Consider the following 72089-nt stretch of genomic DNA (forward strand, 5'->3'; position numbering starts at 1 on the left):
TCTTACACTGCCCTCATCCCCACAGTGTCTGAGCACCTTCCAGCTGTACATTAAAGCCATGTGACTAAGATCTGTCACAGGTAGCTCATTCTGTCTCATCCTCTTCTTTTCTAGGAGGTTATCAACAATCTATAGACCTTTCTGCCCCTATTTTTGGAGCTGGCTGGGGTTTGGTTTAGCTCTCACAGCAGATTACATCAGCCTGCAAACCGTGCCTGGTTGGAGTAGCCCTAAATAGATTGTTCCTAGGCAGGGATAGCCAAAGTGCAGTGGCACTCCATAGCAAATGTATTAAAACAGCTATTAATCCTTTATTAACCCTTTACAAACTACCCATCCATGGAACTATTGTGCGGAAGCATTACCACAGATCCTGTCCCAGGTGGCAAGGGGTAGCCTGGTAGACGGAAAGCCATCCCCAATACAGGCAACCATCCCAAGCCCACAAAGGAGCTGCAGAGCAGAACTGGGGGTGGGGGGGCAAAAGAGATGCGAGGGACATGAAGAAATCAAGATATCCTGATTGGGCTCACCTGAAGACATTAAAAGCTAATTGTGTCCTATTATTCACTTGTATTTTTCTGCATGCTCCTTTTGCGTCTCTGTCAGATTCATTCACATCTCTGACAGGCAATTAGTTTGAATTGTCCGTCACATGAAGACATACAATGCGCTGTGGCCCTACTCATATACGGCTTTACAATAGCAATAATACCTTTCTATTATCTATTGCTTTCCCACTGAGAACTTCATGGCTGAATTCACCGCAATCAGTTTCTATTTATGTTATTATTTCTATTACTGTCATGCTCACAGGCTCCAGACAAGATTGCGACCCTTCTGTGCTAGGTACCGTATACACACATAATGAGAGACAGTCCCTGCCCTGACTAGATAAGGCAGACAAAAGGAGGGAGAGGAAGCAGAAGTGAAGTGACTTGCCCATGGTCACATTATAGGTTGGTGGCAGAGCTGGGGAAAAAGCATAAGTCTCCTGACTCTTCGTCCAGTGCCTTATCCACTCGATCACACAGCTTCCCATGGCTGGACCATTCTTCCTTCTCCAGCATCACAGGACTAACCCCAAACTATGTCGGACTTTTCAATTCAGTATTAACATCTGGATTGCAGCTGGAAATGAACAGGGAACCAAAGCAATCTTCAAAGCACTGGTGCAATGTGTTGCCTCCCATCAACACTGCTTATGTCTGCTGGTTCTTATCTTCGGGTTGACATGAAATGTTTTCTGCCTCTACAGCAAAGTGCTAAGAGCTAGAGAGGCTAGCTGCCACTTTGTGTTCTTTTGTGAGAGACTCTGTGGAAGAATCCACTTTGAGAGTCATCCTGAAAAGCAGGATGCCAGAAACCATCTAGTGTTTCTATTATATAGGAAAACAGCTGAGAAAGAATTTGCTGCTTGTCTGTACCCGGTATATTCAGTTATTTCTGTGAGAGATTCCTTTACTTATACATTTACCTCATATTTACATGCAAGTCACCAAAATTGGGAAGGAAAGACCATAACTTCACTTCTCTCTGGTGTAGCAAAAATTTGACATCAACAGACACCATGGCTAACTGGTAGTGACCAGAAGCATTCTACACTCTGTAACTGAGATAATTAATTATCTACATAGTTGTTACCTTGAAACAAATAGGGCCACCATGTTGAACAGCAGTTATTGCATAGTGGGTCAGATATGTAGATGCAGAATTAAAAATCAGACAGGAGTAAGCACAAGCAACTCCTTAAATAGAAAAATGCCACTTTAGGACAGTAGATGGCTTAGGAGATTGGAATGAATGGTGATGTGTCTAATTATCTGAGCAGGGGACTGAGAATCAGGAGGACTTTTGGCTTCTGTTCCCAGCTCCGACATCCATTCAGTGAAGCAAGTCTATGCCTCAGTTTCTCCATCCATAAAATGAATCCAATACGCAAACCTCACAGGCGTGGGAAAGAGGCTGCGAGGCTTACTTTATTAATAACAAATAATTATTGCTTTGTATGATGTTGCCTATAACAAGAGCCCCTTGGATATGGTGTTAAAGCACTGAAATGCTTGGGTAGAAGGAGCTACAGTCATTCCTGTTCAGCTATACAAGATTCAATTTTAAAAGTGTTTGAACAATACAGATCATTTGTCAATTTCTTTTCCATTAGCAGTTCAGCGTTTGCAAATTGCATGGTGATAGCTGACCCTCTGGCCCCCTTCTTGACACACTGTGCGCTTCAGAGCATGTGTGCATTGAGCCTCAAAGCACTGCGGCAGCCAGCACTTACACAGCAACCCGCCTAGTCAACCTAACAGGCAGCAGCATTTCAGACTTTACTGCCAAGCTAGAACATGGGGACACAAGAAGCATGATCTCAATTCGCTTGCACCCATCTGATGTCAGCGTAACTACACTACCTGCAATGGAGTTAACGTGTGATCTGCTTCAGTGCAAAGGAGAGCAGTACCAACTCAGCAGACATGTCCGCTAGACTCCACACACAGGAGCACTTAACTGGCTGAAGATTGCTCCAGCTGCCTGACTCAAGGTCATTACAAGGACATCCCTGGTGCACCCGTGATGGCTGCCACCAGGGATTGAAACGGGCACCTCTAAAGCTAAAAGCATCTACTAGAGCTGCATGAACAACTGATTTTGATTTTGTTTCCAAAAGCAGGAAAAAAAATTGGTTCCAGTCAAACTGAATCTGAATTTTTTTCAAAATGTTCAGTGAATTGAAAAAGTTTGTTTCATTACTTTTCCAGACCAGGGGTCTTTCACATCCCAGGTGAGTGCTATAACCACTGGGCAAAAGTGTACTTATAGGCGGGGGAGGAGAAGAGCACCAAAATCACCACTTTCTCCTCTGGCTATTTCATGAATGGCCAATATAATCTGAGTGAAATTCACAAATAGTTACAGGTTGAAATGGCGCATTTCATCCAATAATCTATTTCTCTGAATAATTCCACCCATCTCTAGTCTCTACAGCTTGGTCAAAAGACCCAGGCTCTCCAGCTGGGGTAATAAGACTCATATCCTCCACAGATCAGGTACAGAGAGGGACTCATAACACACTGACCAGCTGGTTACACCTCCAGAGAAAGATGCTCTGGGGAAAATTCACCTGGCTGGACACATTTATAGGAATGCAAATATTGCTACACTGGCTCAGATCAACGATCCATCAAGTCTGCCATCCTGCTCCCATTGGCCAGTACCTTGATGCTTCAGGGAAAAAAACAAGAAGAAAATATGTCCCAAGGACTTTGCACTTGTATATCCTACAGCATCCAGTTATGTCTCAAGCTGTGTTTGAGAGATAGCTGTACTTACCATTATCCACATCCTGTGCTGTGCTGACCCACTGGAGCACTGATATAAATTATCCCCTTAGTGGAACAAGACTATTTATGAACATCACAATTTATTAACAGGGGATTTCAAAGTGACTTTAGCTTTCTATTGTTTCAACATCCAGCTTATTTCAACCTTTCAAATACAGGGCCATCTCTCCTAGATTTAAGACTTTTCAGATAAGATTTTTCTTTAACACCAAGGAGCAGAGCAAAGGAGATGTTGCCCACCCCCCAGCGTCCCAACTCTGATTATGATACAATATATGGCAAGTGACAAAAAGCAAATTTTAAGGATGGGTGGCGAGTGTGTTTTTGCTTAGGTCCCGGCTCAAAAGAAACTGCATACCTGCTTACCGAAAACTGATTTGCAAGGTTCCAATTTAAGCAGCAAATTGCTGTAGTTGCGTCGGTATTTCAGATCTCGAATGGGCAGGTATGTAAAAAATGTAACGTTCCTTTCGGCTGCCCTAGAAAATGCCAAAGAGAAATAATCAGCGTGTCTCATAAGCTTTCTATCATCTTTGCTTTTTATTTTTAATGTAGCCCTAGGCTTGTCTTGTTCCTTTCTATTGCTTTATAACAATAGCAATAAAGCTTTAAGGGTGAGATTTTCAAAGCAAACTGAAGAATTTGCATGTCCAATTCAAATTGATCTCACCTTAAAGGTCTATAGCACTCTCCACCAAAGTATCTCCAAGCACTCCACAAATCTTCCATGAATTAAACCTCACAACACCCTTGTAATACAGGAATGTTTCACTACATAACAGAGAGAGAAACTGAGGCACAGAGCATTTAAGATCAGCATTTTCAAACTGAGCAGCTTAAAATTCAGATCTTAAATCCATAGAGGCACCCGGCTAAGCAACTTGCCCAATGTCACAGAGTAAGTGCCTGGCAGAGGCAAGAATCAAACCTGAGTCTCCATCCTTAGCTCTGTCCACAGGACAGCCCTTCTCTTTAGCTCATGTGTGACTGACTGGTGTGATAAGAAGCTGCATGACAGACAAGCAAACCCAGTTCCACTAAACCAAGTAACACCTTGAACAGTCAAGCCAACACCCAATTATTTTATTTTTTTTAGGTTCATACCCCAAGATCAGGACCACTTGCAGAGAGGGCTACTAAGTTTATTGATTTATTTTTATTTGAGGATGGTGGAGTGAGCAGGAGCCAAAAACACCAGGCTAAAAGCTTGGAGCTACCTATTGTCCTCTAATCTTCAACAGCCTCTCCTGGTAATATTATGATGTTGTATTAGCCAGTGAGGAGGTCAGATGAGACTATTAAACTGCAGGCATCACTTGCTCAGTGGAGGCACTTCGATGGAGCCTGCAAAGAGGAATATTTCACCATTGGAGATGGCAACTGGGAGTCGTGTTGCACTGCAGCCGTCCTTGCCAGCTATTACACATGCATGCAGACGAAAGAAAAAAAAGCAGCATCAGCTGCTGAAAAACCCACTCACCCACATGCTGTCCCAGCTAAAGCCCTGATTCAGGAAAGTACAGTAAGGACATGCAGAACTTTAAGCATGGGAGTAGACCCATTGCTTTAAGAACATAAGAACTACCATACTGGGTCAGACCAATGGTCATCTAGCCCAGTATCCTGTCTTCCAACAGCAGCCAATGCCAGGTGCTTCAAAGGGAATGAACAGAACAGGTAATCATCAAGTGATCCATCTCCCATCACCCATTCCCAGCTTCTGGCAAACAGAGGGTAGGACACTTCAAAGCATGGTTTGCATCCCTGCCCATCCTGGATAATAGCCATTGATGGATCTATCTTCCATAAACTTATCTACTTCTTTTTTGGACCCTGTTATTGTCTTGTTCTTCACAACAGCCTCTGGCAAAAAGTTCCTCAGGTTGATTGTGCAATATGTGAAGAAATACTTCCTTTTGTTTGTTCTATACCTGGTGCTTATTAATTTCATTTGGTGACCACTAGTTTTTGTGTTATGAGAAGGACTAAATAACACTTCCTTATTACTTTCTCCACGCCAGTCATGATTTTATAGACCTCCCCTCACTCCACCCACCCCCAGTTGTGTCTTTTCCAAGCTGAAAACTCCCAGTATTATTAATCTCTCCTCCTATGGAAGCTGTTCCATACCCCTCATCATTTCTGATGCCCTTTTCTGTACCCTTTTCAATTCCAATATATCTTTTTTTTGAGATGGGGTGACCAGATCTGCATGCAGTATTCAAGATATGGTCAGACCAGGGATTTATATAGAGGCAATATGATATTTTCTGTCAACTTATCTGTCCCTTTCCTAATGACTCCCAACATTCTGTTTGCTTTTTTGACTGCCACTGCACATTGAGTGGATGTTTTCAGAGAACTATCCACAATGACTCCAAGTTCTCTTTCTTGAATGGCTAACAGCTAATTTAGACCCCCTCATTTTATATGTAGAGTTGGGATTATGTTTTCCAATGTGCATTACTTTGCATTTATCAACATTGAATTTCATCTGCCATTTTGTTGCCCATTCATCAGTGACATATAGAAAGACCAAAAGCCCTATGAAAACAAATTCCATTAAACATACTGGGCAGCAGCAGGGCTACTTCCAAAGCAGCTGATAAAGCATAAGAAATGTCATGTCCAAATGCCTCAATATTTACTTGCAGCAATGAAAGCATTAGTGCAAACCTCTAGACCAGTGTTTCCAAAACTTCGGACGCTGTTTGTGTAAGGAAAGCCGCTGACGGGCCAGGCTGGTTTGTTTACCTGCCGCGTCCGCAGGTCCAGCCGATCGCGGCTCCCACTGGCCGTGGTTCGCTGCTCCAGGCCAATGGGGGCTGCGGGAAGCAGCAGCCAGTACATCCCTCAGCCCGCGCAGCTTCCAGCAGCTCCCATTGGCCTGGAGCAGCAAACCACGGCCAGTGGGAGCCGCGATCAGCCAGACCTGCGGACGCAGCAGGTAAACAAACCTGCCCGGCCCACCAGGTGCTTTCCCTACACTAGCGGTATCCCAAGTTTGGGAAACACTGCTCTAGACTTAGGCTCCTTGGTCTCCAGGAAAGATCCTCTCATTGCTCCTGACCAGGAATAACCTGACAGACTCCATTCCAGGTTTCAGATATGGCCTATTAAGCCAAGATACTTTGGGAATGAGAGAGAGAGGCCCCTGGCTGGGAGAGAAGATGCAGCCCCTCCACAGCTGGGCCTAATAACAAATCAAGTCTGACACACCCTCCGGGTGCAGCAAGCTGGGCTGACTAAAATCTTGGATTACTGTTAACCCTCTATTCACCTGTGTGGGGTAGGTCTCCTTAGTAAAAGCTGGTAGGATGAATGCAAACAATCCATCCATCACCAAGTTCGTTGGGCTAACAGGTTTTTCACAACAAGTAGCCTGATAAATTTGCCTGGGATTTGGAGATTATAAGGATATGCAGTCTCCTCAAGAAAAACAGGAATTTTCTCCTTGGGAGTAAGTAACTCCTGAAAGTTATTGAATCCATATCTTTCACTACTGTCCTTATCTCACTCATCACTTCCAGTGCCATCAATGGGTTTTATTCCCCAGCAGTAAGTAGGAAGTGGAACAGAGGAAATTACCATGAAACAGATGGAAGAGTCTCTTTAAAGCAGCATCTGCCTGCCAGAAATCCAGTTATCTGGCACATCCCTGGGCAGCTGTCTTCTTTTGCCTTGATAGTTGTTCTATTTCTGTGCAGCCAAGCTGGCACTGGCATTAGAGTGCATATTTGCACTTCCTTGGCGCCTCTCCTTTTATTTTATCTGTGAACTCTGATTCTGAAAGTGAGGAGCAATAAGTCCAGCAATGGCAAGGTATCATGAGTGCAGGCAACCAGGAAGCTCTGGTAAAGCTCCTCAATCCCTTCCTTTTATTGTTCTGGGCTCCCACCTGTAGCTCTATCATTGCACCCAACCCTGACCTGCAAAACCTCGTGAGGTTGAATTCCTAGGACTCTTCTAAGCAGGCTGTCAAGTGGGCCGAGGAGTGATGATTTTGTGTTATTGGCCAATGGGACTTAGATGACACGCTCTAAACTCATGACCTAAGCCAGGATTTGAAGTGAGATATCCTGCAGTGAAAGGTCTGTGGGCTAACTGAATGTATCTCCTACCTCCCTAAAACTCCTTGAGCAGGGTCTAAGAGATTTTTCATTGCTTTGATCATTGTCTGATGACCTTTTACAAGTCATAGTAGCCCTGGGTGAAATTTCTGCTGCTTTAAACTTCGCCAAATGTTCACAGCCAAACTGAAAATTTGATGGCGATTTCTTTTGATTTTTTTCTGTGGCATAAAATTTTGCATGAATCAATCAGTCTTTGAAACATGTAAACAGGTGGTGAATTAGAACAGCCATTTCAGTGACATTTTCTCTGTCATCAGAGAAAACAGTCTTTGGCTTCTGGCAAAAAATCCAGGAATCAAAGTGGCTTAAATATATCCATATCCTTGAAAGTATCAGAAAAAAATATTCTTCACAGAAGTCCTCAGGTTTGCTTATGTACTAAATCGTTCACCCAGCTCTATGCAAAGACTGCCATTCTGGGATCTTGTCCTGAGAGGTTAACTTTTTCAAAAGTGTGTGTGTGTGTGTGTGTGTGTGTGTGTGTGTGTGTGTGTGTGTGTGTGTGTGTGTGTGTGTGTGTGTGTGTGTGTGTGTGTGTGTGTGTGTGTGTGTGTGTGTGTGTGTAACACATAACAAAATCCAGAGCTGGGTGGGTAACCAGTTTTCTGGTTTATTGGCAATTGTTTGGGGCCAGAGTGAAACTGAAAGGTTTAGAAACCATTTGACCCTCAATAAAATGTTTCAAGCATTTTAAACCTTTTTGAGGCATTTTTCAAATGAAATTAAAGGAAGTAATTTCAAACTGAAAAAAACAAACTATTTTGCTGCAAAAATGTCAAAATTGAATGTTTTGATTTTTCTGTGTTTTATAGGGTTTTTTCTTCAAAAAGAATTAATTGTCAACATCAACAAGAATTCAAGGAACATTTTGATCTTGCCAAATCTGCATTTTTCACTTTAAAAAATTCGACTGACAGATTTTGCTCAGCTCTAACTCCATATGTTCTTTCCTTACATTCAAATCAAGAGTTGGCCATCAGTCTGGAAACTTCCATCTGACCCAAGAAATGTGTCAAAAACACATGGATTATAAAACTAACTGATGCATTAAGAGACAGGACTGAATAAAAAAAAATACCCATGAGTCTTGGGGGAGTTTACGTCCAACCCACAGTGATAGGACCAGATTGTGCCTTAAAGGCACAGGATCAGGTTAGGTGCAGTGTGGAGCTGCATAGCCCCAGGTGGAGCTCTGGGGATGTAATACCTCCTCAAAGCACAAGGGCATTGCAACAAACCCTAGGAGGTTACAATGTGTGTGAGTCTTTCTGGAGGGACAGTTCTGCTGGATGGTGCAAAGTGTGTGGGGGGAGGGGGATTTTCTCCACGTCCCTCCCTTCCCCCTCTGGGCACTATCAAGTACAATTGTGCCTAGCCTCTGCATAAGGACCTCCCTTGCACCTTCCACCCTTGCACACTCACACCATGGGTAGGCAAAATATGACCCATAATGAGCTGAACCAAAACCTCAGATCCAAACATCTTTCAGCTGTGTGAGAATTCAGATCTGGATGCAAACTTTACATCTTGGGCCCGTGCTGGTTATACAGCAGGAAGCTAGGTAGCCCCATAATACAGAATGCCTAACTGTAAAACAACACACTGATTGTTTGAAAGAAAGAAAGAAAGAAAGACATGGGAGCTAAAATAACATTTCTTTCAGCAAACGCCAGAAGGTGGAACTTTTGTGACTCATCAGCTGTTGTTTTAGCCTTCAAGGTGCTATAAATTACACTAATTAGAACCTGGTATTCTTCCTGCAGTTATACAAAACACTATCTCTGCCTGTGACATCTAAGAGCAGAGACATCAAGAGAGAGCATGCTCGGTACATGTTTTAACTAGAATCGGCCATTCGTTTGTATGAAAATACTCCTAGCAGCAGCAAATTGATGAAAGCTGGCAGAGCATAGCAAGCAAGATGGGCTGGATTATGAGAGGAGGGAGAGTAAATTAGTGGCCAATCAAACCTGTCCAACCAGAAATGGAGCCATGACTTACTGTCAGGAATTACAGTGCTAGACTATCACTTTCACTCAGAGCAGAAAGAGAAGGTAATTTATGGGGTCGTCAGTCTCTCACACCACCAGCTTGTGTGGGTAATAAGTTCAGAGGTGTTATTAGAATGCGTCCATGAGTATGTGTGTGTGTGTTCTGGGGGTAGGTTATTCGCTTTTACCATCTCGGCTGAATGTATAGCATCTTGGAGGCTAAAACACAGGAGCTTATTCAGACTCCCAAATCCAGGAATTACAGCAGCTTCCCACACAGAGCTTCCCTGGCTTGATTTCCAATGAGTCTCCTCAAGGCTCACACACAAAACATTTTTTCCATAGGGTACATAAATTGTTGCAGCAAACTACAGAGCCCCAGCTTGTATGGGCAGAAGGAAGAGCTCCCCCAGAGGTGGACCTGAACATTACACCTCTATAGGTAATATGCCTGTTGGTCTGTCCTTGGAATTTATAGAGCCCCAGTCAATGTAGGTGCCTTCCTCTCATTTATGGCAGCATGCTCTTCATAGGCATCCTGAGTTGCTGTATTAGGATGCACCTCCTAACTTCTCTCCAGAGACCGTCTCTCATAGCTGGGGAAACAAAGCCTCTCGTTTGCAATTAAGCCCCGAACGTGGATGGCATCCTCTCGTTATTTCATTAATCCAAGAGAAGATTATTGCATGGTGCTTCTTTTGCCACTCAAGGATGTTGTGTGCATCACCAAGAGCCTGGAATTAACATCCTAAAACCCTACCTAAAGCACTGTTAGCTCTCACTGAGTGCAGTGATCCTGGCTGGATGGAGTAGCACTAACTAAAGCTTTTCAGATAATAATACTAATCCCTAGTTTTTGCATGGTGCTTTTCACCCACAGCTCTCAACATATTTTACAAAGGAGGTTAGTGGAACCATCCCCAGTTTACAGAAGGGGGAAAATGATGCACTGGCATGGAAATGACTTGCCCAAGATCACCCAGTAAATCAGTTGAACGCGGGTCAAGGCCAGCTCCAGGCACCAGCGCAGGAAGCAGGTGCTTGGGGCTGCTGGAAGCGGTGCAGGCCGAGGGATGTACTGGCTGCCGGTTCCAGCAGCTCCCATTGGCCTAGAGCAGCCAGTGGGAGCCACGATCGGCCGGCCCTGTGGACACGGCAGGTAAACAAACCAGCCCGGCCCACCAGGGGCTTTCCCTACACAAGCGGCGTCCCAAGTTTGGGAAACACTGCTCTAGAGCAATGTTTCTCAATCGGAGGGTTGCAACCCTGAGGGGGGTTATGAAAGGTCATCCGAGGGGTCACAAGGGATTGAAATAATTGTTACAACCTAAAGCAAAGAAAATCTTTCTTAATCCGCCACTCCCTTACCCTCCACTGTCAAGCATTCTCTATCCACCTCTTGAAACACACATACAAATAAATTCTTATCATTGTTATCACTGATCCATATTTTACAGTAAATGTAAAGGGACCATGGCCATTTTTGACTTAGAATAAAAGGTCGCCAACCTGAAAAGGTTGAGAAACACTGATCTAGATGGTCCGTACATGGCACCAAGTGATGGTGCTGATAATGTCCTCCCTTCCACCCAGCAAGAGGACGGATTAGTTGGTGATGTCACCAGGTGAAGCTACACCAAATCAGCGTACTTTTGCTGTGTTAGATTTTGCTTACCCACAAGAACTCCTGAGGCAATATTCAGCCACCATCTTCAAACAGCTGTCAGCAGCACCTCCCTCCTCCTGCAGGGTCTGTCCAAAGCACTGGCCACAGCTCAGGCTTCTGCCTTTTAAAATCCAACCCCCTCACTGGCCACAGAGTACCAGAGCACAAATCTCTCCCCAAAGTGAAACACGCTTTGCATAATGCACAGCAAAAGGCACCTCATGATCAGCCTTATGATCTCATCAGGCTTGATGGTTATTTTCACAATCCGGTATTAATAAGCATAAACTAGGAATTTTTATACATTGTCATGTTGGGCATTCACATGCCTTCAGCCCAGATGGTGCTGTATGGGAATTACCAAGCCCAGCAGATTGTCAGGCAGAGCGCTGTTAGGGATGGGAGCCGCAAAAGGACGGCAGGACCTGGCGATGTAAACTGCAAGTGCAGCAAGGTAACACTGCTGCTCCTGGGGTGGGAGCATGAAGGACGAGATTCTGTCCTGAAATATGTGAGCATAACCTTCTGGTGGGTAAGCTGGGTCCCATCTTGGCTGACACACAGGGGATGGAACCAGATACCTCCAGAGGTAACAGCATGAGCTGCTACAGCTTGAGTTAAAGCTCTCATGCTAGGGCTGTAACAAACTCGTATCCTCTGAAGGTTAGACACAGGGGGAACCACTCACCAGTGGGACACATATGCATAACCAGTCATAGTGTCTGGGACAGATGTAACACTGGTTTCTCCTTCAGATTCAGAGAGTACTGAGGTCGGGTCACTAGCTGGATCATAAGTCCAGGCTTCAGCCTTCAAGAGCTTTTAACTTGGACAAGCACTGGTGTACCTAGGGGTATTCCAGCCCCACCTTAAATACCATTCCCATTATACCTTTTCCAGCATCCACTGCCTCATGAAAGACCCACAACAAGTGTTCTTTGACCATAGGGACCTCTCGCTGACTCCATGACCTGCTTTCATTACAGAGGTCAAGCCCGTTACAATCATGCACTCAAGTGTTTTGACCTATAGATATGGAGAGTAAAATCTCTTTGAAGTCAACAATATCCAGAGGGAGAATTTTTTAAAAAAATCCCTCAGACACACGTGACAAGGCACAAGGTAAATGAGGCCGCAATTTATGGGGATTTGACACACATGGGTGGTGCCTGCACGCACACACACACACTCAGGAGCCAAGGCTGAATCCACTCATATGGGAAAAGAGTTGGGCTGGGGGGCAAAGGACTCATGCAGCGAGGAAGGAGAAGATGATGTACAGACACAGAGCATTGTAAGAACCTAAAAGGTAGGGGAAATGGAAATGTGTCCCTGCAAGCTAGTTACCGGGGGGAGAGACAGATGGTAAGGAACAGAAATGGAGGGGGGAGTGGAGATGGGTGTTACAGGGAGGGAGCTGGGGGGCAGCACTGGGTGTGGGGAAGATGAGCGGGGATTAACAGGCCTAATGAACAAGAAGGTTTCAAGGAGAGACCTAAAGAGGGGAAGTGACTCTGGTTCCACAGGATGGTGGGGAAAGACAGTTCCAGCCAGATGGGACATCACAAGAATCACAGCCAGCTGTGGATAGTCATGGGCTGGAAGCCAAGCCTGGAGGAGCAGGGTGAGTGAGTAGGAGGGCACATGGTTAGAGAGGTTGGACAGTGGGATGATAACTTTATAGGCCTCATAAAATGGATTGGGTTATTGCTATTTCCAATATTCAGCAGGACACAGCTGCGTTCAGGGTATTTCCTGCTAAGCCAAATATTTAAATACAATGCAAACCAGCAAATTCCATGCTCTTGGAAACAGCCTATGCAACTCATTGGCCAAGGCAGAAAGCATATATGTGGAAACTACGTTACAGCTCCCATGTGGGTGGTTAACTGTCCAGTCCCCGCCTCTGCTGGCTGCCTTGGAGCTTTGTTTTCAACGCTGGGAAGGCCTCTCTTCTTTAATCTCACTGACCTTTATGTTGCACTGTGCATATTGCTAATTTATTTGATCTTACAAGGGATGCTCTGGTGGTTTGTTGAAAAATCAGTGTGCTTGTAAACTGCTTCTTGTCAGGACTCTGCACATATTCCCCACACAACAAGACAAGTTGAGAGGGATTTTTTTTTTGTCTTGTTTTGTTTTTTAATTAAATCACCTCCAAGAAATAGAACTTAGGATCTGACACTGCAAGATGTTCAGCTGAGCACGAGCACCCTCAACTCCCATTAACCTCCAGGGGCGCTGAGGGCACTCAGTGATTTGCATAAACAAGCTCTAAAATTTCTAAGCTGCGGCTTTGGGGGCTTTGTCTCCATGCCCCTTTCCTGATGGTCTAGCTGGTGTGCCAGCACCCTCTGCACTGAAACTTGGACACTGGGAGCTAGATCCCCCCAACCCATCCCCTTTGTGTCACTCCTGCAGCACAAAGGAGATGTAGCGGTAACCTGGCAGGACACTGAGGCAGAGGTGGGCAAACTACGGCCCGCGGGCCAGCTGTCCTGTCCAGCCCTTGAGCTCATGGCCCGGGAAGCTAGCCCCCAGCCCCTCCCCCACAGCAACACCACCACGTGGGCAGCATGGCTGGCTCCGGCCAGATGGTGGGGCTGCGAGCTGCTGCTGCTCTGAGCTGCATGGTAAGAGGGTGGGGTGGGGGGTCAGATAAGGGGCAGGAGGTCCCAGGGAGCAGTCAGGGGACAGGGAACAGGGGGCGGTTGGATAGGGGGTGAGGGTCCCAGAGGGGCAGTTAGGACAAGGGGTCCTGGGAGGGGGCGGTCAGGGGATAAGGAGCAGGGGGCGTTGGATGGGTCGGAGGTTCTGAGGGGGGCAGTCAGGGGGCGGGAAGTGGGAGGGGGCGGATAGAGGACAAGGAGCAGGGGGCGTTGGATGGGTCGGAGGTTCTGAGGGGGGCAGTCAGGGGGCAGGAAGTGGGAGGGGGCGGATAGAGGTCAAGGAGCAGGGAGCGTTGGATGGGTCGGGGTGGTCAGGGGGGGGGGAGTGGGTGGGGGGAGGGAGGGGGGGGAGGCAGGGGCGTTGGGGGATGAGGGAGTTCTGAGGGGGGCAGGGGGGGGGGGGAGGGGGGAGGCGGAGGACAGACAAGAGGGGGGCGGGATGGGATGGGGGGGAGAGGGGGGGGGGGCAGGGGGGGAAGTGGGTGGGAGGCGGAGAGGGTCAAGGAGCAGGGAGCGTTGGATGGGTCAGGAGTTCTGAGGGGGGGCAGTCAGGGGGCGGGAAGTGGGAGGGGGCAGATAGGGGGCAGGGGGCAGGCTGTTTGGGGAGGCACAGCCTTCCCTTCCCGGCCCTCCATACAGTTTTGCAAACCCCCATGGGGCCCTCTGACCAAAAAATTTGCCCACCCCTGCACTAAGGATTCCCCCTGAGTAGAGAAAACCCAGGTCATACAAAGTCAGCATAGCCAGGTCTAGGCTCCTCACCCCTGTCCCTCCGGCACAGTGGGCATTCCAGGGGTGTCTTGGGGCAGGAGGAGGCGTGGCGAGAGTTTACTGCATTGCGGAAATATAGATGAGCAGATAGGCCATTAGAGAGGTTGAGGGGAAGCAGGGTGCAGGGAGAGATGAGAATAAACTGCTGTAAACATCTTGGGCAAGGCCTGAGGTAAGGAGGGAAGGTGAAATGAAATGGGGATGGAAGAAAGGGGGTTAACCAAAGCTTTGTCCATTACTGACTTTATTCTGACACCTGGCAGAGAAGGAAGGGGACAAGTTTAAAGAGTCTAAAAAGCTTCCCTCTTGAGGGGGTCTCCACTGATTTTTCTAGTTTGGCGAGCTTGGAGCATTTTCCTTTCCCTGGTTGTTGTGAGCTGGTTCTACAGGAAGGCGATTTCCTAGGCTCACCCAGCTGGAAAACACAGTGAAGAAGGAGCTTCAATTTAAGAAAAGAATCAAAGTTCTTAATGTACCATTGTTAGCCGGGTAATTGCTTCCTTTCCTCCCTTTCTTTCCTTGACTCCTTTTAAAGCCACAGGCAATTCCTTCTAGGTTCTGAGGCAGCTTCCTTGAGGCTTTTGTTTAAGTCCTTAAAACGCAGACTTTCCAAAGAAATAATTGCTGCTTTTATACTGCACAGTCGTAGCAAATATCTTTTGACCTCATTTCAACACCTAGCAGGTTTTATTTGTGCCTTAAAGGGATTTTCACTCTCTTTTTTATTATTATTTTTATTAATGGTTATAGAAAGTACGTGTGCAATTGCTTTTAAAGGTGAATTTAGGTGCATTATTAAGATTCAAGATTGTGCAAAAATGTAAATTAGATCCATGTATAGTATTTTGCTCTGAGTGATAAGGCAGTTTGAGTAAAATGAAATGAGATTTTTTTTTATTTATTTTTTTGGCAGAGATATTAGTTTATCCTTACAATGTGGCTGCCTTCTGTGGCTGGGATTAAAATATATGCTCTTCACAGAGTAAATATCACATCAGTTACCTTGACAAAAGCTACAACCATGCCATTTCATGTTGTGATTGGGTCAGGTCTTGCAAGGCTGAGCGTGGCTAGGAGGCCTCTATAGAAAAATCAAGATTTTGAAGCAATTGCTCCTCTAAATCAACACTGAAACACCACCCTAATCTTTCACCCAAGATACTAAACTGAGAACCTGACCATTACTAGTCATTAAATATCCCATGGCAGGAGTAGCGATGTTATAACTAGGTTGGAAGGATTAGATTTTCATCAGTACATATCTGTAAACGCCGATTTCACTCTATACCAGGGATCGGCAACCTTTGGCACGTGACAAGCCTGAGTAAGCCCCATGGCGGGCTGGGCCAGTTGTTTACCTGCGCTTCCGCAGGTTCGGCCGATCGCGGCTCCGACTGGCCGCGGTTCACCGTCCCAGGCCAATGGGGGCTGCAGGAAAGACGGCCAGCACATCCCTCGGCCCGCACTGCTTCTTGCAGCCCCCATTGGCCTGGAGCAGCAAACTGCGGCCAGTGGGAGCTGCGATTGGCCGAACCTGCGGACGCGGCAGGTAAACAAACCAGCCTGGCCCCCCCAGGGGGCTTACCCTGGCAGGCCACGTGCCAAAGGTTGCCGATCCCTGCTCTATATACACAAAGCAATGAAAAAAAATGTTTCCAGTGATGATAACCAAAATTTACAGATAGGAAAAGTAAGAAAAATGCTGCTTGAGAACTTATTAGAGTTTGAGTTAAGAATATTTACTTTGGCATGAGATGCTGACAATTTGTGTTTTAATGCATATAAATCTTTAACATTTTGAATCTCAGCATCTACAGTCATTAAATAATTATTGTCTGACCCATTGGCTCACAAACACAGCCAATGATTTCCTACGACTATGAAAATTTAAATTGATAACTGGGAAAAAAGCTGTAAAAGAAACATGGATATTATCCATCAAAATTATTTTAAAAAAATTGAACTCTGCCAAGCCTAGTTATACTCTAATGTCCTGGTCAATTCTAATGTGGGCGCCTCTATTTTGTCTCCCTAATTTCCCCCTGTGATTTCCATTGCACAAGGCATTCTTCACTTCTTCCTTAAACTGAGGTGTAGTGTTGGTCTGTCCCATAGGAACAGCTCCTGTGTATGCTGATGGACTCCAAACCTACAGGACTCCCTGAGGAGAAAGGAGCCACCATGGAGGGCTCAGTGAAAATGTTTGTCTTCTGGGTAATTTGAAAAATAGGGTTGGGTGCATTAAAATGAGTCAAGAAGATAATGCAGAAGTATGGTGACAATTATATCAGACAAGTACATGTTTCCATCTGGAATATTGTGCCCAGTTCAGATGGTCACCTCACCTTAGGAAAGGGAGTTGGCGTTGAAAAAGGACAGAAAATGGCCACAAGGATGTTTAAAGGTATGAATGGATTTTCAGCCTCTGGGATTTTAGGGCCAATGCCAGCAGCTACTGCTACAGATCATAGCAGAGTGCACATGCTGCCAGAAAGTTTGCCTGGGTAGTGGTCCTAGTGATGCAAGGCACTTCCATTTACCACTCCACCAGTGGGCCTTCAGCCAGCCAGCAAAGCCCCAATATTGGCCAATAGGGGGTATGGCCAGGGCACTGCAGGATGCTCTAATTCAGTGCATGCCTTGGGCAGCCTCTGCTGGTAGCGGTTCCTGCATGCCTCCTTTTTGAAGGATCGATGTACTTCTAAATGTTTGAGGTAGCATCTGATACTATAGGATGAGATCTTTAGGAATCCATGTAATAAAAAGATGAGAACACATTGAACTAGCTGCAAACTGGAGGAAGAGATCAGTTTGAGACCTGACCCTTGACAACCATCAGCTAACTAATACACTTAGACTGGCCACCTGTCCTGATATTTCCCAGGATAGTCTTGAATTCTAGCTACTATATCCTGTTCTGATCCACGACACTTCTGGAGGTCACAAAGGCTTTGAGCAACAAGAGGTCATCATGAGAGTTAATAACAGAGGGGATATTCTAACTTAGACATGGGGAACATGAAAAACCAGGAGGAACTCCAATAAAGATATGGAAACCAGTCAGGACCAAAGCTTCAGCCAATATTCAAGTCTGGAGCTGACCAAATAATGCATTACAAATCAGCTATTCTGCTACTTTTTGCCTCTTTATCTGCTTTTGGATTGGTCTTATTGTATTATTTCTGTTCTCTGATTGGCTGAGTGACATCCTTATAAGACTGTTTCAAAAGCCCAGTTGACTCCATTTGGATTTAAACTCCAGTTTAAAGTTAAGCACGATGTGCATATGTGCTTTGCTGAATTTGGACCAAAGTCCTGACCCAATGTAGACCTTCAGCAGCACCACAGAAGTTTGGGGGTTGGATTTTTTTCATGTTTTTTGGGGACATTGGGTAGAGAGTATGGAAGAAGGTGACCTTACTTTATCAGATGAGTATCCAGTTAATTCATCCTTGTTACTTATTTGGCCAATTTATGCTTGTGAGCATCGTTAGCTTTTTTTTCTCTACCCCAGATACTGAGAGCAAATGTATTGGCAGGACAAAAGGTTCTCAGAGAACAATACATTTATTGTCCCAACTTTTTTAGTAAGGTTGAGCCAATATATTTTTTTTAAGAAGGGAATTGTTTTCCTGCCATAACACCTTCTCAGATTAACATTATTGCTAAACAAAGACACATCAGAAGACACTTTTAATTAAATTGATTTATGGGAGGAGAAAATGGAGCTCTGCCAATTTACACCACTAGAGAATTGACCTTATATGACTGTACGTGTAAAACAGAGATCTGGGTTGAAGATTATTTTATACGTCCCTTGGCCCGCGCCGCTTCCAGCAGCTCCCATTGGCCTGGAGCAGCGAACCGCAGCCGGGATGGGTGTGGGGGGGTAATAGGCACCTATATATGGCAAAGTTCTGAATATTGGGACTGTCCCTATAAAATCAGGACACCTGGTCACCCTAGAAAAGATGGAGTTATGCACCATGATCAGAATTCCAGCAGAGAGGCCAAAGATTGAATAGGACCAGAACTGGACTCTTCTCCTTGCTAGAGGACGAATCTTTTTTGGTTGAGGCATTCTGGGAAGGGAGAGGGGAGTATATTGCACTGTGGCTTCCTGTGCTGTTTCCATTCACTCAACAGAGGGTTTCGTTCTCCAGAGATGTCACTAAGTCCCAAGACCTCCCCATCAACCTCTGCATGTCACTAGTCAAGAGGCCCATCCATCAATGCAGGAGAGGGAAGCTGAAAGGGGTGGTGGTTCTTTGTGACTACGGGGACTTTTTTCTGGTACCTTGTCCAGTCATACATCCAGGCAGAGTTGCTCTGGATCATGTCCACTGTTGTCTTGGAATCCTTCTCGCAGCAGCGGGTATTGTCTGTGATTCTCTGCCCTGGGGATAAAACACCTGTGGCTGGCCTGTGTCAGCTGACTCAGGCCGCTGGGCTATAAAACTGCAGTGTAGATGTCCAGGCTCAGATCGGAGCCCGGGCTCTGAGACTCCATGAACGGGGATGGTCCCAGTGCCCAGACTCCTGCACGAGCCTGGACATCTACACTGCAACTTTATAACGCTACAGCCCAGGCCCTGTGATCCTGAGTCAGCTGACATGGGCCAGCCCCGGGGTGTGTGACTGCAGTGTAGACAAGCTCGCAGGGTCCCCTTCTGGTTCCTTGCTTTTGACCCAATGACCTGCCTCCTCTGTCCTTGTTTGTTCGTTTTTTGTCCCACACACTTTGTTAAGTTCTGAGTCTTGTTGCCCCTCCCTCAACTAAGGAGGTGGAGCTTTTATTGTTTTGGTCTGCTTTGCCCACCATCCCAGCGGTTATAGAGGGTGGCGCTTCAAAAATGGATTGTATCCATTTTGTTTTGGGTTACTGTGCTTCTGCTCCACCTTCAGCTCAGTTGTCGTTCCGATGTTGCATAGAGTTTTCTCCCTGGAGCCCCGTAAAGGCGAGTGACATGATCGCAGTAGGTGTATGTGTGAGCCATGGAGGAAGCTTTGCAGTATATCCATTCTTGAGATTGTAGGAATGTTTGTACAGTAGCAAAGAGGAAATCTATCACCTTCTCAATCTGCCCTTTCGATCAGCATGAACAGCGACGAGGTGTGAATGTGATGCTGTGCCATACATGCACCAGCATTCTAATATCACCTCCATTGTGATGCTTGGGAACATCGATTAAAAGTGTTCTGTTTCTTTTTCCGAATGCTTCATTTGGTTTCCTACTGCTGGATGTTCGACTATAGCCACCGATCGGCTGGAGGGGCCTCTTGAGTACTATAGGGGACCAGTGTTAAAATTCAACCATCTAATTCAGTGGAGGTTTGAGACAAATTCCCTGCATCTGGTGGAGTTTTCACGTCCAACATCCTTCTCTCTGCACTACTAAATAATCTCTCCCAGAGGTGACCCTTTATATAGACATTTTAAATTGTTTGGGACAGGGACTATCTTTTTATTATGTGTGTGTAAAGCACCTAGCGCAATAAGGGCCTGATGCCTGATTAGGGCCTTTGGGTGCTAGTGAATACAAATAAATAAGAACATGGAACCCATATGAATAATTTTCAGTGAGCCAAAGTACACAGAGAGAGAGAGAGAGAGAGAGAGAGAGAGTTCAAATTACACAGGTCAATCACTGTGATGTGCTATCAGTAAAGTCAGGAAATTTGTCAGGAAAAAAAGTGTAAACATTTTTAGAAAAATATGCTTAGTATGAGGTTGTTTGCCAAAGAAGTTATTCTCCCTTGCTGGTTATGAAAAATGTATAAATGGGAAAACACTATAATATATTCCCAAATCCATTGCCCCCTCTCTACTGTCACACACTTCCTCCAGTATCTGGAATTTGCAACAGCCAAAGGGAACATTTTGATTAGAGCTCCTCTTTAAAATAGAAGCAGCATATCATTGCCTGCTTGCATTCCACGTTGGGCTATAATAGCAAGTCTCACGAGCTACGCTGGGTCAACCCTGCTTCTTTGGAAGCCTCAACTAAGAGTCTTCCAAGAAAAACTCAGCTGCTAGTATTGGTAGTTCAATAGATGGCACTCTTCCCCCTGCATCATTTCTGAGCTAGTGCCCCAGCTTAATGCTAGGGAGCATTGTACTGTTGGAAATGTTTTCTTTTTGCATGAGACTTAAAACCAAGCCCCAGTGAGATCCCATGGCAGTTTTTGCAGGAGTGGTGTTATTAGCTATAGGGGATACTAAATGTAGTATGTTCTGTCACCATAAATTCCCCCTTGCAGTTTCAGTGGGATATGACATTTTACTTCACTTCCTCTACTCTATTGTTACCTTATGGCAGTGTTTCCCAAACTTGGGACACCGCTTGTGTAGGGAAAGCTCCTGGCGGGCAGGGCCGGTTTGTTTATCTGCCCCATCTGCAGGTCCGGCCGATCACAGCTCCCACTGGCCGAAGTTCACTGCTCCAGGCCAATGGGAGCTACTGGAAGTGGCAGCCAGTACGTCCCTCAGCCCGCGCTGCTTCCAGCAGCTCCCATTGGCCTGGAGCAGTGAATCGTGGCCAGTGGGAGCCGCAATCAGCCAGACCTGCGGACGCGGCAGGTAAACAAACTGGCCCGGCCCGCCAGGGGCTTTCCCTACACAAGCGGCATCCCAAGTTTGGGAAACACTGCTGTATGCCATTGAACATAACCATTATCCACCCCAGAGATGGCTGCATTTCTGCAATAGGGAAATTATTCCTGAAGGTAATGTATGTAAAGCATTTGGGGGATCATGTTGATTGAAGAGCACTCTATACATGTTAGATAGTGTTTTTCTGATTATCTTTTTCCTGGAGTATTTCCCTTTTACATTATTTTAGGACAATTTTTCAATAAATTTTATCAGACACATAACTGCTTCCCCTTTGAGATCTTCTAGTTTAATAACAACTTTTTCTTATTTTGGAAAGAAGATGAGTAAGTAATTTAAGGCAATTTTTTAATACCTGGTTATTTATTCTGACTGGAATATTATTTTATTATTTATATTACTAAAAGAGTTGTGCCAAGGACAGAAGTTCCATTTTACACAAGATTTCAAGATTTCAACATTTGCCTTCAATCTGGTTAAGAATGAAAACCCAAAATTTCAAAATTCTCCACATAAGAAAATTCCAGGAAAAATTAATTGCAGATCAATCAAAACATTTCATTTCAATTTTGTCTTTTTTAATTTAAAATTTATAAATTATTATAAATAATTATAATACATAATATAAAACGAAAATTTTAAAAAATTCAAATTAAAAAATTGTATTCTAAGAATGTTGTTGGGATTTTTTTTTACCTCTGCAATGAAAATTTGGCAAAACTGGTAGTTTCACAAAGCATTTCAGCTTTGACAAAACTGCATTCTCCAACAGAAAATCGTTCTGTCTGAGTTTTCCCAACCAGCTCTAATTACTAGTAATAACATTTATATAGCCCCTTTCATCCCAAAAGATCCCACAGCCTTTTACAGATTGGAAATAAAGGGATAACTTCATCCACCATTTGAAACTCAGCTCCCCCCTCCCTCCCTTCGCCTTGGAACTCTGCCGCCAGCTAAGCCCTGTCAACACTAAGACGGAATTGGAAGTGAAAGGCAGCATCATGCTAAACATCCAGAGGGGTCTTGGTGAGGCAGAGTGTAAGTATCCAAAGCAGAGTTTGCACAGGATACTGGGGCTAATTCTACAAACTCTCACAGAATGTGACAGAAGTTATTTAAGACGCATGAGTGGCCGGGTCCTTGATTGCAAGTTCTATCCGAAGGTTAGAAGAGATTTTCGAGATTGCAAATTCTCATTAGGAGTGAATAAAGCTCTTGGAATACATTAAACAGCTACATCCAGACATGAATCCCTAACACATAGCACGTGCTTCTTCTTGCCTTAAAGAGCCCGCGCTTGCAACTCTTCCCTCCACGGACTGTACATTAAGTTGTTAAGCTGTAACAGAAAAAGCTGCATTGAAGAAATGCAACAGGGTCTGGCAAGTGATAGTGTTCAGATGAGATGCTGTAAGTTCATTCAATAAGACATCCTGTTCTTGATCTCCTGACCGAGTCTAAGTATGGCAGCACAAGTGGACAACAGAGCTAAGGAAGGGTGAACCCCTCCAGACCAAGCTACTACTTGGATTGGGTGAATCAATTTAGTTGAGATAAGTTCCTCAAGTCTTTTTCCCAGTAGCCAACACCAAACGTTTGAAAATGTTTTAGATTAGTGGTTCTCACCTTTTTACATCCTATAGCCCAGCATTTCCCAAACTTGGGATGCCATTTGTGTAGGGAAAGCCCCTAGTGGGCCGGGCCAGTTTGTTTACCTGCCGTGTCAGCAGGTCCACCGATCGTGGCTCCCATTGGCCGCGGTTCGCTGCTCCAGGCCAATGGGAGCTGCTGGAAGCGGCGGCCAGTAAGTCCCTTGGCCCGCGCCGCTTCCAGCAGCTCCCATTGGCCTGGAGCAGCGAACCGCAGCCAGTGGGAGCCACGATCAGCCGGATCTGCGGACACGGCAGGTAAACAAACTGGCCCGGGCCACCAGGGGCTTTCCCTACACAAGCGGTGTCCCAAGTTTGGGAAACACTGATGTAGGAAATATGTCCAGTTAGTGGTCGTGGCTTGGCAGTTTTTTAAAACCTATGCTTTGGTATCAATTACAGTTATTTTTCCTATTTTAGATGTAAAGGATATTAGAATGTATTCCTAAAAGACCCTTTTCAGAGTGGAAGCCATGTTAGTCTGTATCAGCAAACTGGACACAATTAAATTAGGCTTGAATAAAGACTGGGAGTGGATGGGTCATTACACAAAGTAAGAACTATTTCCCCATGCTAATTTTATCCCTACTGTTACTCACACCTTCTTGTCAACTGTTTGAAATGAGCCATCCTGAGTATCATTACAAAAGTTTTTTTTCTCCTGCTGATAATAGCCCACCTTAATTGACTAGTCTCGTTAGAGTTGGTATGGCAACACCCATTTTTTTTCATGTTCTCTGTGTATATATATCTACCTACTGTATTTTCTACTACATGCATCCAATGGCATGGGTTTTAGCCCACAAAAGCTTATGCCCAAATAAATTTGTTAGTCTCTAAGGTGCCACAAGTACTCCTCATTATTTTTTGCTAAAGGACAGTGTGGCCCATCTAAAAAAAAAAAAAACTAAGAAACCTTGTTACAGAGCATCCCCATCTGCCCCCAGTTTCAGATTCATAGATTCCAAGGCCAGAAGGAACCGTTGTCATCATCCTCCTGACCTCCTGTATAACACAGGCCATAGAACGTCCTCAAAATAATTCCCAGAGCAGATCTTTTAGAAAAACACCCAATCTTGATTTAAAAATTGTTTGTGATGGAGAATCCACCATGACCCGTGGCAAATTGTTCCAATGGTTAATTACTCTCCTACAATTTGACAGGATAGTCCTGACCTGGATAATGCTGTCCAGATTTAAGCATGAGAAACATGCAGAAGATGGACTAAAGTGAGATTTGGGAATTATTAACTGGCAAGAAATCCCCAAAAGATTTTAAAGCTTGTTTGCAGCTGCAGAATAGGAAAACTGGTCATATTGTCAGAGGGATACATCAGGAACTGTAAATTCTAGGAAATTCAGTACAAAAGTATATAAAAAAAATTAGAAGGAATATAGAGAGGAGTAACCAAAACCAGTATGATGACTAATTTTAAAGGCAAGTTTACAAATTTCAGTATACATAACTAGGATAGAAAATCAAGACTCAGGTCAGGTCCAAAAGCACTGAAGTCAATGTAAGTCCTACCATTGACTGCCATGGGCTCTGGATCAGGTCTCCTGGAGGTGCTTGATAACCATCTGTTTGAAGAGAAAGGAAAGGAATCATTTAAGTTCAAGAAGGTGTTAATTGACTCCCAAAAGGGGATGAAGCCAGACTTCTAAGAGAAACTGCTGAGCTTCAGTTCATTTGCAAATTTGACACCATCAGTTTAGGATTAAACAAAGACTGTGAATGGCTTGCCAATTACAGAACCAGTTTCTCCTCCCTTGGTTTTCACACCTCAACTGCTAGAACAAGGCCTCATCCTCCCTGATTGATCTAACCTCGTTATCTCTAGCTTGCTTCTTGCTTGCTTATATTTACCTGCCCCTGGAAATTTCCACTCTTGCGACACTCCACTCCACACTTCCACTCCGACGAAGTGGGCATTCACCCACGAAAGCTCATGCTGCAAAACGTCTGTAAGTCTATAAGGTGCCACAGGATTCTTTGCTGCTTTTACAAGAAAATGTAGACTGACTATCAGGAAACATTTCCTAATGGTGAAATCTATTAGGCTGTGAAAGGTTTCCCCAGGAGACATATACGAAGCCCTGTTGTTTCAGTCATTTAATCATCTGTGAATACCCCATAGAGAACACTCTTATATTATCCATGAGATTAATAAAATAACCTTAAAATCATCTTTTTCTAGTTAAAAGAACAGGAGTACTTGTGGTACCTTAGAGACTAACAAATTTATTTCAGCATGTCTCTAAGGTGCCACAAGTACTCCTGTTCTTTTTGCGGATACAGACTAACACGGCTGCTACTCTGAAACCTGTCACTTTTTCTAGTTGCAATTTTATAATAAAATTCATTTAGGGATATAGCCAGTATTTGTCTGAAAAGAAAAACCAATGTTCTGGTGTACTCTGGAGCTGGCAATTGACTCAGTTGGTGCCCAACTTGAGACATCCTCAGGGGGTCTTGATTTTCAGAAAGTGGCAAGGACCCTCCTATCAAGTACCCATAAACTGAAGTACTCAAGAGAACTAGTCACTTCTGAAAATCTTGGCCAGCAACAGCCTGGAAGAAAGGCCTGTTATATGATAACACTATCAAGGTAGGTCAATGCTGTTGCTTACTTTGATCACGTTGCTTTAAGGGAAATTACTCTCAAGGTCTAATTAAAAAGCACGAGTTTTTCCCCCTCTAGCTGTATAGATTAATCTATTTCATTTGCAAAATCCTTTTTTCTCTCCTTCAAATATTCAGAAGAGATTACATTATTGCAATCATGAATTGGCATCAATCCCAGAGCCAAAAGACAAAGAGAGCAAAGTCTTTTGTTAAGCATACACAACAGGCAGTTAACGTAAGCAGTTGATATGTTAGACAAAGTGCAAGTGCATTAATCAGTTAATTAGGAAAGGTGACACTAACACCTCCTGGCAAAAAGCACAAAAGTAATAGACTTTTATCTGTATGTTACAAACAATGTGAGAGAGAGAAAACGTGATTTGGAGGGAATATAATAAAAAAACAAATCTTTTCACAGGAGGAATGTAAGATGGGGTCTCATAGAAGCGCTAGGGTGGAAAGCAGAAGCTTTGAACAGCACAAAGCAGCTTAGGACAGGAAGTGGATAAGAATGCTGTGTCTAGTTGAAAGTGTACTATTATATAGTTGTTATTTGTATTGTTGTAGCACCTCGGGGTCCTAATCATCCACCAGGACCCCACTGTGTTGTACAAACATAGACCAAAAAGGCGGTCTCTGCCCCCAAGGAACTTACAATCTAAATGTCAGTTTCACAGTCAACATGATCATCTACATTTTCAGAAACTGAGTAAAAGATCTAAGCAGATAGCAGAGCTTGGAGTGACCTGGCTGTGAGAAAATAATGGGGCAAAAGGAAGCATAGCCACATATTAAGCTCTATTATTTGACTGCAGTAATTCAAATGTCTCTCTAGAAGAAACTAATTCTTTGGAGGAGCTGATTTAAGGGGGCCAGATTCTCATGTCAATTACTCCAGAGGAACTTCTTTAAAATAAATGGCGTCACTTTGTTTGCTCTGGTTAACTAGCAGCAGAACCTCTGTCCCTATAAAATGTTTCTTCCCAGAGTCTGCTAGTGAACAGAGCTCACGCACTGCTGGTGACGCCAGGGGAGGACAAGAGAGTTAGACTCAAGCTCAGAATTGGACTTCTGTCTGCATAGGGCCTCAGTGAGTCACCATCCTTGGAAACATGGTGCCTTGAACTTAACGCCAATCCCCTTGAAACTATCCCTGATTTTTTATGGGACAGACCCAGTCTTCACAAGTCTCTCGCAGAAGCTTGCAGGACTATTAAAGAGTCATAGGGCTGGTCCTCAGCTAGTGTAAATTCTTGTAGCTCCATTGAAGTCAACAGAGGATCTGCTGAGGATCTCCCCCCAGGACTTGAGTTTGGGTACCCCGACATTTCACTATGACAGTGTCAGACTCCGATGTCAGTGACTGCACTGAAGGGCTTTCCCAAAGGAGACCGAAATTCAAAGCACAAGAGAATGGATTTTTGGGTTTGTTTTGTTTTTTTGGTCCAAGGAATTTTTTTAAATAAAATTATATATTTAGTGAAAACCCAAATAATTTATGAATGTTTTCAAATGCATGAATTATTCAAGCTAGAACTTAAATGTCAGTCATTCTAGTATAGGCATAGAGAATAGCTTATTCCAAGTACAGGATCATGTGCACATTCTGCAGTAAACAGCTGCCTCTGACTTTTAGCCTCTCCAGCATACAGCTATTCTAAATACTAGGTGAAGGCTGGGGTATGACTATGCTCATGAGTGTATATATCTGAGCCCTAAACTGAGCCACAAATTTAAAAGTAGGGGCAGAGCCAGCTTAAATCCCATTTTATAGCTTTCCAAACCACATCTGAACCACAGTGTGTGTGTGCGGCATTTAAGAACAAATTATCTGAGCGCAGTATAAATGGTTGCAATAGCTAACTCGGAACGCGAGCAACCAAAGCTACCAGAGTTCCTGCCTGCATATTTGTGGCTGACGTTGTGTAGACTTTGAGGCATGTATATTTGTTAACTTGAATTCCATGTAGATTGTGGGCAACGAGGGTGTATCGTTTAAACCAAAATATATGTGTGTGTGTGTGTGTAATGCTAGTCAAACAAATTAACAGGAATTTCCAGGACAAACAGTCTTTAACAGGGTTTCCATGATCCTGACACCAAAAGTTTCTTTTGTTTTTTGTTTTTATTTCTCCAATTTTACTTTCCTTAGTTTAACTTTCAAGCCCATCCCTTTTAAAAGCTTCAATTGATTTTATACTTAATTAAATCAGTGTCATCCAAAAGGATTGTGCAGAGCTGTTCCTGACTCTCTGATGCAAACTCAAATCCTATAGAACTCTTCCTCAACAAATCAGGTCCATGCTTATCCTTATGAAAGAGTGGTATTTGAGTTCAGCGTTCAGGTTTAAGAAAAAAAATGTTTGCCCAAAAAAATGCCCCAGATTTGTCATTTTACTTATTACTAATTTAGTGGATAATGCCAAAAATATATTCCAGTGAATGTCATCATCCTACCTGCAGCCACGCCCTTGTTGTAGGTTTCAGACCATGCCTGTCAGTTTAATTCTAAGGGCTGGAAAGCCTCCACCAGCGCTGCAGCGCAGCAGCTCCAACAGCATCAGCGCTGCTGCAACTCAGCGCTGCAACTCCTGGGCCACTGGCCGCACATGGGGGGAATAAGCATTGCAGCGCTGGTGCGCAGGTGCTGCAGCCAGGTGTGGCCACACACCAGCGCGTTGTTGGCCTCAGGGTATTAGCAGATATCAGAGAATGCTTTATAAATTACTCCTTTTTTTGTTTTGTTTGTTCTCTCTTTTGTTTTGTTTGTCCATTGCTCCCTAGCTCCTTCCATTGATCCCGGCTTCCTATCTCTACAACAACAGTTTGCTGTTGCTGTGATGTGTGAACAAAACAAAAGAATTGAGAGCAACAGGGGTGAGGGTGTTTTTGACAGAGCGGGCAGAGGGGGGAGAGGAGAGGAGGGAGTGCAGTTTGCAGTTAGTGTTTGCAGTTAAGAAGGGATGATGACAACAGGAAGTTTTTTCAAGGCAGGAAGGACATACAGTGTTGGCTCCAATCTCCAACTCCTCTCTCTCTCCACTCCGCCCCACCCCGCCCACCCCACCCCCCCCCCCGTTGCTGCGCCCCATGAACGCTGCGAGCTGCCACAATGCATCACTCCCAACAGTGCTGCAAATGCTGCAAATGCGGCCACACACACCACCGCTGGCAGCTGTGTGTGGCCACACACACACTGGCACCCCTCAGCTGGACCAGCTGCAGCTGCAGATTTGCAGATAAGTATGTCTTAAGGGCAGGTCTACACTAGGAGGGGGGTCTAAAGTGGTACGCAGTTCAGCGCAAGAAGAGCGAGCTGAATGATGAAGTACCGATTAGTTCAACTACCACTCCAGGCGCGCATGGAATCAAAGTCCGCGGCTCCTCCACGTCCGCCGCCACCGCTTTTTGGTGGTGGAGTAGAGTCGATCACCGGGTGTTCGAACTATCGTATCAGATTTAGACGCGATAGTTCAACTCGAAAGTTAACTCACCGCGTCGACCCGGCTGGTAAGTGTAGACTAGCCCTAAGAAGCAGTTTGAAACTCAAAACTGGAGGAGTGCAAAGATCAGGGTCAGAATAGTTAGCAGTTAGCTTCACCTAAGCATCTGCAAACACTAATCACTTTAGAAAGTGAGTTAATTCTCCTAAGGCCCCTCCTCTGTGGCTTATGACTGTTATTGAGATTTACAATAAGCCAGCACAGGAAATCTAGGGCCCATTGTGCTAGATACTGTACAAAAACTCATAGGAACACCATAGCCCTTGCCCTGAAGAGCTCTGAGTTCGGGAAAGTGCGCTTAAGCATTAATGGCCACCTAGTCCTTCAGGGGTGCCACTATGCTGCACACACTGGGGCCACTCAAAATGTCATGGTGGCATCAGTGACAGAACTCAGCACAGTCCCTTTCCACGTGGGCTAAAGGGGAATTTTTGTTAGTTGTACTGGTCCCATGACACACAGTTGAGCAGCTTTGATTACGTCCACTGGTGCCACATATGCATTAGCTAATTCATCATACTATTGCTGTACCCACTTTTCAGAGGGATAAATTAAGGAACAGAGAAGTTGAGAGATTTGCGCAAGGTTACAGAGCCAGTGGAAGCAGTGGTGGGTAGAAGTCAGGAGTCTGTCTCTCTCTTTTATCTAATCCTTGCACAACAATTCCTGCCATTTAATTTGGTCAGATTTCATACCTGTATTCCTAATATAGTATCCATAGTGGCAATCGTTTTACATACAGCTTTCATACTAAATAAGTTTTTACTGGAATTAGTTGGAAAAAAACATGACCATTTTGTCAAACTTTTTTTTTTCAGCCAGAAATCAAATTTTCAACAAAAAAATTAATCAAACTCCAAATTTGGAAAAATGTTACCAGCTCTCGTTATTATAATAGATCAGATACACATGCTTGTGTATTTCACCATCATATAGCAAGGAGCAATTATGTGGCAGTAAAATTTGTGGAGCTGTGTTTTACCACCATCACCATTCCTGCATCTCATCGATTCCACATAAACCCCAAACCCCCATTATTCCAGCGGAGGTTTGGAGTGTACAAGTAATCCAGAATTAAGCCCAGCAGAAGCCTTCCAACATTATGGCTACAGTGCACAGAATCTTGGAAGTCACAATGTGGTACGTGTTATCATGAAACAATGTATATGGATATACATCGGGGTCGGCAACCTTTCAGAAGTGGTGTGCCAAGTCTTCATTTATTCACTCTGATTTAAGGTTTCGCATGCTGGTAATACATTTTAACGTTTTTAGAAGGTCTTCTTCTGTAAGTCTATAATATAGAACTAAACTATTGTATGTAAAGTAAATAAGGTTTTTAAAATGTTTAAGAAGCTTCATTTAAAATTAAATTAAAATGCAGAGCCTCCCGGACCGGTGGCCAGGACCCAGGCAGTGTGAGTGCCACTGAAAATCAGCTCACGTGCCGCCTTTGGCACGTGTGCCATAGGTTGCCTACCCCTGATATAGATGAAACAGAGCTCTAATACCTTCTGATTAGGTGACAAGGCTGAAGAACTATACTCTAATATAAACACTTCTAGAGAAGCACTGACACTTCTCTGAGGTCAAGCGCTGACTTATTGCCACATGACTTGTTTTACACATACTGTTTTTAAAAGACCTTTCCTGAGTTCCTTCTTGCTAGTATTTCCTGTCCTGATCACACAGGTAATTATTTCTGTTTCCTGCGTGGTGCAAATTTAGAGCCAGATTTTCAAAAAGAGCTTAAGGATTTATTTTCAAGTGCTCAGCACTCACAAGTGGAGACAGATTTTCAAAAGATCTGCATTCCCATTTAGGCACCTAAATAATTGTGGGAGGTAAGGGTTTTTGAAAATCTGGGCCTTTGGATAGGACACCTTTCATTTAATCATCTGAAATTATTCTTGCAGAAGGCAAATGGGCACTGTTTCTTTTTTTCCCCGATGGTCCATAATATTATTAACTTCCTGTCCTAAACTGCTATATGGTTTTGCTGTGGTCAGGGCTGCCCGGGTGGGGGGGCAAGTGGGGCAATTTGCCCCAGGCCCCGGGGCACGAGAGTTTTTCGGGGGCCCTGGAACGGGTTCCTTCACTTGCTCCGGGTCTTCGGTGGCAATTCAGTGGCGGGGGGTCCTTCCGCCCCGGGACCCGCCGCCGAAGTGCCGGGTCTTCGACGGCAATTTGGCAGCAGGAAGACCCCAGGCCCCCTGAATCCTCTGGGCGGCCCTGGCTGTGGTCGGTTTAAAAGCCACTACATGCCACTCAGAGGTGGCTACATTTCAGTGATGGATGAAATTAAGCGTATGGCTATAAATTATATTGATGTAGACACTTTGGGGTCTTTCCAGATGGAAAGTATTAGGTGTAAGTGGTATTAAACAGTTATTATGTGCAGTGATTTTAAGGCACTGCCTTAAGTTGTTATATTCAATGGAAACTCAGCTTGTGGGAAGTATATTCCAAGCTTGCTGACCTAGGTAAGTCTCCACTTTGGACAAACCAATGTGGTTCATAACCACCAAAAGCTAAGTGAGACACTTCTAGATCCTGACACTGAGGGGTGCTGGAGCTATACATGTTTCAACCCTCAGATCGCGGGGCACAAAATAAACACATTAATTTATTTTCTTTTCCTTCCTATTTTTTATTTTTAAAAAATCTTTTCCAGGAATTCTCCCTTTGCGAGGAGCCTTTGACCTAACCTCCATTTCTTCTAACCCTGCCTGACATCTTCCTCATCATATGTCGACAGTGTGTGTCCTCAGTGAAAAGCAAATGAACATTGGCACTAATGAGACCCAAAGAAAAGTGACTTAGAGGAAGAAAGAAAGAAAGAGAAACCCCAACCATGCTGGCTGTTCCCAGCGATCTGTTGCTCCAGCAACTGAAAGTTAAACAATGATGTATAGAAGACAGAGCTACTTTAAACTCTGAGTCCAGTTGCCACAGCAACTGGAATTTTAAAAGTAAGTCAGTGAAAAGAGTTTTATTTCCTGTATAGAAAAAAAGACATGTTTTTTCTTCTGGATATTTCACTGGGGTGTTAGCCACTAATTTAGGCATTTTGCAGATATTATATATTCTATTGTAGAGAGCGGAAACTAGAGAATGTGTGTGATGGTGTTGTCATCTCTCAGTACAGACAAACAGCCAAACTGCTTTGCTCCTCACTTTACTGGAGGAAATGCCAGAGCAGAAAACACACTGCTTCCGTATGCCACATGGACACCAAATGTTTGCACACCCAACTCCTTTGCAGGATCATCTTCTCCCTTTCAGCCTCATGCCTTTCCCTCCTTCAGCTGTCCCTGCCTGGTTAGCCCCTCTCTTCTGCAAACTGCTGGCTGTGATGGTCATTTCACAGGCTTTGGATGGGACTGGTGCTGGAATCTGGGCTTCGGTCACCCATGAGTAAAGGCTGTTTATAGCCTCACTCCCACCCAGCACCCTTGTCCCAAATCTCATTGATAGCTCTTCTGTACTGGAGCTTCAGTTTGTGGCTGAGCTCCCATCTTCAGGGTGCTTGAAATCTGGGTCTGCATTTTGTGGCCAGGGCTATTTAACCTTAAATTAACAACTTTCCCTAAATCCTCAACTCTAATTAAACGGAACAAACTGCTGCCAACAATAGCGGCTGTAAGGCAAGAGCTAGGTGACTCCAAACAGCATGAGACGCCCGCATTTGGAAATGAGAGACAAAGGGAAAGTCTAGTGCTCTGATTGGCTTGACCCATGGCACTCTGATCTCACGGTGAAACATGTTGAGGGAGAGATTTAAAGGGACATGACCTTTTTTACAAAGCATTTGCCCATTTGGGAATGAAGAGAGGTAAATCACAGCATACTCGGAGCAGCCATCGGAGCTGAGATGATGCAGGATGAGCCTGGGAGGTGATGCAGTGCTTTCTCCAACACTGCCTTCTATGCATGGAGCACCCTTCCTGAATTAATCCACAGAACTACAGACCACCTAATGAGCCACTTCTTCCATGGTGCCTTCAAGGAACTAGGTGATTAAGTCTTTTATGTATTCATTCTTATCTATTTATCTAACAAAGCCAATTGCTTACTCCATCATACCATGCACCACCACCACCACCCCCAGTTTGCTTGGTAACCCCTAGTGATGTCATGTCTTGGAATTCGTTTGTAAGCCCCTGGGGACAGGGATCTGTATTGGAAGGTGCCTAGCAAACTTTTGGCCACCATTACAATGGTAACAATGCACTAAAGGAATAGAGAGCTGTACAGAGAGAGGCACTGCTATGCCCTAGAGCAGTGTTTCCCAAACTTGGGACGGCGCTTGTGTAGGGAAAGCCCCTGGCGGGCCGGGCCGGTTTGTTTACCTGCTGCATCCACAGGTTCAGCCAATCATGGCTCCCACTGGCTGCGGTTCGCTGCTCCAGGCCAATGGGAGCTGCGGGAAGCGGCGCGGGCCGAGGGACGTACTGGCCACTGCTTCCAGCAGCTCCCATTGGCCTGGAACAGTGAACCGCGGCCAGTGGGAGACGCGATCGGCCAGACCTGCGGACGCAGCAGGTAAACAAACTGGCCCGCCCTGCCAGGGGCTTTCCCTACACAAGCGGCATCCCAAGTTTGGGAAACACTGCTCTAGAGCCACTGTGTCTGGTTCAACATCCTGAAAAGCAATGCCAACTACATTAGCCCATACACCCCTCTGTCGTAGGTAGTTTTCAGCTCTTTAATTTTGCATATCTATTTTTCCATGGGTCTAGGAAATCAAAACATGCTCATTACTGGACATAGGGAGCTACACCAGACAATGCAGGAGCAAATGGTGAGAGACACCACAACACACAAGGAGGTGTGAGTAGATTCTCCTGCCCTTCAACAACGTTCCGAAGTATAAAGAAAAGCCACAATGCTTCCAACCACCCGAGGAGGCCAGTTCTCTCCATTCCAGAGGGAGTGAGCACACTTCAAACTTGGTTGCAGCCTGGCAGGGCAGTCCAGGGGCCAAACGTAGCAAACAGCACCCTGAAATGCACCATCAAACTGTGCACGCAAGACAAAGCTGAATAACCAGGAAAAACAAAAGGAGGGCATATGAGCAAACATGCGTCAGGGGTTAAAGCTTCTATACATTTATCTGTAAATTAAGTGCAGCCCTTGGTCTCTCAGCCTGTTGCCAGAGTTGCACCATCCTAGCCAAATCTAGGGAATTGCAAAGTTTGTACATGTGAGCATCACGACCAACGTCCTATAATAAGTAATAGTGAGAGGGTCTCTAATCAGCACCAATTAATAGAGCTACCCTGTGCGGGCAAGGCTTCCAGGGCAGCACTGCGCACTGTCGTAGTGGCTCCCCAGACTAGCCTCCCATTCGCTGAAGAATGTTGTTTCGAATGCAATTTAATGCAAGTGACAGTCAAGCCCTCTCTTCTGCAGTTTGATTGTAATGCTATATTTTTACGCAGTGCAAGATCAGAGGCTTGATGAAACCTCATGTTGCCAACATGAAAGGAGAAGGAAATGTAGCTAATCCCAGTGAAAATGAAGACCACTTAGTTCCCCCTGCTCCCACTAAAGAGAGAAACTACAAACGCCACTGTATTATATTTGACTGTCTCAGAACAGAAAACTCCTTGCTGTCCTCAGATAGTTAAAACATGCAGCTTTAGTGGACCGCATAAGGAATAGCAATTACACACACTTCACCTCTTGCCAGCTTGGGGTTTGTTTGTTTTTCTCCCCTAAATCTTTCAACTGTTTTTCCACGTTTGGGCGAAGATGATCCTGCCAACCTTGAGAGAAGGGAAGTGGGGGTGGGGGAGAGAGAGAAAGGGGAAGGAAGTTTGCAGTCTGCCCCCTATGTCATAAGAGAGAGAGAGGAATGCTCCTTGAGTGTCTGATCTGTATTTACTGGAGCCGTGTTAAAAGGAGCAGGTGTTGTACTGAATTAATTTGTCTGGGAGGGGACCGGTGCAGCCCCGCTGAGAAAAAGAGCTTTGTTCGCGGACACAAAGCCATCCCCTTCTCAGTGTTTCTCTTGGTGTCTTCTCATCCCTGCTCTCAACTTCTTCTAATTGCCCAGCTAACATCTCCCAGCAAGCGCCTTGGTTGGAGTGAAGCAGCACCTCTCACAACAGCTGTATCAAGGACACACATACCTCCCCCTCTCCCTCTCTTTTTCTTCCCCACAGGCCAAGGCTGCTCTTGATTACTCCAGTGGCACAGTTGCATCTGCGACGAAGCTTTAATGCTCTAGTTCCAAAGCACTCACCAACAGGGTTGGGGACAGAGAGTTGTGGGAAGGTGGCGTGTTCACGGAAGTGTCTGGCTTGAGGATCTGTGTAAATGTTGCTCTAAATATTCCTCTGTTGAGGCTGCAGACCCAAGAGCCACATCAAAGATGAGCCCTCCTCTGATGTTTGCTTTGAATGATGGGGGTGGGGGGGCAGCAGGCATCTCGGTCTGCCATTTCATTCATTTGTGCAGTACTGACATAGCTCTTGGCTGGGTCAGAATTGTACCTCGGTTAAAATCACGATCTGACAAGCAACATGCCAAGGACAAGTGACAACCAGAAACAATGTTTTTTATATATTAAACAGACGGATGGTCCTGTTGGAAGTTGCAAAAGGGGCAGTCTGGAAAATGTTTTCTATTCAGAACCAGAATCAATACAGGATAGGCATCGGTAGTGTCAGCTTCCCTTTCCTACCATCCACACACAGATCCCAGCTCCTGCCACTGTACCACAAGCCATGTCCACTGGCAATCCCATAGGAGAATGTTGTGAAACAGTGTCAACTAGCACCTAAGTTAATGCCGAATTGACTTAGCCAGGTTCACAAACCCTCGTTTGCTTTGTGCCCAATTTTTTTTCCCCCTCCAGAATGTTTAGTGAGGAGCTTTTATGCCTGCAAAGTTCATGGCCAAATACCTGCAGTGTGCACCCAGCTTCCCTCTGTACATTGTCACTGTGGGTTTGGGAGCAGAATGAGAAAGTAAGTGATTTTAAAAGTAAAGCTGATTTGTGGGTGCAGCACTCACACACTTTTAACCTTTGCTGTTGTCAGCTGCAGGATTGCAGCAGCATTTGGGGTTCTATTTATTTGCCTTCTGCTTTTTGATTCTTTCAGGTGCATTGCGGTCGCATTTTGAAGCTTTCTCCACAGCCACAAGGGCTCGAAACTTCATTTCTCTTTAAGAATGAAGGATGAAATCATCACATCTCCACTTGACTCCAGGAGCTGGGACTTTAAGGAAAACAATAATGATCACGAGACTCGTGACAAAATCATGAGAGTTGGCAACCCTGCGGCAGCACTGTAGGCCTCTCCACCACTTCTCCCATTCTTTGTGGCCTTTCTTCTTCTTAATGTCTGCTTCTTCCACTCTCCGACTGATGTCAATCAATCAGGAAACAGAAACAGTGCCATGTGATATCACTCTTGAATAGCACATTCTGAAGATCTACCACTGGTAGGAATACTTGCCTCTCATTGGCTGAAATGTGTTTGTAACAATCTGGAATGATAAGCACTTTGGTACGTGGTTCGTAAATGAATAATTTGATATGCTCAAATGACTCCCTCTAGCATTGCACCTACACTGAGGATTAGAGGGAAATCTGGAATAGTGATGTTGATGCAGCTCCACCAGTGGAAGCATTAATGTAGACTGGCCACTGGCTTTTTAATCACCATGTTTTCTGACCCTGCTCAGGGTAGTTCTGTACAACTCAGCCGTGCAAAGGCCTATTGTCAGCCTATACGAGTTTGTTGGTACCATTGCTACCACCAGCAGTGTTGCACTGGTGCTATAGCAACAGGAGGATAGTTTCCTAAAAATCTTAGTGTGGACAAAGCTTGAGAGCAACAGCAGAGTTCTGTGTCTATGCAGAATTTTATTGGGGAGGAGGGGAAATGAAGAAGACAAAAGATGAGAGAACACTGAAGAGAATTGTACCTTCGGGGTGCTCTTAAAATTCATTCCACTGTGACTTGAAAATGAATTCCACCTACCCTACATACGTACACACACTTTTAAAACATCCTGGAAGCAGAATTAAAGAGCACAGCAGAGAAAGGGCCCCTGAGTGGACAGCAGAGAGCAGCTGGAGAGGGATTCCTAGGGGATGGACAGAGAGGCAAATTGCAAATTCTGTTAATTATGTTGTTAAACTAAATAACAGAGTAGGATGCCCTGGGGGGGTGGAAAGCAGAACAACAGAAGAGGAACCCTCAGAGGATCCATTAATTATATACAATACAGCACAGGGACACTGTGAATAAGGTGCTGAGGGCACACAAACCACTTGTGCTTATGATGTCGTCATCAGAACATCCTCCCTGCCCTACCCACCCATGGCTTGTTTGTTGCATTTCCCAACTTGGGCTGGAATCTACAAGTGAAAACAAAGAAATAAACCTGTGCTTGGCAATGGATTGTGTTGCTAATTACACTGCAACTGTGTTTTTCACTTGGCACAGTGCACACAGGGACCTGGCCAACTGCGGAGCCCCGCTTGTCCTCCTCTCTTATTTTAGGAACTAATCAACGACCGCATGGTCACAATTGTGCTTTAGTTACAAGGCTAGGTGCAATCAGGTTATTGTTCCTAGTCAAAAGCTAACTCCCCTAAACTGTTAGGCAAGAGCTGGGAGACCAAGGAAGGCAGCTTGGACTTGAAAGGCCTGCATTGGGAGTGGTGTGGAGCCACACAGCCTCAATTAATGAGGCTCCCAGATTCCCAATGGGCCCATGCCAAGAGTGGCATCCCTTAGGAGAGCACAGCATGCACTCCTTAGTGTGTACAGCCATCTTGGCTGGCCAGTATGGCTCCACCTTCTCCTTCCTACTCTGCGGGAACTGGCACTCTAGAGAGCAGTAAAAGGGAGCACCCCTGGGGGTGTGTAAAGACCCTAAGCTATGTAGCAGTGTACGGTGGGCATCAAGAGAGAAGAGAAGAGTGCGGGACCTTGACCATGGGATTGTCTGACTCAGAAGCAATACTGCAACCAGATGAGCACATCCCAAGGCCCTACTGAGCGATGAGGGCTGCATTGCCTTCCCCGTGGAAACCAAGCTGAATCCCTAAAGAGGACCGCCAGATATATCCCTCACCTGCCCTTCTCTGGGAACTCCATTGCTGGAGGTGACCAAACACCTAGTCCCAGCTTCGTCTATATCACAGAAGGTTCTTGTCACCATATAAAGCTTTGTAGTGAGTTTAGGGCTGGATTGACTTCCAAAAGCCTTGTTTTACCACAGGGCTGGTACCACAAACCTGAATCCCAACTGAAAAGAATCATCTATAGGGTGAAATTGGTAGTTCCGCTTTCCATGGCCTCTTTACCAATCCAGGGGGCCAGATAGTGCTATTTGTGATGGCGGGTTTGGGTTATTTTTTTATGTCTCATTCATTCGGAATTCAAGTGAAACCACTAGCTCATTTTGCATAAGCCACCCAATAGCCATCAGACTGTGGCATCTTTTCCTTACTAGCAGGTAAGACGAGACTTAAAACTGGAACCCCACAAGTATAAGGCTCCATATCCTATTACCAAACCTAAAACCATCCAGCCTTCCTCTCCACAGAGGATCATCAAATTCCTCCAATTCCCTCTACCCCTTAATTCCCAGCTCAAATAATATGATTCTCTTTACATTGAATTTCTCATTGCAACATGCAAAACCATACGGCTCACAGGCAAGATTGGGGGAACTTCTTTGATATAAACCAGCCGTGCAAATGAAACCATGATCTTTGCAATAAATAGGCAAGTGTACAGTAGCATAGAAACTGCATCTGTCATAATGATTTATTTAAAATAAACGAATCCAGCTGTGGCAAAATAATGAGTTCTTTGCAAACACACACAAATTCTGGCTATTTCATTAAGAACATATTAAATATAGTCCCTTGACTCCAGTTCCTGATGATAATTAAATACACATAAATGTACTGCAGTGAATTTGCTCCCAGTAATTTGCACGGCAGAAAATAATTATTCTGACAATTAGCTATGGTGCAATGTTCTGCTTTTCAAATCACCCCAACAAATTTCTTTTGATGTTTCCGCATCACCCTTTAAGAGCTTAATTAATTGAGGCACCCTTCCTATTAATAACACGATGTGTCAGATTCACTGCGTCTTGGCCTGAGATGTTTGGTGCTGTGCTTCATTTACATATTTGAAACAATTTCCTCCGGACTGGTATGGGCTTGCACTATATAGCCCTTGATTCCTTTAAAGAGGCAGCTCCTTCACTGGAAATAGGTTTTCTATGTGTTATTTGTCAACTGCATGATAGACTAGGACCAGGGGCTCCAACAAAGAACATTGCTGGGCCCTGTATAGATACCGAATGAATAATGCTTTTCAGTATCACAAAGAGTTAATGACTTTCTTATCCCTCCTTCTTCCCCTGTTGCATGTGGGAACTTGGTAGTCAGTGCTTTTGACCAAGAGAAAAAGGCTCAGGCCTACTGTCACTTAGGAGCCTGCCTGACTCCATTCAAAGATTTACAGACTCCAAGTTTCATCAAGAGGTTCTTGGCTAGTGAGCAAGAGTGAAGGAAGGAAGTGGGCCAGAGAGCAACCTAAGAGAAAGCAAAGCCACAAAACAGCTTTGCGGGGCTGATTTTTGTTTAGCCAAAGGGCTGGGCCTTTTCTTCTCTTTCAACACATTTGTCTTTGAATACTGGCAGGAAAAACCCGTGAGAACACCCTCTCTCTCTCTCTCTCCTGAGGCCTGGTTACTGAGCAGCACTTGGCCATTCTACTAGCCACCCCATATATTTCAGCCCTGAATGGGCAGGAAGTTAAACCATGTCAAGTTGTTTTCTGAGCCCAATATCTTCTGCGTGGCTACAAGTGCTCCAGTGTCACTACTTAAGAGTTAAACTATTCACTAGGGCCAAGTGTGTTGATTCATCTATGAGAAAAACAAATAGTGGGTCCACAGGATTTGGTAAAGGAAATGAGAAGGCAGAGAGCTTCTGAATATGGAGGCATGGCAACCAGCAGATTCCAGGAGAGTCAAGGGAAATTTAAAGTAGCAAATATGTGAGCCTGAAAGCTAGATAGCTGTGTGAGAAGAGGAAACAATCTCTCTCTAATCTTCCCCCTGCTCCCTTTACTCACTTAGCACTTGGTTCCTCAAGTTCCTGCCAGTCCTGAGGCAGTAGCCTTCTCCTCTACAGGTTTCGGAGTAGCAGCCGTGTTAGTCTGTATCCGCAAAAAGAACAGAAGGACTTGTGGCACCTTAGAGACTAACACATTTATTTCAGCATAAGCTTTGTGGGCTACAGCCCACTTCTTCGGATGTTCACAGTGCCATCTGGAAGCACTGCCTGTAAGAATAAGGCCTTTTCCTGTAGCCATATTGTAAGGCCTAAATCCTAAGGCCTTTGTCTGCAGCCAGATTAGGAAAGCAGCAGCCATTAGCTAAGAAGCAGGAAGTCACATCCTCACATTCCATCTAAATGACATTCAAACAATGTAGTATCAGGCTGTTAAGAAGGAGACTCCATCCTAATAGCATCCACTATCAACAGATAAAGAAACAGATCTTAAGATGGTTAAAGAAAACGTGGTTTGATAGCATTCTGCCTGGCAAGAAATCACTTATCAATAGTTGTGGTTGTGAAATCCTCATTTCTCTGTTGTTTTCTATTTATGGTCCCCACCTCCCTATTGTTTGGCTGTATGATCTCTGTCTAGTTCTTTGATTGTTTCTGTCAGTTACATAACTCATTTTGATAGGTGTAAATTAATTAAGGTGATGGGGTAGGATTGGTTAGAGAATTTTGTTACACTAGGTTAGAATTGATAAAATTTTAGTATAATGATTGGTCACGGTACAGCTAAGCAGGACTCAAGTTTCATTATATGAATTGGAGTCCAAAAGGAAGTTCTTGAGGAACCAACTCCAAGACACAGCCCCAAGCTCAGAGCTGTCAGACCTCAACACCCTGCCAATGACACCGGGCAGAAGCTGGAGTCCCCCAGGTGGACCTGATCCTGACTGGCCATCAAGAAAAGTTCATCTGTCTTACTGAGAGCGGTGAGTGTTGTATGTGTAGTTTGTGCGTTCTGTTTTTGGTAATTGTCAATAAATAGAGGATAAGGATATTACTATGTAAGGCTCTTTCACTGGTAAAAGGTCCTGCAAACCTGCAGAAAATTACACCCAGAGCCCTAGGAATTGGGTACGGGTGGGTACTTAAATTGACAGGGTTATGCCTGAGCCTTAGGAACTGGGTAAAGGTGGGTGCCCCTAGAGTGTGCAAATGAATTTTGGGCGGGTAACAGGCCTGTATCACTCCATCTTTTTGTCTCTCTGTCTCACTCCAAATCTCAGCTAAAAGCATCTCTTCTCCCTCTTGGCTAAGTCTTTCAGTTCCTCGCTCCCTCTGCTATTATTTAGGGCTCGTCTAAACACAAACTTGCTCCCAAATTGCACCCAGAGGAAGGAGGATACAGTGGTTAGGATGCAAGCCGGAGACAGGATAACCATGATCAGTTCCCTCCTCTGCTACACACTTCCTGTGTGACTTTGGCAAGTTGTTTCATCTCTCTATGGCTCAGTTTCCCATCTGTAAAATGGGAATAACAGCACTGCCCTCCGTCACAGGGCATCGTAAGAATAAATACATTAAAGGTAGTAAGGTGCTCAGATACAACGGTAAGGCGGGGAGGGGAAGATACGTACCTAACATTGAAAAAAAAAAACTAAATTGACTGTAGAGTCATTTATTTTGGTGTAAATCTCTGTCCTAGTTCAGAATAATAATTTTGATTCAGTTAGTAAAAAAAAATGGACGTTAGCTAAATCCAAATAAGCACGTGCAGACACAGAACTAGTACTGAAATAACTCAAGGTGTGAATTAAGCCGATTTAGTTCTTTTAGCACAAGTCTCTGCATAGACGTGCTCTGAGAATTATTAACTTTTCTAACTGTACCGTTTAAGGCCCCAGTCCAGCAAAGTCCTATTAACATCAATGGGAGTACCCATGTGTCTAAAGTTAAGCGCATGTTTAAATAGTTTGCAGAATCAGGGCCTTAGTAAAGTGTTTCGGGAGACAGTGTGTCTGAAAGACATGCTACAAAATAAACACATATTATGTGTTCAGCAACTGGTCTTTGGGCAAAAGTTGCCCCAAGAAATTGCAGGCATTGGAAGCCAAGCTGCTAATGACCCAGTAAATAAGCTACTCTGGTTCCAGTGTCAGACACTATGATCTGACTGACTGGCCAAGATTCAGATCTCCTCTCAATGCCATTTCTTAGGAAAAAATAAGTCACTGGTTGTACTGCTGCTCCCGTGCCAGTGAGCTGCCAACACTCTTTTCCGACCCAATGTAATGAAACTCGGCACCACTAGCTGTGCAACCGAGCAGGGCAATTGTTTGAGAGTAGTGGCTAAAATACAACACCAGGCCCAAAAGAGCAGAGCTCTGCGGCTTCCTGAAACAAATTTTCTATCTGAGAAAGAACGCCTTGGGCCTAACCAGTAGTGCACCATTGCAAATTGCATCCCCTGACTGTACAGAACAATTTCCCCTGATTCTGGTACCCTTACTCACACAGAGTAGGGTTACTCTGAAAGTAGGCCTGTTACAACTAATGGGAGTCACACAGTGTAAGGGACGCAGGATGAGTGAGAGTACCAGGATGTGGCCCTAAAAGGCCAATGATATGCCAGAGCTTATTTCTGAGTGCACAAGCCAAGACTTACACGTCATTAATGATTTGGGTAGCCAACTTGAGACACTTTAAGGGGGCCTGATGTTTCTGAGGGAAGGTGCTCAGCATTTTCTGCAAAACAGGCCCCTTTAAGATGGCTCGAGTTGGGCACCCAAAATCATAGTCACTTGTGAAAATCTTGGCCATCATGGCTACTGCATTGGCTGATACAATCCCTGTTCTCTGGGACACTTGGGGTGAAATCCTGACTCTACTGAAGTCAATGGCAAAAGTCCCATTGACTTCAATGGTCTCAGGATTTTAAGCTTGAGAATACAAAGGTTAATACACAAAACCAGATTTTTCACTTATTAATATGTCTACATGCTATGTTCCAGGCAACTCTGTATTGCATCTCCCCTCCAGCTACATCATAACCATCTGGAAGGTCAGGCACATTGGAGAGTCGGGTCCATGGGCACCCAACCAACGCACACTGTGGGTATAACCCTACTCATGGTTGCTCGGGTGTGAAAGGGAAGGGAAAGAATTTGACACAGAGGATTAAAATAAAAAAAAGTTTCCAGTCCAGATCATGATCATGAAGACGGTTTCTCTTTTTTTTTCTCAGGGCTAGCTGCCTACATTTTTTTCCCCATTCTTTCTTCTTTTGGCCTGGGATTTGGCTGCCTGCAGCTCCTTTTGCTGGTTGCCTAGCAGGGCTAATAATCACGGCAGTCTGTGGTAACACCATGGATGCTTCTTGGAAGCTGCATGCTATTTCCTACCCAGCTGTCTTTTATTTTGGTGACGGCTATCATAGCCAGACAATAATGCTTTATTTCAATTGCACTTGTCTTCAGCTAATCTAGCGCCAACCATGCTGCCATGCTACTCCAAGTCCCAAATGAATCTAGCTGTATCTGGAGTAATTCAGAACAAATTAAGAGGGTTAATTCAGTTTCTCTTTCCATTCTGCTGGCCTGAAGAGTTATTTCACAAAATATGCATGTATAGGCCATGCCATTCTGTGTAAGTGCCCTGTCACAGGCAGTCACAGATGAAACAATTTGCAATGCATCATCTCCTCCAAAATGCACTGGCTCCAGCCAAGGACTAAATTGGAAACCTTAACAATACAGAGCTCTTACAGCTCAAGATGTACCTTGTGGAATAAGCCTCTTAGAAGGCAGCAAGATCCAGCAGATAAGGCTGCTCGACTAGGACTTAGAAGAGACCTAAGTTCTAGTCTTGGTTCTACTGCTGAATATCCTAGGGCAAGTCTTTGCATCTCAGTTCCCCATCTGTGAAATAGAAATAATATTTACTCCCTTTGTCTAGCTATTTGAGATCTGAAGGTGAGAACTGGGAATTATTATGGCCTCTCTCTTTAATACGACTAATTTTAGTGCTTGTAGATGTGAGGGGATGATGAGGGTACTAGACAGAAACAGGAAAATGCTTTGAGAGCTTCCCCCACTAAACACAAGCACAGCCAATGCACACAACCTCAGATAAGTCTCCCACTTGGAAACCTCTTCTGAGCAGAAAACACCAAATGTTCCCAAATGCCTGGTGACTGCATGGTGCACAGAGCCAAAAGTTCAGTACAGATTAGGTCGGGCCCATCTAACTCATTTTACGCATTCTCTTTCTTTACCAGAATTTGATCTCAGATTCCCAGAGACAAAAAAGCAGAACATTGCCTTACTGGTGCAACCTATCCATCTCAGACAAGGACTTTCTAACTCAGTGGTCCCCAACGTGGTGCCCGCGGGCGCCATGGCACCCGCTGGGGCATTTATGTGTGCCCGCCTAGTGCCCAGCAGGGAAGAGAAGCTGGGATCCCACGCCTGCTGGGGACCGAGTACTCCAGGGCTGGAGGTGCCAGCTTTCTCTGTCCCTGGCAGGCGCGGGGATGCAGCTTCTCTCCGGCTTCTCCGGGGCTGCAGGCACTGGTGTTCTTGCTCCCTGGCAGGTGCCGGGCCCGTCTCTCCGGTTTCGAAGCCGGAGAGAAGACGCAGCCCCACCCCTGCCGGGGACAGAGAACTCCAGGGCTGCGGGCGCCGGTGTTCTCAGTCCCTGGCAGGCGTGGGGCCGTGGCTTAAGCTGGAGAGAAGCCGCGGCCCCGCGCTTGCCGGGGACAGAGAACTCCGGGGCTGCAGGCTTCATTCTGTGTTAAAGTAAGAATAATAAATATATTTGGACCAGCAGTTCAACAATGTTTTGCTTTTTTAAAATAAATCAGATGAAAACAGTTTATGATATTTATTTTGTAAAAACTCCTTCATTTTTCTTACAGGTAGATAAAGAGCAAATTCACATGGTAAGGTGAAAGAGTAATTGCCGAATAATTTAATTTAATACCTTTTACATGTAAAATTTCCCTTTTTATCTTAGCGATTCATATATTATGTAATATTAAATATGATGATTTTCATATTATTTAATGTACAAATACAAAATAAGCCTTGAAAAATTGCTGGCGCCCGCCACACTCTTCTGAAAACACGAATGTGCTACTGGCCACAAAAATTGGGGTCCACTGTTCTAATTAATGAGGGACATGTACACTTCACCTCAATGGTGCTTCCAAATTGGTTTGACACTCTCCCCCTTTGTAATACCCAGGGATAATGAATAGCTCAGTCCTGCAAAGCACTAGCCAAGATTCAACATGGCACCCAGCTTCTTAAAGATGTTTTTCACTCACAAGGGCGCCAGTCCTACTTCCAGTAAAGTGAATGCAAATTTTGCAAGTGGGAGGTGCAGCAGCAGGCAATATGAGCCCGTTAATCCCTTGTGGATCATTTACAGCCTCCAATACGCCATTGTAAAGATGCACTTGGATTTCAAAAAGCAACTGAGATTGGAACGTGTGTAAATGTCAAAAGAGAAGCCTTGGCAAAGTACCCCAAAGTATTTTAAAATAGCCATGATTTATTCATTCGAAATGTATTATATTATTATCAAATTTCTGAAGCCGCAGAAAGATGGGAAGATCTTACAATCTATGATCGAAAGCCTGCAGTCAAATGTGCACAGACAGGCCCTTGAATGTACACAGAGCCTCACTGAAGTCAACAGATTTATATACAAAAAGGCCCATCCGAAGGACTAAGTCTGGACAAAACTGCCCTGAAAGCCTCAGACTAAGTTGTTGACTATGAATATTTTGGTGAAGAGGGGGCACCCTGTGGACAGACCCAGGGCTGTGCGTTTTCTTATCTTGTTCATGCTAAAATGGGCCCATTTGGGAGCTAAATTGTTTTCTCAGACCCAGCTGCTGTTTTGCACACCATTTCACGTCAACGTGACATTTTGGGGGGATGGAAATGGACAAAAATATACGACGACATTGGAAAAGCCCTCAAACTTCAGCCATTTTGCAAAACTAACTGTCGTGTCAGCTGCTGGGAAAACTGGGGTCTAGAACAAAGGGGAGAGGAAAGGCCTGCAGATTGAACTGAAAACAGAAAAAGAACAAAAACCTAGCTGTGACAAAACCCTTAGCCCTTCTTTGATACCACAGAGGAAGCTTCAAAATACACACAGCTTTTTTCTCCTAGTTTCATCTTTTCTTACTTAAAAGAAAATAAATCCACCCTGGGAAACAATCTCTTTCCGTGTAAGCTGGTGCTGGAGTCTGAGAGAGTGACCAAGCATTTCTGTGCCAGCCCCATTCACACAGCCAGGTGAAAAGAAGCTCATTCCTTTACAGCCTGAGCTATCCCACACAACATCTGCTGAAAAAGCAGGATGGGAAACACCAAAGAGAAGAGAGCAGCCGGGGCCTTCAGGTTAGAAGGGCATTCTGTTCCCACCGGGGAGCCTCTCTTTCAGTTGCAGACAACTGTGGCATTTGACATTTCAATAGGAACTGAGGCTCAGAGTGAGAGGGGAGAGAGATGGGAAGGGTGGGGGGATGGGAGAGGCAGCATAAAGGGACCTGAGTGAGAAAAGAGAGCAACAAAAATTCCGCCTCTCTTTAATTCTTCTAGGCGTTCTTTCACATTTTCCCTGTAATATGACAATCAGGAGAACAAGGGGAGTTTCATTTAAGATCAGAGAGACTGGCCGAAGGTTGTCATTGTTAGAACGTTCATTAGGATGAATTGATTTTATGGGACTTACAGAGCAGAACTCTTGTTTTTCATGCAGTTTATGTTTATTTTGTTAAAAAAAAAGGGGGGGGGAAGGCTTTACATAAAAGAAACAAAAGAGGAATGAACAGCAGCGAAGTGGACTGTATATAAGATTCAGGAGGGAGCCAGTGTATCCTTTTACAAGAAATCTACTAGCACTTGGCCAGATTTTCAGAAGTGTTCAACACACAGTTCACCACAGGAGCTGATGGGTGCAGGGCACTTTTGAAAACTGGGTTGATTCAAAATCTCAAAATGGGAGCTGAACTCTTTTGGAAATCTGGCCATAGCACTTCTCCTCAACACACTTTACAAACATGAATTAATTAAGCTTCAAAGCGCCCTTGTGCAGTAAATGTTATCCTCCCCATTTTACAGATGGGAAAACTGTGTGGCCAGCAAATCCCTTGTCCCGCGCTGCTTCCCGCAGCCCCCATTGGCCTGGAGTGGGGAACCATGGCCAGTGGGAGCCGTGATCGACCAAACCTACAGACGTGGCAGGTAAACAAACTGGCCCGGCCCGCCAGGGGGCTTACCCTGGCTGGCCGCGTGCCAAAGGTTGCTGATCCCTGGGGTCAGGGGCGGCTCTAGGCACCAGCAAAACAAGCTGGTGCCTAGGGCGGCAAAATCTAGGGGGCGTCCCCTGCGGCCGGGGGGGGGGCGGCACGCTGGGCCGGCGGACCTGCCGCAGTCATGGCTGCGGGAGGTCCACCGGAGCCCCGGGACGACTGGACCTGCCACAGGCATGACTGCGGAGGGGGCGCTCGTCCCGCGGCTCGGATGGACCTCCCGCAGGCATGACTGCGGCAGCTCAAGCGGAGCCGTCGGACCCGCGAACCGTCCGCAGCCGCGGGAGGTCCAGCCGAGACTCTGCAGTCATGCCCGCGGGAGGTCCGCTGCTCCCGCGGCTCCAGGGCGCCTCCCGCGCATGACTGCTTGGTGCGGCCAAAAACGTAGAGCCGCCCCTGCCTGGGGTAGAGGAATAGGAGAAGCCAGAGTTTGGGTTAATGGAGGGGCTTCCCTAGAAGGGAAACAGAAATTCTAGCAGTCTGTTTGGGATGGGAAAGTATGGTACAGAGGGAGGTTGGGTTCAATGTCTAACCCATCTGTGGGACAAAACTGGGAAAGGGGACACAAGTAAATCACCAATCATTTTAGCAAAAAGACCAGGAGTAGTTGTGGCACCTTAAAGACTAACAAATTTATTGTAGCATAAGCTTTCGTGGGCTACAGCCCATTTCTTCAGATGCATGTAGATGATGGCTAGTGGCATTCTGTTACTTAGAACAACTCTTCCTCAGCTCTCGTCCCCTAACGCCCCTACTCTACTTGCGCTACATTAATGACATCTTCATCATCTGGACCCATGGAAAAGAAGCCCCTGAGGAATTCCATCATGATTTCAACAATTTCCACCCCACCATCAACCTCAGCCTGGACCAGTCCACACAAGAGATCCACTTCCTGGACACTACAGTAGTAATAAACGATGGCCACATAAACACCACCCTATACCGGAAACCTACTGATCGCTATACTTACCTACATGCCTCCAGCTTTCATCCAGACCACACCACATGATCCATTGTCTACAGCCAACTTCTACAATACAGTCGCATCTGCTCCAACCCCTCAGACAGAGACAAACACCTACAAGATCTCTATCAAGCGTTCTTACAACTACAATATCCACCTGTTGAAGTGAAGAAACAGATTGACAGAGCCAGAAGAGTACCCAGAAGTCACCTATTACAGGACAGGCCCAACAAAGAAAGTAACAGAACACCACTAGCCATCACCTTCAGCCCCCAACTAAAACCTCTCCAGCGCATCATCAAGGATCTACAACCTATCCTGAAGGACGATCCATCACTCTCACAGATCTTGGGAGACAGGCCAATTCTTGCTTACAGACAACCCCCAAACCTGAAGCAAATACTCACCAGCAACCATACACCACACAACATAAACACTAACCCAGGAACTAATCCTTGCAACAAAACCCGTTGCCAACTCTGCCCACATATCTATTCAAGTGACACCATAATAGGACCTAATCACATCAGCCACACCATCAGAGGCTCGTTCACCTGCACATCTACCAATGTGATATATGCCATCATGTGCCAGCAATGCCCCTCTGTCATGTACATTGGCCAAACCGGACAGTCTCTACATAAAAGAATAAATAGACACAAATCAGACATCAAGAATTATAACATTCAAAAACCAGTTGGAGAACACTTCAGCCTCCGTGGCCACTTGATTACAGACCTAAAAGTCGCAATATTACAACAAAAAACCTTCAGAAACAGACTCCAAGGAGAGACTGCTGAATTGGAATTAATTTGCAAATTGGACACCAATAAATTAGGTTTGAATAAAGACAGGGAGTGGATGGGCCATTACACAAAGTAAAACTATTTCCCCACGTTTATCTTCCCCCCCACACACACACACAGTTCCTTATATCTCCTTGTCAAGTGCTGGAAATTGGCCATTTTCATTACCACTACAAACAGTTATTTTTCTCTCCTGCTGACAACAGCTCACCTTAACTGATCACTCTCCTTATAATGTGCCTGGTAACAACCATTGTTTTATGTTCCCTGTGTGTATATATATATCTTCCTTCTGCATTTTCCACTACATGCATCCAATGAAGTGAGCTGTAGCCCACGAAAGCTTATGCTACAATAAATGTATTAGTGTCTAAGGTGCCACAACTACTCCTGTTCTTTTTGCAGATACAGACTAACATGGCTACTACTCTGAAACCAGCCATTTTAGCTTTGCTTCTTCTTTCTGCTGAGTGCCCTTCATGGTCCACAAAGGAGGCAAACAAATGAAATGCTGAATTTGGTAATCCACTCTCTCTCTTTGCTTGGGAGCTTAACACTTCTGGCTCAATAGTCAACATGCACTCTGCAAAAGTCAGAGGTGTCACGCTATTTGCCTGGCGCTGGGGTCACATGCCGAAGGTCTAAGGGAGTCTCGGAAAGGCCACAGCTCCCTGAATGTTCGGTGTGGGATTAAGTGGGGATTAAGATGAGTGCAGAGGACCTCAAATGTTTGTATTGTTAGAATTAGCAATGCTATTTGCAATACCACACAGCAGCTGCAGAAATATGGGTTCTTGGGGGAAGGGGAACCCCACTGGGGCTCAACCGTTATGCTAGAAATGGAGAGTGCTCAACATCTCTCAATCTTTCATTTGGGGAATATACATGTCCCTTGATCCCTGCTGATCAGTGTGATTGACTATTCCTCCCTCTCCATCCTGCAGCACCCCACTCACACTCCAAACTAGTGGATCTCTGGCTAACAGGCAGGCTTCTGCCACAGGCATTTTCATTCTTTTTCACCCCACATTCACCTAGAAATGATTGGCCCTCCTTCCGCAGCCCAGAATTTGCAGGAGTCTCCAGAGGGCTGGACAGGAAACATCAAGGAATCGGCTAAGTGGCTTATGGGGCTTTCCTAGAACCTGAGGAAGTCATCTGCAAATGGCCAAGCAAATTCCCACTGCTGGTAAAAAGGCAGCTTTGGAGACAAATCACATCTTCCTGGGAATGAGAAAAAGTGACCTGTCCATCTTGCCTCAACTTTTCCATGAAAATGAAAGGCAGCTGCTTCCATTTGCAGGGAGCTCATTCTGTTCTTTGGTGAGATCAGCACTTCCCTGCGAACTGCTCCAGATAAGAATTCACTGTATAACTCATGAAAACTCAACAGTTTGACCCTAGAGGGAAGGGAAAGGGGAACATTTGGTTTTGTTGCCAAACGAAGCCACATGGGCTGATGAGGAGGGTAGAATTTGCCATTGGTCACACTCACAAATAGAGAAGTGTCAGTGTCTAGCATGCGAATACACATGAGTGAAAATGTGATGGTTTCAAGGAAACAGGACTTGTGGGTCCTACCCTGGACTGTGGCACAGACAGGGCCGGCGCTTCCATTAGGCAACCCTAGGTGGTTGCCTAGGGCGCCAGGATTCGGGGGGCGGTATTTTGTGCACTCCCCATGGGGCACACAGGAGTTTCCGGTTCTGCTCCCATCGTGCTGCTGAAGAAGGACCTTCTGCCGACATGCCACGGAAAACAGTGGCAGGCAATTGAGCAGCTCCATGACTGCCGCTGTCGCCTGTGGCATTTCGGCGGAGGATCCTTCTTCGGCGGCGCGATGGGAGCGGAACCGGAAGCTCCCGCGCGCCCCGTGGGGAGCACACAAAATGCCGCCCCCCAAATTCCACCTAGGGCACCAGAAACCCTGGCGCCGCTCCTGGGCACAGACTTGTTGTGTGACCTGGAGTTAGTGAGGCCTGATTTTCAGAAGTGATGAGCCTCTAGAATTGCAGCTTAAGTCAATGGAAGTTAGAGGTGGCCAGCACCTCTGACAATCAGACCTCTTTCTGACTCAGTTTCCCCAGCTGTAAAATGGGGATAAAAACGATTCACACAGGGGCTTGTGTTTGTAAAGCACGTTGATATCCTGAATGAAAGATTAAGCTTAAGTGCAAATTATTATTAATGGGGTAAACCCTTTCTGGTGCCTCCCAACCAGCCATCAGGGAGACAACAGCAATAGAAAGGGTGGGTTTTTTTTTGTTTTTTCAACTCCCCTTTATTATTTCAGCTTTGGCACCTGTCATGTAAACTGGAGAACTTGTCTTGTGGAGGATTTTTTTTTTCTTCTTCTCTTTAGTCCTCCAGCTAAGTGACTAATTCAGTGTCAACGAAGCAGAACAGCTGAAGCTCTCCTAGCCTCAGTTACAGCAGAGAGATGATTTGCAAGTTGACACCTCACACCTTTAAGGCACATTGAAAAATTCCACCCTCTGCCTCCCGTCCATGGAAAGTTTGTGTCGACTGGAACAAACGCCACGCTAGGGCCAGAGTGGTCATGACCTCCACGAAACAGGGACACTTCCATGAATTGAACAAGCTTCTTCCATGCAGAGAAATCCCACAGGATTGTGGATAGAACAAAGAGCTTTTAATTAATACTGCCCAAAAAGCAACCAGAACCACTGCAGACAAGTCGAACAACCTCTTTCACTGCAGAGGTACATGCTTAACCCACCTGTGTTTACTCACTGCTGATAGGTTTGATTGTCTCCTCTGCCACATTTCATGACATGTATTTGGTAACAGGATGCCTTTGGTGTGACTGTGAGTAATGCTTTGGCTGTTAGCTGTCTCCGTATTGCCCTACCGTGAAAGGATGAAAGGGCTGAGTCAGAGATCTCTTTGCTTCCCATTTGGATTAGGCTGGTAAATAACCAGGCCTCTAGAAAATAATACCAGAAAAGGGTCTTCCCACCACCTTTCCCAATCACAGACCTACCAAGCATCTGTCTGTCACTAGTGCTGTATTGCCAATCCTGAGCACTTGAAAACCATGAGTTGGGACCAAAAAAAGGGTGGTTGTTTTGTTTTTTTATCAACTTGGAGTTTTTTCTAATTTCCCTTCTGGTTTATGAGCCAGTAGGGTGCACTTCACATTTTTCAGGCTTTTTCTTACAACCATGAGGGCTAGAAACTTACTTTTAGTTTTAATGAAAGCTGCGGCTCTTACCTAATCACATACCTCTCTAGAGTCTGGATCTTACTGAAACATCAATTAGAGTGAGAATCGTGATAAAACCATGAGAGTTAGCAACACTGTAAAGATACAACAACAATGGCTCTCTATTGACAGGATTGCTAATCCCATTTTATAGCTCTGTGTTAAGGCCCATCTACACAGAGGCTCAAATAGAGTTTAGGAATTGTTCTCGCGCTGCCTAAAAACATTTTTTTCACCATGGTAGATGGGATTTTCAAAGGAAGTGAAGTGACTCAGGAGCACAAGTCCCATTGGAAGTTAGGGCACGGACCCTCTCTCGCTATGTGGGTTGCACTAGGCCCAGCACCTTGGGGTCCTGATCTCCGCTGGGGCTGCTCACTGCTATCATAATGCAAATAATTAATAGCAATGGCAGCACTCCAGAAGATATCCATGGGGGGTTCCCATTGAAAACCAATGGGACTTGTACTCCTAAGACACCTGGGCCCTTTTGAAAATTCTACCTGGTGTGTCTAACACAGTTTGGCCCCATCCATACTGGCCAACCAGTCAGTGTTAGAAACCAGCATATCAGAAACTGGGCAGCATGGTCTAGTGGCCAGGCAACAGAGCTGGAAATCAGAGTTCTAGTTGTGACACTGCTACTGCCTTCTTTGTACCCTTAGCCAAATCACTTCATCTCTCTGTTTCACCTCATACTCTTGGTTTACTGTGAGCTCTTCGGCACATGAACTGTCTCTCACCATGTATTTGCACAGTGCCTAGAATAATGGGGCCCTAATTTTGGTAGGGGCTCACGCTGGTCAGAAAACGAGGGAGAGTTGGCGTGAAATTTTGACTGTTCAGTAAAACAAACAAAACAAAACAAAACAAAACCCACCTTAATATTTTGGCTAAAAACTGAAATGCTTAGATTAAAAAATGCCAACGTGGTGTCTCATGGAAACTATGGTTTGAGCGCCTCATGCTCCCTTTCTCCTCTATAGGCCAGGCTCCCCCATCAGACTACATCTCCCATGATGCACCATGGTCTCCCTCTTGGTGAGGGGAAGCAGTGCACCATGGGAGTCCCATGGCCATACTACACAAGAAAGCACTGAGATGCTTGTGCATGATGGGCTCAAAGTACAAAATTACAGAGGTGGATCCAGATTCCCCCCAAATTCAGGGGTGGTTAGATGAAGAAGTGTGCTCTCCCCATTATTAGACAGATTTAAATTTGTATCCAAACTTCCACAGTGGCCTGAGATGCTGTGAAAGAGAATTTTGGTTCAGCTCAGGGTAAACATCCAAGCTAGCCACAAAGTTCAGGTCCAGACTAGGATCAAAACTGTGTGAAAATGCAGGAAAGTCACTTTCAGTTGTAAGGTCTTTGGAGCAGGGACTGTCTTTTTGTTCCGTGTTTGTACAACAACACCTAGAGCAATGGGGTCCTGGTCCATGTTCTCAGGCGCTATGATAATACAATAACCTTTACAACCATCATTAGCAGTGGAAAAAACTATGCTGGTGTTTCTGCGAACATTTTAGTACTAAGCTAGTTTATTTTGAAGCCATTTGAAATGCAGGTTTAAAAAATGGAGTGTCTTTCTTATACTGCTCATCTATAAAGCACTGAAAATCAGAAAAAAAAGACCCGGGGCAACTGCAATTTTAGACAAAAATACAATTAATTTGCCCCTAAGGCACACAGTGGGTAATTTGTCTTCTCAGCAATCAGCAGGTTTTTTTAAAGCTAATTTAGTGCTGCTGACAGCCCTGAAGACTGAAATCTGCAAACTTCACCCCTCCCTACAGTTCAGCAAATAAATCTTGTGGGTTTGGAAATGGATACTTCTCTACCTCCTGCCACCAGGCTCAGTGGTCCCCACCCATCCTCACACATCCACTAGTTTTAGGATCATGCACATATAATCAATGCCCACCCACGAAACTCTACAGATGAAATTATTCCTTTCTTCTGCAGTCCTTCTAATTGCCTCTCCATGGGTGCTTGCAAAGCATGTGTCATTGGGTGAACATTCAGTACCTGCAAAGCCTTTCACTATAACTATTCTGTATCACAACAAGCAGTACACAATCCACCAGTTTATCTTGCTACATCAATTTCTGCCAATTACTGAAAGCCATTTCCTTCTGTAACACTTAAAGGGTGACAGCAAACAAATACCCTTATGTTTTACATTGTCTTGCAAAAAGAACAGGAGTACTTATGGCACCTTAGAGACTAACAAATTTGTTTCAGCATAAGCTTTCATGGGCTACAGCTCACTTCTTCGGATGCAGAGAATGGAACACACAGAAAGAAGATATTTATACATACAGAGAACATGAAAAGGTGGAAGTAGCCATGACTATTGTCTTTCAAAAGTGTATTGCTTTTTCAAAGGGCAACACTACTACATTTCCTTTTTGTCGATCTCTTCAGAAACTGTAAGTACTGCAGTAGTGTTGCCAACTCTTGCGACTTTATTGTGAGCCTCAGGAGGCGTGGTGTGTTTCTTGGAGACCCAGCTCCTGGAGTCCTGTGATTACATGAGAATCACAGCTTTAAAAAAAAAAATACGGACATTTCTAGCCCCACAATTATAGAGAAATCTTGAAATCATGAAACCTACAGGCTCTGAAAAACTAGAAGGAGCAAATATTCCCCACACATTTATTATTTTAAGTCAATCTCATGATTTTGGGGCCACACATGATTTTTTAACTCTTTGGGGTCAATAATATTTCCTTTATTTATATTTACCTTAACCCAATATGAAACATTGGAGCCCATCATATTCTCTCCTACCTACTGTTCTGAGCAGACACAGTTTGTGCGCTGGGCACCTCCACAGTCCATATGCTGGATGGTGCACCTTCCTCCATGTGTACTGCCACTGAAACTAGGGAGCAAGGTCCCACCCAACATGAGGAAGGCTGTCATAGCTGGAGCATGGCTCCATGCGCTTAAGGAAAAAATTACTTCCTGCCCTTGGATTCTTCTCTCTATTGTGGTACATGAGAAACATGAGCGGCATGCCCCTCCCACTATGCCCTGTAAGCCATGCTGCTAAGTCCAGGAGGATGTGGAGGCTTTCTTGAAGGACAATTCCTCCTGGGAAATCCCATGGAAGGTGCCAGCCCACATGGTATCACTAGGTGATGTAGAGCTGTTCAGGTGATGTGCTCCAAAGTCCAGGCTTGACTGGTCCCCTCCTGCAGGTGTTATTACTGAGTCCTCAATCTCTCTCTCTCTCTCTCTCAGCTAGGAAGTTTGTTTGGGGACGAGGCACTCGGATGTCAAAGTAATGGGTGGGTGATACGAACCTAAATAGAATAGAATATTTTCTAAGCACTTCAATTACATCTTCCTAGTCCATTTCACCAGGACCTTGGTGGAACAAGAGTCTTGCAGGACAGCATGTGTTCATATCCAATCACACTGATCTTCCCTTGAGGCTCTCTTCAATGTCATTGGGAATAAAATCCTTCTGCAGCCTTTGTACAGAATCTTCAAAACCCTCCCTTTCCCATCAAAGTGTGAGCTCTCTGCTTGTCCATCTATAACTATTTATACACTTTCTTTTTACTTTCTTTTTTCTTCCTCTTTTTAAAGAGTCCTCTTCCTTCCCTGCTGCTACACTGATCATTTTGCTCTTTCAAAGGGCTCCCTGTCTGAAGGCCTCCTTCAAAGCAATCCCATCGAACAGGAACTGAACTTCTCACCAGTGACTTTCTTGTTCTATCACCTGACATACAATCAGGGAAACATGCCTTATAAATTAACTACAGTTATTTTAATTGGACCAGAATACCCCATTGAGAGATCTATAAGCAACAAAAATGAACTGCATCAGTGGGTCCTCATTTGCAAATTATTTCCAATGCCACTTCATTCCAAGGTTCAGGCTGCAACCCAGCTCCGGCTAAGGCTTTTGAACTCTGTCCCCAGACGATCCCAGATGTTGCAGGGGCAGTAGCCACACAAACTCAACACACTTCATAAAGCTCCACACCTCACAAATTTATTCATTTTTCCACAAGAGGGGTTGGTGATTGATAGGGTCTTATTTAAACATTTTCATTAATGATCTGAGAGGAGTAAACCATACATTTATGAAATTCACAGACAATGCCGAAGTGGGAGAGAGGTTGCAAACAATCAAGGAGGACAGAGAAATAATCCAAAAGGGACCCGCGGAGAGAGAAACCTGCACAAAATGGATATTTGATCAGGGAAATTGCAAGCCAATACCCATGGTTGGGAAACCAATTTGAAACGCAGATACCCACATCTGAATGCAGCTGGCAAGGAGGTACTTGGAAGCAGTAATGCCAGAAAAGGCCTCTGTGTTAAGAGACAGAAATTGGGTATGAGCTAGCAACACGTTGTAGAATACAAACAAACAAAAATAAGCCAATGCAGTTTGGGGTTGCCTTAACGTAGAAGCCAGGTATCATAGAAATGTCAGGCTGGAAGAGACTTCAAGAGGTCACCTAGTCCATCCCCCTGATGCTGAGTCAGGACCAGGTATAACTAGAAGTGTTGCTTGCTCTCCCTGTTAAGTTATAGCAAGACTGTGAAAGATACTGCATTCATATCTGGGGATCTTGACAACACAAAGCTTCAGACAAATTGAATAAGAACAGCCACAAAAATTAAGGAACTGAAGGGACTCGACTGGAAGAATTGACTTTGGCTAGGTTTCAGAGTAGCAGCCGTGTTAGTCTGTATCTGCAAAAAGAACAGGAGTACTTGTGGCACCTTAGAGACTAACAAATTTATTTGAGCATAAGCTTTCGTGGGCTATGGCCCACTTCATTGGATGCATGCAGTGGAAAATACAGTAGGAAGAGAGAGAGATATACACAAAGAACATGAAACAATGGGTGTTACCATACACACTCTAAGGAGAGTAATCAGTTAAGGTGAGCTATTACCAGCAGGAAAGAAAAAAACTTTTTGTAGTGGTAATCAAAATGGTCCATTTGCAGCAGTTGACAAGAAGGTGTGAGGAACAGTGGCAGGGCTGGGGGGCGAGAATAGACATGGGGAAATAGTTTTACTTTGTGTAATGGCCCATCCACTCCCAGTCTTTATTCACGCCTAATTTAATGGTGTCCATTTTGCAAATTAATTCCAATTCAGCAGTCTCTCCTTGGAGTCTGTTTTTGAAGTTTTTTTTTGTTGGAATGTTGCAACTTTTAGGTCTGTAATTGAGTGACCAGGGAGATTGAAGTGGTCTCCGACCGGTTTTTGAATGCTATAATTCTTGACGTCTGATTTGTGTCCATTTATTCTTTTACATAGAGACTGTCCAGTTTGGCCAATGTACATGGCAGAGGGACATTGCTGGCACATATCACATTGGTAGATGTGCAGGTGAACGAGCCTCTGATAGTGTGGCTGATGTGATTAGGTCCTATGATGGTATCTCCTGAATAGATATGTGGACAGAGTTGGCAACGGACTTTGGCTAGTTTAGATTAATGATGATTAGTCAGCAATTATATCTGCTGGATAGATCAAGGATGGAGGGACAAAATATTTAAACCTGGATACCTCAAATTAGGCTGCTGCATCCATACGGAGGCGCCTAAAAGTCTGATTTTTCCAAGTGCCGTACATTTGCAGATGTCCTTCATTTCAGTGGGAGCTGTGTTGCTCAGAAGCTCTGCAAAGCAGGCCAGAATTCCTAAATATGGATTTAGAAGCCTAATGTTAAGCATTCGGGTCTGAAAATTTTGGCTGAAAGCATTTATTTAGGGTGGTTTGAGGGGGTGGAACTAGAAATAATGGAATGAAAAGAAGTAAAATTTGTGCTGAATATCAGGAAATAATGATGGAATGTGTTAAACTGTGGAAGTCTCCCAAGGGAAGTTCTATTGAGACATTTTAAACTAGAATGAACAAAGCACTAACAAATATATTCCACGGAACAACCCTTCATTAGTAAAATCCCAGAAGTGAATGCTGTCTGCATTCCTATTCAGTGCTCCATGTGCACTCTCTGAATAGAAAAGTATGGAATCTAGTGGGTGAATGATTGGACTGGGAGACGGACATTCTGACTTCTATTCCCTGCTCTGCCACGTTGGGGAGTCAGGAGCACAAATCTCACTTATGGCTCCATGCCTCAGTTTCCCCATATGTAAAATGGGAATAATACTTCCCTACTTCACAAGGATGTTCTGCAACTCAGATCATTAATGTTTGTATAAGACATTGAGCTCTTTCAGTGAAGGATATTGAGGCAGCAGCCTACAGTGGTTAGAGCAGAGGACTTGGTATGGGAAGATCTGCGTTCTGTGCCGAGCTGCCACTGACCTTAGTGTCTGACCATGGGCACACCATTTAACCACTCTGTGCCTCAGTTTACACAGGCCAGATTGTGATGCCCTTCTTCAGATTGTGTAGTACAGAGATCGGCAACCTTTGGCATGCGGCTCACCAGGGTAAGCACCCTGGCGGGCCGGGCCAGTTTGTTTACCTGTCATGTCTGCAGGTCCAGCCGATCGCTGCTCCCGCTGGCCATGGTTCACCGTCCCAGGTCAATGGAGGCTGCGGAAAGCGGCACAGGCTGAGGGACGTGCTGGCCGCCACTTCCAGCAGCTCCCATTGGCCTGGAGCAGCTAACCACGGCCAGTGGGAGCTGCGATCGGCCGGACCTGCTGATGCGGCAGGTAAACAAACCAGCCCGGCCCATCAGTGTGCTTACCCTGGCAGGCTACATGCCAAAGATTGCCAATCCCTGCCATAGTACCTTACTCCACTGACTGCAGGTGGAGGATACTAATCAGTGTAAGGCTATTGTGATCTGTAATAGGGAGACACAAATTAATTCACCATTCTTTGCATGTATATAGACCCCCTGCTCCAAGAATTTAACTGCCCTACTTTAACAAAGTATGGAAGTACTAGGGAGGCCTTTCCGTGGCACCTAAAGCAGTGTTTACTAAGTACTTAAATTCACAGAGACATATCGTTTGCTCCCGCTGCGAGGCTGTGACCGTATACAGACCCAGAGAGCTAGTATTGAGACGTAAGAGTGCAGTATTGGAAGGGGCAGTGTATGGCCAGCAGCTAAGAGCTAATCACCACTGCAATGTCCCCCTTTCCTTTAGGGGCTCCACTTTGGATCCTTTTATTTCCCCTCCCAGAGTACAGTCAAAATGGCAGCACAAAGCGCTAATAAACTGCCAGGCGCAAGTAACTTTCCCCTTCCCACCTCCTGTCTGCCTGCTAACAGAGGCAGGCCAGCTGTGGTAGACAGGGTGCTTTAGCATGGGCTGGCAAGAGCCTTGGAATGAGCTAGCAGCGACCAAGGGAAAGGAGCGCACGAAGCCAGTGTAATTCAGTGCACCTGATGCCTTTCAAAGGGAGAGACACGCATGGAAAGGCTGACTGGGAAAGAAAAGCCTCAGACCCACATGCAAGGCAGCGCAAAGTGACCATGAAACAGTGATTGAAGGGACATGCTCATTATAAAAGCCAGGCGCCTGTCTCATGTCAAATAGCACCTTCGTCCTGAAGGCAATAGAGTAAAGTGCTTCTCACCATGAGTAAGGGCGTCAGCCTTGGTTACTAGTGATCTTTCACCCTGTATGAATTTCCAGTGATCTAATTGACCAGGAACCCGAAGCAGAACCTTGGACCCAAAACAGCCCTGAACCAAGCCCAGGTCTGAATTTAGTCACCCGCTCTATGGGGTTTTTTATCATGATCATTGTTTATTATCTGTTAACATGCCAACAGCCTGCTCAGTGCTTCACAAGGCCGAATATGAACGAGGCCCTGCCCAGTTTGCAATCTGAGGACCAGATCTTGCAGCATTCTCTGAGCAGGCAAACCCCCTGAATATGCCTAGACCTCACTGCAGGATTGGAATGTAAGGGGTGACTCACATGCATAAGGTGTCTGCAAGTCAGGCCTTAGCATGTACAATGCAAAGTCAGTGGGAGGAACTCACAGTAGCAGTGGCACTGGGACCCTTTTAATAGTGGGGGTGCTGAAAGCCAGCCCCCTTGCCCCTGTCTGCACCGCCCCTCCCCGCCACCCCCCCGCTGAGGCCGTGAGCAGTGCTGTGTCTCTGGGAGATGGGGACCTGGACAGGTGTAAGGGGGCAAAGGCTGGGGGTGGGCACAGGGCCTGCAGCCGGGACCCCGTGTGCAGGGCCAGTAGCAGAGCCAGAGCGGGACCCCAGGAGCAGGGGGTCAGATGTGGGGCTCAGGACACAGGGCCACTGGCCAGGGAGCAGGGCCAGTGCCCCAAAAGCAGACCCCCGGGTGCGGGACCAAGAGTGGGGCTCCAGGTGCAGGGCCCCGGGGCAGGCAGCCAAGCCCTGCACGCGGGGTCGGGAAGTGGAGGTCCTGGCACAGGGCCAGCAGCCGGGGAACAGGACTGGTGGCGGAGACCCAAGCCCCAGGCTGGGGGGAGAGAGCAAAACCTGGGGGGTACCGCAGCACCCCCCACGCGCTGTGCCCCTAGTTTCCATGCCTATGCGTAGTGCTTGGCCCTAACAGCTTGATGGAGATAGGTGCCTTCAGGTGCTATTGAAAATCCTACCATAGGTGTTTGGAGAAGATGGGATTTGCTGTAAAGACCAGGAGACCAACCTCATGCCCAATCCACTGGACCACACTGCCTGAGATCATAACAGTTTGAGATGCCTGCATGTTCTAAGCTATTTGTGTCATCTATTCCCTTAAGCCTGCCCATGCTCAATGTCATGTTCTGAAACCGCATCTCATACTTTATAAGTACAGTAATAGCCATCCTGCCTGCTGCTTATGCTATCTACCTGCAAGGAACTTACCCATATGAATTAAAAATGCTGCTAAAGGCTAGAAAGGGAGGGAGGAAGAGACCAGAGTTTACATCCATCAAATAGGTCAGCTAAATGCATTATGCTTTACAAGAGCTGCCAGTGCTCCAATTGCAAATCTTTCAGAGTTTGTGGTGATAAATTTTCCCTGATCCTATTAATAAAATATAATAGCAATTCTGAGAATAATGGCCTATTATCTAAAGTCTTAGAATGACAGAGCAATCAAGAGGAGGGTGAGTTATGGCGTTGCAGGGAGCAGTGATGGAGAGTTTGTGGATCTTTCCTCCATGGCACATTTCAAGCAGTTAAGGGCAGGTCGCAAAGATTTAGCTATTCATCAGAGAGAAACCACCACAAACAAGAGCAGCTTGTTTTTAAAGTCCTTTAAATAATAATAAAAAGCCAGTCACTGCATGTATGCCAGCTGTTTGCCTAAGATCAAAATAACCCTGCAACTGCCCCTACAGAACGGACAGCTTGCAACACAAACCTATCAGCCTCATGTTCCCTCAGATCCCTGCTCTGCCATGGTGCCTAAACATGCTGTCATCTGACAATGGCTAGGCAGCTGATCAGCTGCTATTCTACACAGTGTGTCCATTTTAATGTTGCTAGAATTGGTTGAAATTTTCCTAGTTTTGATTTTTCTTTCCAGTGAAACTTTTCAGTGAGAAATTTGAAATCAATCCAAAACCTTTTTTTAAAACTTCTGAAAGACATTGGTAAAAATCATCATTGATATTCTTCCTTTTCTTTTTTTTTTTTTCCCAACCACCGACATTTATGGACATTTTTGTAGAAATGTTGAAAGTAAAAATAAAATTAAAAAGATTATTTTTTTAAACTGGTTTTACAACCAGCCCTATCTGTGACCTCATCCCTCCATCGGCACCTTTTCCCCTTTCAGCCGTGTTGCATCTTGTCATTATTAGAGCTGGTTGGGAATTTTTCAGCTAAACATTCTTTCGTCAGAAAATGCTCTTTTGTCAAAACAACCTTACTGTGGAAATGTACCACAGTTTCAATTAAACTTCCATCGGGAGAGCTTTTCATTTTCATTCCACCTCAGAACAAAAATAAATTTCAAAACCTCAAAATTTTTTCACAACATGGCATTCTTGTTTTCTAGCCAGCCCTTGTCATTATTCTAGACTGCGAGCTTTCTGGGGCATTATGGGTCTTATTTTTGTATGTAGACAGCACCCAGCACAATGAGACCCATCAAGAAACATGGTGGGCTCAGCTGTCTGTCTCTTCCTCATAAGCGCGCCTCATCCATTACAGTTTGTCCCCACACCTTGTCTCAGGCTTCTGTGCCTTCAACACTCCACCCCTCACTCCAGCGGGCTACAGTTCCTCAGGGTCCCTGTCTCCAGTCAGGCTTCCAACCAGTGGTTCTCAACCTATTTACCGTTGTGGGCCACATATACTACCTGTATAGCCCTGAGAATGTCACATGGGCTGCAGCTGTGTTCTGATTGGGCCACAAGTGGCCCACGGGCCACAGGTTGAGAACCACTGCAGCTCACCCCTGGAGTAGTGGCTCTGCTCTGTTCTGCTCCCTCCTTTTCAGCCTTCTTTCAGGCTTGCTGAGGAGACCAGACCAGACCAGACCGTATCTCCTCTGGATCTGTCTCCCCACTCCAAATAGGAACGACCTTATCTTTATGGAAAACACCCCTCTCCCCCCAGCTGGGCTTTATCTGTAATTCGGCCTGGCTCACTCTCCAGGTTCAAGCAGGCAAGGTAATTGGCCTCTCACTCTTTCACAGAGCGTGGGGGAGTAAAACACCCCTATCACACCATCTCTAACACAAATGCCTCTTGTTGCTTAGCATCATGTCTTGTGTCCAATAGTGGTTCGTTCTGGTTCAAGTTTCCTTTCAGCTCACCCTCAGCTTTGTTTTAAAATAAAAAATGTGAAACAGTCAAAATCAGTTTCAGGTCAAAGCCAACCAAGTTACCACTGGGCTCCAAGCTAAAACAATAAACTGACCCAGGTTCACTTGCAAATTGGTCCAGGTTTGTCAAAATGATTCTGATCCTTGATAAACGACAGCTGAGGTCTGGGTTCTTAATGAACCGCTAAATCAGATAAGATGGTGTACACAGCTCTCTACCCCAGCCATAAGGGATGATTCCCTTACTGGTCAAAACTCTTTAGGACTCGAAGCCAGGAAATCTGATCTCTATTCTGAGCTCTTCTGCAGATCTTGAGCAAGTCAAATGGGTCCATTCCTGCAAGGCTTCCAAACATAAAAGCTCCCATTGACTTCAATGTTCAGAGGGCTTGAGAATCCAGCCCTTAAACTTTCTTTGTGTTATCACAGTCTATGCAATGGGAGTCTCAATATTTCCCTACCTCAGTCAGGCTTATGTTTGTAAAAGACTTTGAGATCCTCAGGTAGAAGCTAATAAAGTGCAAAGTTATTATTAGCAAGTCAACTGTCAAAGCTTTTCTTGAGCCGAGAAAAATTAATACAATAATGAGTCTTCCTACCTCTCTCTGCCCACGTTCCCCATAATTTGTTCCACACTTGGGTGCAAATTTATTTAATCAAGAAATATCGTATCTACCTTTTCGGCTGACAGTAATTTGGAGGGGAGGAGAAGTTGTAATGAGTTGACTATAGGCCAATACATGACCATGGTGGAGATTTTCTGTATTTCTGCTGGCCCCTTAAGCAAAAAGAGGACAAACTTGTCACTTCTTTGGGTGTTTGTGGGTGGACTCTAAAAATGTGGCATTCTCCAATACTCTGGTAGGATGCTGTTTGGAGGAGAGACCATGTTAGCATTTTGTGCATGTGCAGTAGAGCTGGTTGCAAACTTGTCATTAAAAAGGTAAAATCAATTTTTTAAAAAAATTATTGGGTTTTCATTTAAAAAAATAAAAATGACCATACTGGGTCTGACCAGCAGTCCAGCTGGACCAGTAGCCTGTCTCTAGCAGTGATTAGTATACCACCTGCTTCAGAGGAAGATGCAAGAAACTTCACAGTCAGCAGTTATGGAATAACCTCCCCCCAGGGAAATTTCTTCCCTACCCCTGTCTCTCGGGAGCAGACTTATGCGCTGAAGCAGGAGGGTTTAGATCCATTCCATGCTTTTGAGAGAGAACTTGCAGTTTTCTAAATTTCTTTTTCACAAATACTGTGCATGCTATTTTCAAAAAGGCTCTGGGATTAATCAGGGGCTAGTCAGATTTTCTGGGCGTAGTGCTGATTCCCATCCACATAACCATCCAGCAGAGGGTTGTAAATATTTTAAAGGGGGAACGAGGTTTCACACTCTCTAGGCTATCAAAGAGGTCTGCCAAGATTTCACAAGATGGAGGAGCTCAATCAACAGCTTAGTTTTTAATGTATAAATAAAGATTTCCACTGCGTTGGCCTTGTCCATCTGAGCGATCAGCCCATAGAATGTGTGTTCATTTCTGGTTTCAAATAGAGGGAAGAGCTGGACATAAGGAAGTGTGATCCATCATCCTCACAGCTTTCTCTCCTCCAGGTAAATAAATGCACAGCTGCAAAATTTGAGAAAGGCAAAACCATTTTTTTTAGAAGCATAAATATTCCTGACAAGCAATTGCCACTTGACATGCTCACGTCATAACCTGTTGGTAGCAAAAGCTTTTCGAGGAAACTCACTGGCAGGGCTGGGCTCCCTGGACTCAGAAAGCCTTCTTCAGTTCTGATTTATATTAGTGATTCATAACTATGCCAATAACTGCACATTTCATTTGCATTTCAAAGGCTAGTCATTGTCTGTGCATGGTAAGTATGAACCAAGATCCTCGAGGAGACACTCCACGTACGTGCAAAGTATTATTTGAAATAACCTTTTGCTGAGCTGGAGCAGAGTGTATGCTTGGAGGCAATAGAAACTGGATGGAAGCAGGAATATTTTGATGATAATACACCCAGGATTTGCTAACACAGGAATGAATTTATGACCTATTTTAGAGTGAGTTTGAGCATTTTTAGCAATGAAATGCAACTTATAGATTTGCCAGTTCTCCTCCCCATCCCTACCAGTGGGAGTTTTCTCTAGCTTGGTTTCAGCTGTAAGATAGCACTGGTGAGGAAAACACAGGTCACAGTGGTCACTGCCATCCCCGGGACTGACCAATTGCAGCAACTGCCCATAGTTCAATGAAGCTTTAAATCAAGTTAGCATCCACTGGCCCTGTGATGATTTGCACAATTGTTCTCACCATGCATCCGGGGTGGGTTTTGTGCCTCCCAAGGGATACCATCAGTGTTAAGTCACGTAAGCAAATTGGTTGTATAATTATGCATATTTGTGGGATGCAGTCAGTAGCAGCTGATGTGATCTACTGATTATCTCTCCCTTACTTGTTTTATAGCCTATGAGGTTCTCTCTTTTCAGCGGTGACTCACTCAGGAGGACTTATTATATTCTGTGCAAGGCCAGGTCTGCTTTAAACACTTAAATTCTCCTGACAGGGTTGGGGGAGGGCATCTTGCTGGGCTCTTTCTCCCTACCCCAGGAAAAGTAACTAATTGTAATTTATTTCATACCCATCATATGATCTGATTATTTATAAATCATTCATGTTGTACAGTAAGAAAGGAAATCAATATCTTATAATGGCTCGATGAATTAGTTTGTGGTATTTTCTTTATTTCTCCATACTCAGCAACAAGCAGCTTTCATGCAGGATGCCCTTTATTTTAGATTAAGAACAACTGCCAAGTCCCCATAAGAGGACGCGGTGTGAGTGTCTTCTCCAGCAAGCTGCACTGAGATTGGAGGACAAAATGGCTGCCTGTCCCGGCAAAAAGGAGAGTCCTTATAGATGCAATACAGACACAACAGGTTACATTGCTAAATACACCATGGCATTCTGCTACATGGACAGCATATAATACAAATCAGACCTGAACATACAGTAAACTTCTGAACATGTCACCTCCAGCATCATTTTGTAGTACATTGAAGGTCATATAGCAAGATGGAATTATGTCAAGGTTTCTCAAACAGGGGTCACCGCTTGTGTAGGGAAAGCCCCTGGCGGGCCGGGCTGGTTTGTTTACCTGCCCCAGGTCTGGCCGATCGCGGCTCCCACTGGCCGCCATTCACTGCTCTGGGCCAATGGGAGATGCTGGAAGCGGCAGCCAGTACGTCCCTTGGCCCACGCCACTTCCAGCATCTCCCATTGGCCTGGAGCAATGAACCGCGGCCAGTGGGAGCCGCGATTGGCCAGACCTGGGGCAGGTAAACACACCAGCCCAGCCCGCCAGGGGCTTTTCCTACACAAGCGGCGTCCCCTGTTTGAGAAACCCTGAATTAAATGATATGTGGAGAAATGGGACCATGGTTTGGGATTAGCAACAGCAAATCCCAAATCGGGGCTTGAGGTGGAATCGGCTGGTCAGATCTGTGTTTCATCCAAGCCATGAAAATTTGATCCCAGGTTAATGCCCTAACTACTGGACCGTTCTCCCCACTCCAGCCTGAATCAGTGTGTGAGGAAGAGAAGGAGGATGCTTGAGAAATTTAAGAAAGAAAATCAAGGCAGAAGGTGGGTTTGGGAGGTTGGAGTCCTCGGCCTATTTGCAAATGCCCCATGGAGGAGGAATTGGGTGGATTTTTTCCCCTTGAGAAGAATGAGCCCTGTCATCTCAGTGCTGCTCCAAACTACCTCCTGCTGGTAGAAAAGCAAGCCTCTTGGTCTAGCATTGTTCAAGAAACCGAAGGAAAGAAAAAATTTTACTGTGAAAGAAAGAAAAAAGGAACGAATAAGGTAGTAACACATAGATGCAGACAAACAAGTGCCAGCTGGGTGAGTTAGCCCTTGGGGAGCTAATGAACATCCAGTCGGCGGGTCTCAGTCCAGTTTCTAGTGGACGTGTATCCACTTCACAAACCAGCCACTACAACTGGCATTGTTAATGTCCCGGCCATGGGCAGGAGGGGCCATGGGGCCCCTTCCAGATTAGCACTGAGTCACCTGTGTAGCTTGCAGGCTGTGCTTTTGCTGGTGTGATCTGCAGGCTCTGACACCAAGCTGTCCCCAGGCCTATGCATCTGGCACATGTCACCAGCTCTTAGTTCATGCCACTCAATTCCTTGGCAAATGTAGGGAAAAAAATGAAATGAAAATAAAATATGAAAAAATAAAGCGAAGAAATCTGTTAACAGGGCAAATGCCTCTAAGAGCTTTACATCACTTCCTATAAAGCTGAACTTGACCATATTTCTCCATCACAGGAAGCAAAGCAATGACTGCGAGGATAAATGCTCCGTGAATGAGACACAGGGCAGCTGAATTCACACTAGTGAATGGATAGCAGGATTTGCCCCCTGGGTCACACTACATCAGCTGCAGGAGGAAGTCTGGGCTTACTGATCCCTAGAAGTTTACAATGTGCAATTGATTTGGTGGTTATTTACAGAGCAAAGAGTTCACTGAGGCACTTTGGTGTCAAATCTCGCTCCTATTTGCACAGAAGAAAGTCAGGTTTAGTTGTTCCCCGGCAATGCACTTATAATACCTTTGCACTTATATAACACCCTCCATCCGAGGAGCTCAAGGCCCTTTGCAAACATGGATGAATTAAATCTAGCCTCTTATCCCTCCTGGGAGGTAAACAGATGGGGAAACTGAGGCACGGGATGCTTTAATGACTGGCCAAAAGTTACACAGTAAATCAGCTCTCCTCTAAACTCTGCTTAAGGCAGCTATCAGCGATAACAGGCTGTTTATAGACAAAGACTGGACCTGCCAGTGCTGTTGCTTTTTTTCAGTCCTGGTGAAAGGTGCTGTACGGCGATCAAGGAGAATGACGTTCAATACTGATGCACGGAACAGGTACAGTATTGGCAGTGCAGGCTTCCCCTTGCTGCCTATGGAGCCAGACATCAGAGGCTGAGAAAAGATCTCGGAGTCCATGTCCGTTCAGTCCGAGGGCTTTCTGCGGATGCATTCAATAGGCTTTGTTTCCAGATGCCCCAATGATGGAACATCTGCTGGAATGATATGTTTACTCCTTGGATTACTGGAAGAAGCCAGGAAGAGTCTGGCTTTTTTAGGAAGTAGCAGGGTGGGGAAACTTAAACTAAGTACTCGAGAGAGGGCTCTGGAGGGATGAAACTATTGTGAAGAAATGCCTGGGTTTCTTCAACAGGTGGGCGGGGTGAGCAGGAAAGGCACCCAAGCCCAGGTCAACACTCTCCAGCTGCACATAAAGGTTGGCCAGAGGCGAATATGAGTTTGCTGTTGACAGCCAAACGTCCTCTCTCAGCCGGCCACTGGTGAAACAACCATGCGTGCCAAGGCTGGAGATCTCATCTGCTAGAGCTGTGCTCTCCAGAGCATGTTTCCAACAGCCCTGTAATGGCTCAGATGAGGAAAGAGATTTTAGGTTTGCACACAATTCTTTTCATTTCAATCCCACTCAAGAGTCTTCAGTGTTCATGAGACAGCCCTGGTCTGCTGGCTTTGTCGGCAAGTGGAGCGCTGTGTCCTCACTGGATGCAGTGATCAGAGAACAAGGTCCCAGCAGACAGGACTCTGTAGAATCCGCCTCTACCTGCTTGCACTCCTCATTACAAAGATTGGCTCTACCCAGAATCCTGTATCCGACACCCACACTGCCCTGAGCAAGATGGTTAGAAATCTGAATCAGAAGTCAAGCCAGACATGAAGGCAACAACAAGCATCAAAGAAATAAGGGGCAGGCAAACTGTCTGAGGAATTAAATCTGAATAAAGTCCAGACAGGGCACAGGAAGATGGAAAATACACTCCCATGTGGGCCAGGGTGAGAGTCAAATGCTGAGCCAAGTACCCCAGTCATTTCTACCTGTAACTTTCGGTCACCTGCGCCATGTGTCAGGATGTCATGCCATTACAGCAGTGCTTGTCACAGTGTTGTGACATCAGCTAGCAAGGGATACCCAAGAGCAGTGAGTCACCCAACAAGGGGCTGAAGTAGCTGTCCCTACGCTGCTCCCCACCCTTGCTAGCCTTGGAGAGCAAGGACCTGAACCCTTATTCTGAGGTGTCAGAGGGGAAGAGGAGGTGGGGAAGGTGTCACTCAGGTCCCACCCACAATCCCAAAGTAGCTGGATGTTTTTGCTAAAAACAATTGTTAAATATTTCACTGCCAATTCATTATAAAGTGTCATCCTGTTGAGATGAAAGGGGAAGTTCCGCTCTTGTTTTAGTTTGTCTGTCAGCCAGCACTGGACAACAGCATGGGCATCAGTGATGCACTCAGAATGTTTTCTTTGCAATGATAATGTCTAGCAACTTTACTGCTTAAATTATGTAGCATGGGATGGGGCCATCAGAGAAGTACATACCAGCCGGTCCCTCTCACTCCCACCATGAAGGGCTGAATTTAAGATCTGAACTCAGATCCTAGAGGCAAGGGACTGAGCTCAGGTCCTGCGGTTAATTCTGCTACATTTCTCCATACACAAAGAGTTTATCCAGGGCCAGCTCCAGGCACCAGTGAAGGAAGCAGGTGCCTGGGGCAGTCAATAGAAAGGGGCGGCAGTCCGTCCATTGTTGGAGAAGCACATCCGGGTTGGCAGCGGCACTTTGGCGGCAGCTCAATCGGTCCGCTTCAATCTTCAGCGGTGGGTCCTTCACTTCCTGTCTTCCATTTTGGCGGCAGCTCAATCTGTTTTTTCTTTTTTCTTTTGTTTTTTTTCACCACCATTTGGGGTGGCAAAAACTCAGGGCAGGCTCCAGCTTTTATCACTTACTTTCAATTGAAAAAGGCTTTTTGATTTAAGACTAAGGAAAATAATGAGAAAGAACTAAAGTAAAGTCTCAAAGCAAGAGAGAACACAGCATGTGCTTCTCTTTTGTAACAGATCATAGCAACCCTCAGAACAAAATGTCTGCTCTCCCTGCAGACAAATAAAAGTAATGGATGCTCTCAGATGCTGCATACAGAATACAAAGAGACAGAGGTTTCATGTTACATATATACTGCAAAATCCACCAACGGCAGCACATAAACTGCAGGTAGGGTTGTTCTCTGTCCTGATATTTCAAGCAACTCTTGCTTTTGAACGGGTGACCTTAATATGTGAGAGCACAATGCTGCTTTTAACAAGCTGAGTGTACAGGCTTCTTATAGTTCCTGAAATAAAAAACACCACTACATAGGTATAGATGCGCCACATTTACACAGATCACACTTCTTTTTTGCTCCATTACCAATTTATCTTCATAACACCCCTGTGAGACAGGGATGTGCCATTATCCCCACTTTGCAGATGGGAAACCGAAGCCCAAAGAGACTCAGTGACTTCACCAAGGTCACACGGGAAGTCCGTCTGAGTCTGCAGGGCAGGGAATTGACCCCAAAGTCCTAGACAATAGGGGCCATATAAGTCCTTAAGATAGATTGCAGGATGAAAGCCAAGCCATGGGACCTGCCTTCAGAAAGCCCTGGCCTTTGGTGCCCAGGTGATTTGCAGGTTTTGAGGCCGTGGCAGGGGATGCTGTCCAAACACATAATTCATCTTCTGCATTGTTCCATGTTGTCTCAGCCGGTAAGCTGGCGAGGTTTACTCAATTTCATGGTTGGCCTGGCCACACGGCAAACCTGACAGCTCAGCTGTGTTTCCTCTGCCCGCTGCAGTTCAACGCATCTGTGTTTATTCCATGACCCATAACTGAGACCTGTTTTCCCTGGACAGGCTCCATCTCAGCCTCTCCCCCAGTGCCCGCCATGTGTCCATTTATTTTTCTAGGTAGTGTCTCTTCGCTGATATTTTCAGCACCCTCTCCATGTGCTCAAGGCATTTCACACTTTGGGACGCATGGCAAGGACCGTGGAAACATTTCCTGTTGCTGAAGAGAGAGGTGTTACTCCCAGAAACAACAAACCATGGCCAAAGACTCACCAGGCAGGACGGCAGAGAATTTGCCCAGACTGGGGACGGTGTTAATTCTCCACACTTACATCTTATCAGTTAATCACCTCCTTATTCGATCCCTGGGTCCCAGCTTTTATTCTGGAGTTGGGTCTCTTGGGAGAGGCACATACAATAAATGGCTTTGTTATCACAGAATTCATTTGAGCTCCAACACAACCCCACACATGGAAAACAGAAATGGGAAAGAATTTGATCATCCCATGTAAAACTCTGCACACATCGAGCACTCGCTTGTGTTACTGTAATGGGCAGAACGCTTCCAGATTCCTGACCAGGCCTTGAATAGCAGAGAATCTAGCCCCGACTCGTTAGTACTAGGCTTGGGTCCATATCCACGCCCCAGAGCTAAACAGAAAGTCCAAATCAAAACTTCACAGCTGGTTTCTGCCATTACAATGAATCAAACCAGAACCCTGGACCCAAACAATCCCAAATTCTGGGGAATACAAACGGCACAACTGAGGTCCATCTCAATTTGCTGTGGGGCACTGGCTCTACCCCTTCAGGGACTGCCAGCTCCCTTCTCTGCTGCTTATCCTTCTTTCATATTTCCCCTGCGAGATGGGAGGATGGGATGAGTGGTCATGGCTCTCCAAAGATAGATACTAGGAGTCACCAAATTCACTGGCCCATAAAGCGGGTGCCCTCCATTCTCAAATGGATTCTCTCGCACACTCTGCAGTGCAGCCCATTACCTGATGCATGACAGACCCGGCCTACTCATACTTCTCAAGGAAGAGTTACATCCCTTCTGGTTTCTCAAGTCTTAGCACTGTCTCCTCATTAGCTTTGAGATCCTCTGAAGAAAAGGTGCTAGAGATGTGCAAAGTATTATTATAGAACAGCTGAGGGAGAGCGAGATTTAAAAGTCACAGCAAGGGAGAACAGGTCGGTAACTGAGATCAGATATGTAAGGGGGAGTGGATAGGCTGGAAACACAGAATTGCTGTACTCAGCCAGCATAGTGAGCCATTGGTCTGGTATCCAGACTCCATCAGTGGCC

The 72089-nt window shown here is 45.3% G+C and overlaps 2 long non-coding RNA genes across 2 annotated transcripts; one reads left to right on the forward strand and one right to left on the reverse strand.

The window, feature by feature from the left end:
- Positions 1 to 14819: 14819 nt before the first annotated feature.
- LOC120373681 lies at positions 14820 to 27975 on the reverse strand. The gene is made up of 3 exons (XR_005585648.1): positions 27920 to 27975; positions 24365 to 24417; positions 14820 to 14989 (listed from the first exon to the last, which is right to left on the reverse strand). It is a non-coding gene; the product is annotated as an uncharacterized LOC120373681 (long non-coding RNA).
- A 1869-nt stretch (positions 27976 to 29844) lies between these two features.
- Positions 29845 to 37396, forward strand: LOC120373682. Its single transcript, XR_005585649.1, has 3 exons — positions 29845 to 30105; positions 31640 to 31937; positions 36078 to 37396. It is a non-coding gene; the product is annotated as an uncharacterized LOC120373682 (long non-coding RNA).
- The last annotated feature ends 34693 nt before the right edge of the window (positions 37397 to 72089 follow it).

Source organism: Mauremys reevesii, linkage group 10 (genome assembly GCF_016161935.1).
Source record: "Mauremys reevesii isolate NIE-2019 linkage group 10, ASM1616193v1, whole genome shotgun sequence".
NCBI classification, from domain to species: Eukaryota; Metazoa; Chordata; order Testudines; family Geoemydidae; genus Mauremys; species Mauremys reevesii.